This window comes from Stylophora pistillata, chromosome 5 (assembly GCF_964205215.1).
Source record: "Stylophora pistillata chromosome 5, jaStyPist1.2, whole genome shotgun sequence".
Classification (NCBI taxonomy): Eukaryota; Metazoa; Cnidaria; class Anthozoa; order Scleractinia; family Pocilloporidae; genus Stylophora; species Stylophora pistillata.
Window position 1 is genome coordinate 30,040,791 of NC_142523.1, and position 69,177 is coordinate 30,109,967.

The 69,177-nt window shown below is 39.3% G+C and overlaps 2 protein-coding genes, 2 long non-coding RNA genes and 1 pseudogene across 8 annotated transcripts; 3 read left to right on the top strand and 2 right to left on the bottom strand.

The window, feature by feature from the left end:
* LOC148731373 (uncharacterized) overlaps positions 1–7,621 on the top strand; it is a 7,882-nt pseudogene extending 261 nt beyond the window's left edge.
* Positions 7,622–10,548: 2,927 nt separating this feature from the next.
* Positions 10,549–22,936, top strand: LOC148731374 (sorting nexin-5-like). 5 transcript variants are annotated; one of them, XM_088760771.1, is made up of 9 exons: positions 10,832–11,475; positions 13,010–13,094; positions 13,878–13,952; positions 15,014–15,080; positions 16,102–16,141; positions 16,259–16,349; positions 16,863–16,952; positions 17,408–17,473; positions 22,040–22,936. In XM_088760771.1, exons 5-9 carry the CDS (start codon positions 16,131–16,133, stop codon positions 22,175–22,177), a joined length of 396 nt encoding a protein of 131 aa, XP_088616897.1. In that variant the 5' UTR covers positions 10,832–11,475; positions 13,010–13,094; positions 13,878–13,952; positions 15,014–15,080; positions 16,102–16,130; the 3' UTR covers positions 22,178–22,936. The 5 variants fall into 5 exon arrangements, with proteins under 5 accessions (XP_088616900.1, XP_088616897.1, XP_088616898.1 ...); XM_088760772.1 differs by having other exon boundaries at positions 16,105–16,141; XM_088760775.1 differs by having other exon boundaries at positions 10,833–11,475; positions 16,306–16,349.
* LOC148731375 (uncharacterized) lies at positions 10,859–13,080 on the bottom strand. The gene is made up of 2 exons (XR_016001504.1): positions 12,986–13,080; positions 10,859–12,656 (listed from the first exon to the last, which is right to left on the bottom strand). It is a non-coding gene; the product is annotated as an uncharacterized LOC148731375 (long non-coding RNA).
* Positions 22,937–30,079: 7,143 nt separating the features above from the next.
* LOC148731376 (uncharacterized) lies at positions 30,080–40,086 on the top strand. The gene is given in 3 exon segments (XM_088761209.1): positions 30,080–36,278; positions 36,780–37,248; positions 37,735–40,086. Coding segments are annotated over 3 exon segments (7,944 nt in total). The 5' UTR covers positions 30,080–30,321; the 3' UTR covers positions 39,253–40,086.
* A 10,398-nt stretch (positions 40,087–50,484) lies between these two features.
* Positions 50,485–52,768, bottom strand: LOC148731377 (uncharacterized). The gene is made up of 3 exons (XR_016002099.1): positions 52,191–52,768; positions 51,287–51,327; positions 50,485–50,583 (listed from the first exon to the last, which is right to left on the bottom strand). It is a non-coding gene; the product is annotated as an uncharacterized LOC148731377 (long non-coding RNA).
* Positions 52,769–69,177: the final 16,409 nt, after the last annotated feature.

Sequence of the window (69,177 nt, forward strand, 5' to 3'; positions counted from 1 at the left end):
TATGAAGATAACGGGTCTAAGAGAACCTTAGAAGTGAACAAGATAGATGGACTTAGCAAGCTACACAACATCCAGTTTGGGGATGTTGTACGTGCGTGGAGGTTGTACGAAATAGGGCGTGGCAAGGAGATTTCTTACGACCAACTAGTTTTAAATGACCAAGGGGACACCGCTCTCGTTGTAAGTAAGGAGTTCTTCCCTTTTCACAATGCACGTGTGTATGAATACACAGTTCCTGGAACAGAGGTTTCAAATGAAGGCGATGATTTGGACGATTCAAAGATGGACATGTTTGAATGTTTGGAGCCTGGATGCGTGACGAGTTTCCAAACGTTTTCAGAACTCGAGTTACATTTGAACGTAGGGGACCATTGTGTGAAGGATGAAAGGCTGTCAGAAACAGTATATGATAAATTCCGTAGAGATTGGGAAGAGAGGCTTACTACATCAGTCAGCATCATTGACGAACCCCAGTGCGAAACTAGTACCCACCAGGTTGTACGTGACTCAATGCCTCCAGTAAACACTGTCAGTATGGGCTGGGCCCTACCCGAGCCACGAGCAGGATGCACTAGATTCAGCTGCAAAGTTAAGAGCAGTATTTAACGGCAAAGTTTGATCAAGGCGAACAATCAGTGCTAAAAGCTGACCCTCAGCAAGTTTCAAATGATATGCGAAAGGCAAGAGACGAGCAGAGCAATAGGTTGTTTGACCGAGACGAGTGGCTTACCAGGAGCCAAGTGCAGGGGTTTTTCTCTCGCCTTACAGCAAACAGAAAAAGGCAACGAACACCCTCGGAAATCGAGCGAAATCCGAAGGAACTGTCCCTAGAGGAAGAGGAAGCTGAACGAAAACGGCTGATGGAACACATCCTTAATGAACTAAAGCCGCAGCACCCTCTGTCCTACAATGCCTTTAATCTGTGCGAGTGCGCAAAGGAGAATAAGCTTAGTCTTTTTAGTGTAGCAATCAGTCAAAGAAATCTTGTCGTTTTTTGAAGTACCATTTAAATCAAGAGACAGGAAAATGACCTTATTGAACAACTGATGTCATTTATACGGGAATGCCGATGCTTTAATTAAACTATATCAGAAGCTGCATAGCCCAGGAAAATAAATGATGGTGCCTGTGGAGTGAGTTTGTTTTAGAACAGTAGGCGCAGCCTCAAAGTAACCTGATAAACAGTTGCACTCAGCGAATTAACGTACTCACTTCTGAGAAAACTCGCGAAAATCTCTCAAAATTTTCGTTATTAAGTTTGTGGCGATGTTCTTAACTCGCAAAAATTAAAAGAGAAAAGAGAAAGGAAAAAATACTACCCTGACCGTGAGAGATGTTAGTAGTATTTACTCGTAAATATAGGTTTGTGATTTTCTTAATTTCGAGAAATTAATGATATGTGAATTTTGCAGGAGTTTATTAAAATGCCAGTTTGAATCATTTGTATTATTTTTCAATTTGTCCCGGCAGGATTCTCCAACTGTCGATGGCTCAATCATATTGCATATCTTCGGGATTGGCGTTTGGTTCGACAAACCTCTGAAACTAGATGTTGCGTGACCAGGCGTAACTGACTCAGTCACGTTAAAAAAGTAATCATGTAAAATTCATCTCTTTAACAAATACCGTTTTGAAATGATGAATATATGAATACAGTCTATAGGAACTGTGGAACGAGAAGAAGTTCATCGCAATTATAGACGAAACTTTTAATTTGCAAAAATAAACCTGAAAAATTCATGCTTGAACGTGTTTCGAACCCTTGACTTTTGCAACACCTCCGGTTCAGCGCTCTAACCATTAGGCTAACAAACCAACTGTGATGCCATTCTACAAATGATGATGAAAAACTTGCTAACCACGTAAAAGGAAAACTTTAGCAAATAGCTGGAAGAAATGGTCAAATCTGGCAAATTGGCCACAATAATAAACACGAGTGAAATGAACAACTTCTTCAACAACAAATTCACTTTGGCACGTCGTTGATAACTGAAAACAAAGGCTAGCGCTCTTGAACATTAAGTAAGTTCCTCAAGTCCAAAAAGGATACAACAGTAACGTTTCCAATTTTATAGAAACTATTGTTTGCATGGTCAAATATTGCTACGGAAACTATTTTGGACGCGTGTGTCGAAAAAAGAAGGAACGCATGCAGCTAATTTGCATATGACTACAAAGAAAGATTTTTCTCAAACATTTCCTCCATGCCATGTAAAACGGACAAAACAATTTTTTTATCGATTTTGATACTTCATTAAGAGTTGGTACTTTATTTTCAAGCAATTTTTAGGCCGTTAGGGCTTACAAATCGGATTCATGTGCGGATCGTGTTACTTTGGTTTCGATCAACATGGCGAATATTTGTTAAATTCGCAAATCTCTCTGCGGCGCGCCATGAAAGTGCCCAAAAGTTCTATTCCATAATTTACTTATTAGGTGTAAGTGCTTATAGGCTGTAATAAATTTGACTCTAGATTAGGTCCCACACAAGAGAAAATAGCTTTCAACCACACGTACCTCACGCATCACAAATTTCTATGCTCGAGGTAAGTATTTTGAAAAATTTGTAACTCAGTGAAAAATATATACTGTGTGATTATTTTACCGTTAACGTAATGGCAAAAGGTTGATCTTAGACATTTAAGATAGAAAGCTCGTTAGAGTTGAAAATACGGCTTCAGCAGCATTCGAATTTTGTAGCTAAATTATGGAGGTCCTGGGGGGAAACTGGGTGCCTTTGAGGTCACCTTGAAAAATATCTCGTAAAAAGTGAAAAAACCAGACTGGTTAAAAATAAACGCAATATTTGTTCATGGGATAGAAGTCTCGACTTTTACAGTAAAATTCAGGGAAATCGGTGAAGGTCCGAAATTTGCTTTATGCGTTCTTAGGCGGACAGCCTCTTAAAAAGGTAAATAATATCATTTTTAGCTCCGCAGGGTTTGCTGGCTGGTTTGTAGAATTTAAAACATGCGCAATATTCACGCCAAAGCCGGTCCAAAGATATTCTGCTTAAACAGTCACACTGTTGTAATAACAGAAATGGAAGACGAATCAGGCCCATAGCCACAACCTGAGTTTGCTCGGTTTTCGTTTTTGGAGTCCTCTCTGAACCAGTGAGAAACCAGTGAGAAAACTTATAAATAACACTTTTTTCAGACATTGTTCTGTTCTTAGCTAAACCTGGTGTAAAGGATAGTGGAGAGCTATTTTTTTTTCTTTTATTTCAAGGCTATTGCCCTGCTTGTCCTGTGTCTGTGTCTATTATTACAATCTACAAGATTTATCCATAATTGACCCGCGCATATTTTAGTAGCAGTCTCCTGGGAATGGGATGAGCCCGGCTGTACTTTCGCATACGGGGCCTCTCCTGCTCCCAGGACCATTTATATGTGCCAAGTTTTATGTCTGTTAACCTTGAATTGTAAATAGTTATAAATATCAAAGAAACTCTAAAGAACAATCATTCACACACACTAAATGATACCTACGTTACTTCGTCTATAAATTGCATATATATGAGTGATCAATAAGCAATTTGCAGAAAAATTTGCAGTTCAGTTCTAAAAAACCAGCCGCGATTATGTGCGTTGTAAAGTATCTTAGGTTTTTTTTATTCACTTATCATTCTGCGTAAAATGAAAACTTGAAACAAATGAGGACAATTATTCTAGATTCCTTTGTATGGCACCTATTAGGCAAATATAACTGAGTACGACGAATTTTTTCAGTTCGTATCAGAGTTAGTTCAAGGTTAACCCCCTGTTTAAAGTAACTGAGCCGTCGGAAGTGTCTTTTAAAAACAACCTGTGTGTGAAGCAATAAGTTTTGAACTACGAGTGGTCCCCATCTTTCCTCGGAAATATTAGAGTTCACAGGCTCTCGCGTCTCGCTACCTCTGCTATATCCCTGAGGAAAAATGGGAACAACTCGTAGATAAAGATTGGGCCTAATTTTATCTATTTGATTAAGGGGAATGTTCCTATGATGATGTTTTGCCAAGTTTGCCTAGTATATCAGTTTACCATACCACAAAATTTTGTAAATAATTGGCAGTTCTAGCGTTAATGGCTTGATAAGAATTCAACGATTTGGTTTTGTTTTAAGCTACTGTTTTCTTCCTCTAACGAAAAAAACAAACAAACAAACAAACAAACAAATATTTTTTAGTCGAAAAAAAGTCACATCTAGATCTTGTTGCAAATACAAATCAACTGTTCGTTTTAATTAAGTGTCAAGTGGTAAGTAGGGAGGGGTGATCTTTTAAGTTACATATCTTATAGTATGCATATTTAGTTAAGGTCTCAGTCTGTGAAGTTTAAAAGTATAATAATCGATTGCGAGACCTCTGGTGATTTTTTCCCTTAGATTTTGAAATTCGATGAAATAGAAACTAACACTAACAAGTAGATGCTTGTGCAGTTATTATCTTTCGATTTTGCTTTTGGAGCGTGCAGTGGCCCCTTTCCTTCCTGCCCCTCCCCTTGCCAAGTATTTAAGCGTGGTATTTGTTGTCGTCTCTTTGGGAAGCTCCTTATCTTCTTTGTCATTATTTTGGCGGAATCCCGAAAAGAGTACCAAACTTCCCTGGCACTTGCTTCATTTTCTCTCCCCCCCCCCACAAGTCGAAAATGTCTGTGTACGCCTTTGCTTTCGATCCGTTGCGGTGACTTTGGCGTGTACGTCGTTCTGGTTTGATGGCTCTGTTCATGTCGCAGAAAAGTCACACTTAGGTTTTTCATCTTATGATAAAACAGTACCATTATGTGTTTTCTTAAGACTGAAATTAAATTTTTTCTTTTAACTCTGAATAATTGGAAAAAAAAAGGAAACACCCACAGCATTGGAAATGGTTTCTCGACACGGAATTTAAATGAGCATTTCATCTTGATATGATACTCGTATAAAATCAGAAAAAGAAAAGATGCAAAACGCATATAGAAGACTTTATTCTGAATTCGTAATTCGTACGCCGTCCAAGAGATGGATTGGAAATGTTTAAAAAGGCAGTTTTATTGTTGAATCGCAGCTATTTCTGTGCTATAACGTTACTGTTGATATGTGGAATATGTAACAGCCTGTTTCGGTTTTCTCTCATAGTTCTGCCGTATTAGAAACCATCCGATTGAATAAATGCTGTAAAAATAAGATGAGAGTGACTCTATAGTGAAGTCGGGGATATAATGTACAGAAAACTAACTTCTTACTAACCGAGTACAAGGGCAATACTGAGGAATATTGGTCCGAGGTAGTGGCAGTCCGGTGCGCTCAGTCCTTCCAAACTCAGCAAGGGCCAGTATACCCCACTATAGCTCGAGCATGTCCAGTTGTTACTTTGCTGGTATGGGGACTAGCTCTTGCAATAGGCTCTGAAGACTTTGGCTTAAAGGATCCACTTAGGCTGCCCAACCAGTGCGCTTGTAGTTGCCTTGCTAAGGCCAGCGTAGTGTGTAATTTTAGGCCTCACGGAGAGGTACCCCACCCATGGAAACCGTAACCCCATGAAAATCTCAGACTTGCGCAGATTATATTACTTTGTAGCACTGCGTGAGAAAAGGAACGCAGGGTCGTGCCGTGAGTTGTTGACATCAAAGTTACAGATTTTTGTTAATTAATCGCCGGCCGACTCACCGACGATGAGACCTGATGGCACGTAAAAGAGCTCACGGCAGCCAGTTTTCTTGCAAAAATCAGCCACCAGTCAAAAAGAAGCCGACAAAATATGTGAATTATTCCGAAGACATAGAAAAAAGCAGCATTGCAGTGCAAGTGTGCAGCTTTTTAAGTGAAGAAAAACTCGATCGACTTGAGAGAGAGTGTAAGGGTTTGAAATCCGAAAACGCCAATCTAAAAGGAACAGTCAAAACCCTAAGACGCAGTCTAGGCAAGTGTTTTTCAGGAGGGAATGGAAATGCAAACACTTGCAAATGTCTACGAATAGTACGGCAGATTGTCTGAGCCACCAATTACGGTGACTGATTTTCATTCCCATTCTGAATTTTCGCCGGTTGCAACTTGCGCGATCGTAGTAGACACCACTTTTAAATGGTTTTAATCATAAACAGATAACACTCCCACCAAACAGAAGCCGAAAAAAAAACCTCTCGAATGTTAAGATAGAGTAGTCGATATTGCCGCATGGTCAGTAACAAAATGTACAGGCAAGTTAATTTTTCGATCAGCAAATCATAACGACGCGTATCTTTAAGTGTCATACACTATCAAGAGTTTCTAAACATACCTCATTGATAGGATTTCTAGTCGGATATTTTTACTTTGTATTCTTTGTTACCATACTCTATCGTGAAATCCGTGAGTTACTAATTTCAATTGTCACCTTTTCACAATTTCAGTATTTGTAAAAGGGAGGAATATCCAATTGAAAAAGGACGTGTTGAGGCTCCAAATTCAACTCAAAAAGTGTCAAAACAAACTTACGTCTACCGAAGAAAAATAAAAACAAGTCAGCAACTAGTTAAGAGGCACAAGATCTGCTTCCTCAAAACTGAAAAAGAAATTGCAGGGGAAATATGAGTTTGCCAAAAAGGGATATTCTCTTGTGGAGACATTTGCACGTGGTAACTATGGATACAACCAAAGAACTTTGATGTTTATGGCTTGTGTCAGATACATGCAACATGCATCTTTGTTATCTTATCAAAAGACACCTGTAGCATTACATCTGATTTTCAATATTTTGTTTGATTGGAGCCCTCCCACAAACTTTGTTGTCTCCCCAAGTACACTTACTGACTGGAATGTTCTCTTAGGTGAAGCAGACAAACTAATTTTACGCAAGTGCTTCTGAAACTCCAAGTATGATTTTCATCTCTGGAGCGATGACTCCCACAAAGGAGGAGAAGAGAGGCACATAGTGGGTGTTCACACCAGGTGCCCTAGAGAGAGCAAGCCCCAAGCCTATGTCCTAGCAAACAGCCTTACAGCAAGCGGGTCTGGAAAACACCAGTCTGATATGGATTATCATGTTGTGAAAAATGAATATGACATCACCAATGTTTCGGGGTTGGTTGGGGACAATGCCTCTACCCAAAAGGGAAAAGTAAATGGTCTCTTAGCAAACAACACCAAATTTTTTGGAAAAGAAATGTTCTTTGTAGGATGCTACTCACATGTACTAAACATCATGCTGAGACGAATGTGCCAGGCTGGGTTTGGAGCAAAGGGTGACATGAGTAACCCCCATGTTTTACAATTGCTACATAAAATATCTTGGCTCCATCATGAGCGTACAAGCCTATACAAAGTTATGTATGTTTCTCTAGGTATTCTTAGTAAAGAGCCACCCCTTCCTCAGACATTCATTGACACAAGGTGGACATATTATCACGAGACTCTCCAGTGGTATCTTAAGTATGGAAAAGCTTGTCTACAACTTGCTGAGCGTCTCCTTCAAAGATTGCCAAAATCAGATAGCCACCCCACTATTTGGCAAGATGTCATTAAGATGAACTCAAGTACTATGATTCAAGTTGAAATCAAGTTTTTGTTTGAATTCCTTGACAAGTTCATCATTCCATCTCTGAACACATCCCAAGCTAGTGATGCAGAACTTGGTTTTTCCAATGGTTACCTTGCATGGTTATGGCAGCAACTGTTTTGAAGCACCACGAAACTTTAAGTGAAATGTTGAAGTCTCCATCAGAACATTTTTCTTGTAACATCACAATAGGTAAAGATGTCATTGAAAGACCCAGCAGCTATTGACCATTTTCAAAAACAAGTGCAGAGGCCAATGTTACAAGAAGCAATTAAAGAAATCAAAGATCATGGAGCAGAGTGGTTAACTTTTCCTAAGTTTTTTCGGCATGGGAGCTGATCAGAGATACCAAAGTCATTTCTGGCATTTGGTTTTAAAGCTTCTTGGAATTCCAGTCAGATCTGAAAATCAAAAAGAGAAGTCAGTGAACAATCCCTTTCATGTTCATGGACATTGCATTCTCACATTGGTCTCTTAAAGGACAGAGTTGGATTAATTAAATGGGCCACTCTTTGGAAACTAAAGGAACCCCAATTGCTATCTGAGATCAAAGAAATGGCTTTATCACAACAGAGCTCACTCATAAGTAAAGAAGCCACTCCAAAGCTGTTCGAGTTCTACGCCAAGCACATTTTCAGCCTTCCTGTAAACAATGTTCTTGCAGAAAGACAGATCAACCTTTCACAACTGTATCTTAATGATAACATGTCAGAGTTATCAGAATAGGCCTCAATCACATTTGTTGAGAACATTCTACACAGTGGAAAACCAACACCAAGACCACAGAAGCTGCACGTGAGGTTCATGAAGAAAGAATGAAAGAATATGCCCAAATACTCACCACAGACCTTTTGCAAGAGGCAAGAAAGAACTTAAAAAAGATTAGAGAAAACAGCACACATGGGCCACTGACAGCAAAGGATGTTTACCCTAAAGCTTGGATAGAAAAGAAAGTAAACAATGACTTACCGGATATGATTCAGTCACTAAAGGCTGATGGTTGCAAACTTAAACTTCACTGGAAAGCTTCTGCCAAGGGAACATCTGCACCGGAGGGACAAAGGTCATTCAGCCCAACAGTAATTGAGGGAGTTACCAGTACACCTGATGGACAAGTTCCAAGACTCATGCAGCTAGCAGCACTAATGGTGTGGAACTATGGGGAGGAGCTACCAATTTATGATCTACCAAGAGAATGCCAGTTGTGTTTACAAAACCTTCCAAATGTCTTCCAACCTCCAACTACTTGTCTTTCCAGGTCCCACATGACTATACATATTACGCCATTGCCTACACATGAAGAATAAAGTAGTCATGGGGGTGGCTCAGTAATTTTTAAACATTTTAGATTTGTACATAAGATCTGATTTCACTGACCCACACTGCATGAAGTAAATGTATCTCAACATGAATGCATTTTTACACACAGAGACACATCTAAAAATTAATAAATGTTTCAATGCAACATGTTAGAACTAACCTGATAAAAGCATGTTGTATATGCCACTTTAGTTAAGTGAACAGAGCTCAATATCAGTTTTAGTGTATGTAGCATGTTAGCTTTGCAATATTGTAACTGGTTTTGCAGGGTATAAGTAAAGTGCATGGAGCCAAAGCTGAGACATGCATGTATTTAATCATGTTGTATTGGATCTTGAAGTAAATGAATTGAACATTACATTCAAAATGAACAGTAGGTAAATGAAGCTGTAATGCATCTGATTTTAAATTGTTCTGCATAACTGTAGCCTAGTAGAATATTAAACAAACATTGAAATGCTGTCACTTCACTACAGCAATTTAAGACCATACTAAATGTAATATTTAACTACATGTAGATTATATCATTATAATGTTGCACATGACTTGCATAATTAAACATATCATTGGCAGTAGGTAACTATTAATGTGATAAGTACATGACTTGTTTATACTTGTTTATAGGTGTTCTTGTACATTAAGTGAATCATTTTGAACAGGAAGGGCAAAGCTAAGTGATGCAGCCAATGTTGTGTTACATACAGTTAGCGTACAATGTAAAACAGTAATAGATTAGATTTAAACACTGGAACTGTTAAAAATGTGCAAAGTTCATTATCCTGTCTTAATTTCCTTATTCCGTGTAAAAGATAAGTAGTACAAATCTGACCCGTAATGAATCCTCTCTCCCCTTTAAACGTTTTATTAAATATCTACAACGATGGAATTTTTTTTCACATACAGACAACTTGTCATAGCCTCTAAATCTGGACCAACACAAATATGAATATGCAGTGTCGTCGAAAAAGAATCAGTGAAATGGTCGATCCTCCACATTCAAAGCGCCCAAAAGAAATAAGCATTGATTTAACAATCGATATCAGTCAATTAACATCATCAATACCACCAACGAGTACCCGAGAAGTGATTGATAATTAACTGCTCTTGGTTCCTGTTGACGAATAAACTGGAGTTCACTCTCGATCTCGGGTGGGCGATATTGAATGTAAGCTAATCGACCTATTACCACCAACACCCCCAAGATAGGGTCAAGATAACCTAGTTTATAATCTTACCTCGAGCATCGTGCGCTTGCTTTACTCAGTCGATATAATTTATTTCATTCCTCCATTACATCTCGAACGCGCGTTAAAAAGATGAAAATAACTTTAATACGAAAAACAGTGGGCTCCAAACCTCAATTTCCCTTGAAACTACGATGCCAATTCTTCAACTTGTCCGTTTCGAAATTCCAAATAATAAACACCACGCGCAATGAATGACAAAACAGTACGAAAAAATAGCATTTCTACCACTAAGTCGATGAAAAGAAAAAAAATAAAACGGTAGAATCCTTAACTCCGTTGCAGTCTTCGCGGTTTAAGTATTAAACTACCAGAGACTTTGTGTTTTGATAAGATATTCAACGGTTAAGTTTTAAAACGTAGATGGGAAAAGTAAACACAACACGGGACGTCATCTGCGTATGTCTGAAATTTTACTGACGTGCGTACGCTGTTCCGTGAGGATTTACCATGCTGCTTTGGAGTCAAAGTGGACGGTGGGGGTAGGTTTGGGGAAGGGGAGAAGACTCACCCTCCCACCCAGGCTCTTATCCTTATTTTTAACTGTCACAGGCCCCCTTGGTACTCTTTGCTCTTTGGTAAAAATTTCTTTCTTTCCCCAGCTTTCCGCTTCCATTAGAATCAATGATGGCGGACATTTTTTCTCTAAGAAAACTCAGAGTATTTGCTTTTCCTAATTACGCCTGCTGTGTAGGCTAAGGCCAACACACGTGCCCTATCCATATTTTCCCCTTCATTCTCGATTGCCATTCACTCTATTCAGGTGAGATCGCAAAATTCACCATTTAAACCAGCATTGTAAATTCACAACGTTTAATTATCTTTGATTTAATAGAAATTTACCCCAGGTTATCCTTAAGGAAATGGTATCCTGACCTCAATTTAACTGCTTTACTTTCTATAAGAGTGTCTCTCTACTTTGTCTTTGCTGAATCGCACTAAAAGGTTATGAGAATGAGGTAAATGATCATAAATTGAGAAAGCTCCTGATCGTGAAACAAATTCTCTTTACCAGAACCACAGGAAACATAACGAAATGAGTATGGAGAATAAACATAATGACTTTAGGATGTAAAGAGTTAACAGTGCCCAGAATCAAGCAACGTTGATCTATCTTTGCTATTTTTGCCTTAACAGGTCAATGAAAGTGAAGAAGACAAAGGAGTCATTATTAATAATAGTTTTTTCTCTGAATTAACATGGAATTTACTTTCTAACAAATAATGTTGATTCACATGCATACATAGTATATGGCTAGCCACATCTCAAAATGTTATAATATGCAAAATTTTATATTTTTGAAAAATATGTAACTATATTTTTTTGGTTTTCTTCAGATTTCTTCAACTTGTTGTGGTCCACCCGGCATTTTCAAGAGATGAAGTTTTGCAAAAGTTTCTGAAAGAGGAAAACGTGAGTCTCTCAAATAATAACCAATGATACTCTTACAGGTGTTTGGCAGAGATATCTGTGAACATGGGGTATGTAGTCATGTTAATCAACAGTCATACCATGGCAAAATGAAGCTTATAGTATTTTAAACTCCACGATTTGCGTGTTTATCCTATAATTGATAAGTGTCATGAAGTTCAATCTGCAAATGGTTAGACTTTCTAGTCTTCTCAGATAGGGACGATAAAAAGAGTCGGACACATAGTGCCCGGTGTTGTGGTCTATCTTTGTGTAGTGTCCAATCAAGGGTGAATTGGTGAGGGAAGGTGAGGTCACTTAATACATGGACTGAAGTGGCTGCATATTGCGCCTGATGAATTCTGACGTCCGATCTCACCTTAACTCATTGTAAAGCGCAACTGATTATCTCTATAGTAGTTTGCGCTGTATAAATGTTAAATTGTCGTTGTTGTTGTTTATACTGGAAAAAGACATGCTAGTTTGGGCTCCCTTCTAATCTTTGAACTCTAAGAAGTGATTAACATGTAACCTCTCCCTATAACCTCCAAACATTTCCCAGTAAACAGGTAATGAGAATACTAAAAGTTATCTGGTAGAGGTTGTCATCTTGATCTTTAAACAACAAATTGTTGAAACTAATTTACAAGGGAATGAGTATAGCAACTAAAGGGGAGAATTTACAATCAGATCTTGGAAGTTAAAAGATAATGAGGGGCCTACAAGATATAAAAATTAATTAACATACAAAATTCATGGAGCCACTGTCAAGGAAGCATTTAGGAGAACTTCAGTTTCTTGCAACACTCACCTTCCACCAGTCACCAATGTTGTAAAAAAAAACAAAAACAAATAATATATAAAACAAAGTGCAACATTGAAGAGGAAAAGAGGAGGTGAAAGTGGGGGTACAAGGGATATATTTGGTATGCCAAATATTCCAGAATAATTATCTCCATTTCAGTGGTAATGTGCAAACAATTTTCTTGCTGATTGTGTGCCTATACCTGGGTGATTTTTTTGTAACCACACAAGTGTCTGCTGCAACTTGGCAAAATGAAGTTTGATAACGATCATGATCAAACTCCTCTCTCTGAGTAATAAACCCTCTGGCTTTTCTATTTAGACCAGTAGGTTAACCAGTTGTCTATGGCATCTCTTATGCTCACTAAAAGTATAAACACCTTTTTTTTATTGCAGTAAATGGTTTGAACCCGGGGGTAACATGTGAAGGTCTAGTCTGATCGTCCGGGTGAGTGTAGTCCTGAGAAGGACTGTTGTCGGTGGCAGTGACTGACGTTTTGACAACCTGTGCGGAAGTCATCATCAGAGTCAAGTGAGTGATTGTTGTCAGTAGAATGTTCTTACGAACTGGAATAAGAACATTCTACTGACAACAATCACTCACTTGACTCTGATGATGACTTCCGTTGTCGAAACGTCAGTCACTGCCACCGACAACAGTCCTTCTCAGGACTACACTCACCCGGACGATCAGACTACACCTTCACACCTTTTTTTATTCTAACTTACATAGCCACCAGTTACAAGCAAAGTGAAAAAACATCTTAAATGACAAGTTTATCGCAAGCAGTGGATGAGTTTTGACATCATAGTCACAGGTAAAAAGTGTTTAAAGTGGTTTTCTACTAATGTTTTTTGTCTCAATTGCTTTGATTTTTTTATTTTAAGTTTTTAGAATTATCATAATATTACTGGAATATCTTAAAGTTTATGATTACATACCGTGTACATCCCATTCAGGGTTGTAAAATATGAATTGTAGTTTGTGCTGGGGTACAGAGAGATGGTTCTTTGATGCACATTTCTCTGCCTGCAAGAAAATTTAAGACAAGTTTAGGAATGATTTGTTGGGGGTCTGTACCTAAATTATGATGAGAGATCTTCATGAGTTTCATTAAACTTTTCCATAAGCCAGTAACCAGCTTTTGTTGAAATCCTTGAGTCTTCCTTATCAGTGTTAAACCTCCTGCCATTGCAGATCAACCTCTCACCAGCTCATGTTGCTGTAGGCCTCATTCTTTCCTGTGGGCATTAACCCTTTACACCCTAAAATCAGTATGTATATTGTCCATACTGTTCTCTATACATTTCTTAAGGTGCTAACAAGGAGAATTTGTTCAACAATCAAGAGCTTCTCCAGTTGGTGGTCATTTCCTTTATTCTCCTGGCCTTAATGTGTGATTCAGGGGTGACATTGTAAGGAGAAATTATATTCCAATCACTATTAGGGATTAAAGGGTTTAGAAAACACTCCAGCCAAAGTGCATATAATGAGGACCGGCCCACGTATGACTTAACTTTCTTTTGAATTTAACCATTACCAGAATGACTTGGCCTATTTTTAGAAATAAAAATAATTAGAAGTTATTCCTCCTGGTTAGGATCTTGATGAAGAATTTCAGAAAAGAAGAGATAGTGTGGAAGAGTAGACACCACTTCCCAAAGAGACATATGGGGTCAGTGTTAGTAAGGAATAAATTTTAATGACTGGTACCAACTGAAAATTTACCCTAGGGAGGCATTATGATTCACTAAAATGAATATTATTTGGAAGGCTCAGCTGGCTAACCCTTCCCCTTTCAGATCTCTTTAGGAATTCTCTTGACTTTTTCTATACAATTCTTTTGATATTAGTTAAGAGAATTTGGTATTGGATCAGCTGATATTTCCTTAATTGATAGTATTCTCTATTCTCATCACTCAATGTCTGCCTGATATTATTATTTTAACTAGTAATGACATTGTAAGGAGTAATTATGTTGTGATCACTCATGCATCAGAGTTGGCATAAATGCTTGCCTTCCAACAAGTTAGTCTGGGCTTGAATGCTCTGCATCCTCTGCAGCTTGTGGGTAAAGGATAGAGTTCATCCCCATCGTTGGTTTGCTCTGGGGTCTTTGAGGGGAAAATTTAGGGTATTCTAAAATGTCAACTCTGCAGGAAATTGTGATTGGAAAGCCATTAATGTGTAAATTTGTAAATTTATATTATCGGTCATAAATAAACAATAAATTTGTGATTTTGTCGATTGGTTTAATTTACACTAAACAGCACAGGTCTGTGATAAGAGTGTGCTTCAAGAGGAAAGTGAAATTTTAGTTTTTGGCTCTAAGTGTTGCCAATTTTGAGATTCTTCCAGTGAATTTTTTTTTTTTTTTTCATTATTATAGAACTTTACCAAAATGCTACACAGTCAGCAACGACATAGCAATCTTTCTTTACTACAATGTATCATCTGCACTATGGTTTTCAGCTAGGCTGACCGTGGTAAATTTCACCCTGAAATCTCACTTTAGTCTATGGTCCAGTCTCGTATAATTTTAGAAAGAAAGTATGGCCAAAATGTTGATATCAGAAGAACATCTAAGTCAAAATATACTTGAAGTGTTATTATTAATGATGAAGATCTTGTTGTATAACAATGTATAATGATGTATGATGACAGTTTTACCCTGGCAGAATTATACTTATGTTAAAGTATCATAATGGTGATTTTGAATTTCTTTGTCAACTTCAGATACTGGTGTTACTTCTTAGAGCAGTGAATGATTTTAGCTCTGGCATCATGATGGCATCTGCTCATGGTAATGATAACAGCACCAAGGAACTAAAAGGGTTTTTGTTCTTTTTCTGAAATTGCCTATACATCATCCAAATCATGTCTGGTCCACTATTGCTTACATTGGAAGTAATGGCCCAAAGTGTTAAATATTAGAAAAATATGGAACAAACAGATGTATTGAGTAAATATGAAAATACATAAATTATTAGTAATAATTTATAGCAATATTGGACCAGACATGATTTGGATGATGTTTTTTTTTTCCAATATACAAATAAACACTGATTTACCACAACTCCAATGCTACATTGTAGTTCTGGTCACTCCAACCATCTTGTAATAACTGACAATGAGAGGGAAAATGTTTCTATGAATGGTGAAATCAGCTCACAAGGCTCATCCTGCCAGAGCTTATATCCCATTTGCAGTACTAGCTTGAAAATTATGTGTAGCTCTGTTTTGGAAGTGTTAAGCCTGATCTACTATGGAAGTTCTCCCTACATTATCACAGCTGAATAGTGTATGAAGGTTAGGAGAATAAAGGAATTGAACATATAAATCTAAATGTCTGATATGCAAAGGGCAATACAGCCCATCTTCAGCAGATATCCCACCCATCCCACCCCAGGGGAGGACAATCATCACACAGTAATATCATGTGTGGGAAATTGACATCTCCTACCCCAACCCTGCAGGAGACGGGGCCTACAGTTTTAATATATATTCATCCTTATCCGAGAAGACTAGCATATCTATCCATTTCTTGATTTTATAGAAAGGTAGCAAATTTTCCTCACCTATTTTAAGACCATGATTACTGGTCCAGCCAGGGCTCGAACCCTCGACCTCCCGCACAACACAATCCGGTGCTCTAACCGATTGAGCTAAAAAAGAAGCTCTTGATTGTTGAAGACATTCTCTTTGTTAGTACTAGAAAAAATTTACAGTGAACAGTATTTAGAACATACAACTTACATTGGGTGGATGTTACCTTGGTTAGATGAAGTGCCAGTTTTTAATGTTTACTCTGATTACTTTTCCAGAAGCTTTGTGACTTTTTCAAGTCCACTAAATGGTGTCAAGGTATGGAAGCTTTTTTCTGGGGGATCTTGTACCCTTGATGGCAGTGTTCCACAATTCCAATAGTTTAATCAGTTTTGTTTTGTTTTTGTCTTTGTGTCTCGGTGATCATTTCTCCAGGAATCACTGGATGTTATGCCCACTAATGATGACAATTAACACTCTAGGTTTTACTCTAGAACTTTATTCTGGATACATGGATGCTGCCAAGGTTTGTGAAATGTTTTTAGAAAACTTGGGTATAATTTTTCAGGGGGGAGGGGGTGGGATTTGGTGGTGATGGGCAAGGGTGGAGAAGGTGATAAACATTTTTTCTTTGGGGACTGGGCTGGGATAAGAGCATGGTCATGTTGTGAACAAGTGGACTGGGCTCTACCTCTCTGTCTGAAGCACCTTCAGAAAACAGAACTCTTGTATTGTATTAGCTCTGGAGTTAGAGTATTTTTATTTTTGTACTGCTCTGCTGTCTAGTTACAACGGGGAAAATTTGTAAACCAAGGCTGAAATGGTGGAACAGAGAGGTGAACTCACTTGAATAGTTTTTAATCACGAAGCTTTGTGGAAGAATTTAATATGGAACCATCAATAGGCTGAAATTTGGGACTTCGGGATGGCAAATGTAACACCCTAACTTTTGTAACTTGGTTATTCTATTTTTTTACAGTCCCAAGATGAACATTTTAACTTTCTAACGCATTTATTTCGTCCACTTCCTATTCTGTAGGAGATGCTTTTCTGTCGTACTTGTAAACTGGTGGAGTTTGAGAATGAAACAAAAGCACTGGAAAAAGCCAAACCTAAGAACCAAGAAGCGGTAAGATTCAGACAAACTTGCGTTTTGCACGTGATATACATTCCTTTGGTAGTTTTCCCCTCATTCTGTTGCTCGTGATTTTTATTATCCAAATATGCTTCGTCGAGTACAAATAACGCGCGAGACGAGTACAAATATCACACGATATCACACGATATTTGCACTCCAGAAATATCCGCGAAATTCGCCCGCAATGAAATAACAATGTGGCGTGTTGGATAATAAATCTATTATTTAACGTTTTGTAGTGTGTTATTGCTGATTATTTTTACTCGTTGTTTGTATTTTGACTCGCCCTACGGGCTCGTCAAAACACGGTACAACTCGTAAAAATACTCAGCGATACTATGCAATAGACATTTATCACTTGAAGGTCATGTTGAGGTTTTGAAGAATCAAGTCGAATGCTAGAATGGAAGACTACCAAATTGTTTTTGTGCATTTTCCATTATCAGCTTCAAAAAGCCAAAGAAGAAGCAGAGGAAGCATACAATTCAATCTCAGAAGCTGCAAAAAAAGAGGTAAATAATGTTACAAGGATCGGAATTGTCTAGAGAGTTCGCGAAGGTCAATGTCACGAAAAGTGTTTTTTTTAATAATTTTCTAGAACTGTGACTCATCAGTTTAAAAATAGACCGGTTCACGCTCTTGAGTGCATGCTGGGTAATTAGGGCAAGCAAATCCAAAATGGCGGACACGCTCGGCTACACTCTTTTGCTTGATCTGAATACTTAATGAATATCGGCTTTGTTTCAGAACTGGTCGCAATTTTTAGTATTGACAGTTCAAGATAAAAGTCACAGCTACATTTTGAGCTCTGTATTTTCGATTTTAATGCGTCAAAAAATAAGATATATAATGGTTAACTACCGATGTTGTGTTGGAGGTTGTAACAACGACTCAAGATATCCAAAAAAGATAGTGAAACGGTCACATGTCGAAAATCTTCGCTGGCATTTTATTCCGAAGGATCCAAAGAAAAGAGCCCAATGGATTGCCAGCATATCCAAAGGACTTGTTGGATTCGAACCCGGCAACTACAAGACTGTTTGTTCGAATCACTTTCAATATGGAAAGCCAACGTACTCCTCACCAACTCCAACTTTGTATATGGTGCCAAGTGACTCTAACAAACCTTCACCCAAGAAAAGAAAGCTTGTGGCAAGACACGAAGTTGTCTCTACTGCTGAGGCATCCAATAACTCAAGCTTCAAAGAAGAAGGAACTCAATGCTTGATAATAAATCCGCTAACATACGGAAGTATGAAGTTTGCTGATTTAACAACAGAGCAAGATGTCCAGCGTTTCACTGGATTCCCTAACGTAGAAACATTTCAATTGATGTTTAATACACTCTTTGAAAAAGCCATGTGTATGCACTACTGGAAAGGAGACAAAGAAAGTGCTTTGAAGGACACCACCAAGCCCAGGTCAAATAATGTACAGAGAGCTCTAACCTTGGAGCAAGAGTTTTTGCTAACCATGATGCGAATCAAGCTAGGACTCTTTGTATTTGATCTGGCTTTAAGGTTCAAAGTTTCCGAGGCGACTGTCAGCTCTGTCTTTACCACTTGGGTTAAGCTGATGTCTAAAGAATTAAAGTGGATGATTTCCTGGCCAGATAGGTATTTAATTCAAAGAAATATGCCTGATATGTTTCGACGATATTACAGAAAGTGTAGAGTCATCATTGACTGCACAGAACTATTCTCTGAAACCCCATCAAGCTTAGAGAATGCGGCAATGTGTTGGTCAAATTACAAACAACACTACACGTTAAAGTTTTTGATAGGGATAACACCAAATGGCCACATATCATTTGTCTCTGAGACCTTCAGTGGGAGGTCATCTGATGTTTTTATTGTAGAAAACAGTGGTTTCTTAAACTATCTTCAGCCACATGACCAAGTTATGGCAGACAGGGGATTCAAGATTCATGACCTGTTAGCATACTACCAATGTTCTCTAACAATTCCACCCTCCAAGCATTCCAATCTCCAGATGTCAGGTGCTGATGTTAGGAACACATCACTTATTGCTAATGTACGGATTTATGTCGAGCAGGCTATCAAGCGAATTAAAGACTTTGCTATGTTAAAGCAAGAAATTCCCATTAGCATTCTTTCCCATTTGGATGACATAATCATCATTTGTGCAGCAATATGTAATATGAAAAAGCCTTTGAGTACATAGATTTCATTTCATCAATTATGTTTGCATTTTGTACCAGTCCAAAATGTTCCCATTCAATTTTCTCACAGGTTATAAGCTATGGTAGTCAAGTTTATTTACACATCTTCTAGAATACAATTCCTTTATGGAATTACACAAACATGTTTGTATATAGCTACAACAATGTTCAAACAATAACTTTGAAACTTTAGTAATACTAAATACTATAATGTTTTGGTTTCATCCGCACTATTTTGTACTATTTAGTAGTTTGTTGAGGTCATATTGCTTCCACTCTATAATTTTAATCATTATCTATTGCTTGTTCATTGCAAAATCTGCAAATGAATGTTGATTCTTGTTCAAAATTTGAGCAGGCCCAGTGAAACCATAGCATACAACATTCACACTGAACACTGTTTTCATCATCACATTCAATTTCATCTGGCTCAAGACAGGGTTTTTCACAGACAGCACAATAATAAATAGGCCTAGTACCTAGCAACACCCTAGCAACATAAGTCTTGAAAAAAATTGTTAGATTTGGTATGATATCTTGCCACAGTTTTAAATCAAACTCAATAATTTCAATATGAGCACCACTAAGTGGAGTCCAAACAACAAAAAAGGTTTTAGGACATCCTGTTAGGGCCATTTGTCCTTGTATCTGGTAATAATAACTGTGGGTTCTCTTGAGCATGATATTCCCATTCACTAATTCTAGATAAGTTGTATTGTTCCAATGCTCATCAAATTTCATGTCTGCAAGTGAGTATGGACATTTATACTCAATACAAGAATGACCACAGCAATCGCAGTGAAAAATACCATCTGGGGTAGCTCCCACAAAAGGGTAAGTTTTAGATATAAACAAGCCACAAGTCTGAAGCTTTGCATTTTTGTGTTTTTTGGATTCTTGTGCAAAGAATGATGCAGCAGCATCTCTCTCATGTTCTCTTCCCCATTTAATGGCAGGTATCATTGACAGATCGGTACAATCTAAAATTCGCTCAAGAAGAGGTGTTACTTTGCAATTTGGCTTTCTTTTTCTAAGAATTGTTTTTGTCTTTGTGTATACTTCATGAAAATGAGATGCAGTTATTCTACCTTTTCTTTGCTCTTTCCATATACTGGAGTTAGCCTGATCCCTTGTGGCCTTTTCTAATTCTTTAATGCTACTGTCATTGAAAGATAATTGTTCCAGAAATTGTCTCACTAATTCATCAGCATCTACACCATTGTTTTTAGAGGATATATCATCAGCTATAATTTGTAGTGATGGGGGAACATCATCAGAAGTTGGTGGTGCATATGAAATATGGATGACAGCATCAGGATTTATGTTTCGAAGAGAAGCTAGAAACTTTTGCTTGCTTTCTTCGGTAACAACCCTCAAGGATTCTGGCCGAGGATCAAAGTTCTGTTTTTCCTTGCTATTAATAGCATAACTTGGGTTTTCTTTGACTACCTTGTGGCTTTGGAACACCATGTCCTTTAATTTCATGGGTTGGATGTCTTTCTTGCTAGTATTATTCCACACACATGCCTTATCTGTGCAGGAAGGATCTGTGAAACCTTTCTGGTTGGCAAACTCAACTTTATATAAAAGGGCTATGACATGATTACAGCACTGACTGTATCCAGCTGTACAGCTACAATATGCCCCAAGAATTTCACCGGGAGATTTACAAATTATCCACACTTTATGAGGTTCTTCGCGAATTCTTTGAGATGGAGTGACAGATGCAAACAACAGAACTTTGTCTTGTCCATGAATTGTTTTTGAGTATACAGTGTGCACAAAACCACTTTTAAAGTATGAATACGCTTTTCTGATTTTATATTGACCAATATAGTCAGTGTCGAAAGCTTTTTTTCCAAGTATAAACGAGAATATTTGACCAATGTTTGTATGCGGCCACTTTGTTACACAGTCCTCCCAATCGACCATGGATAACGGATCCTTTATACCGCATGTGCGTAGTAGTTCTACATGTTCATTTTGTAGTGACTTGGCTTGGCTTTCGGCCGAATCTCGAATAGGCGTTTTATGTTCAAAAGCTACCAAAGCACGAGCAGCAAGATCCGAGTGTGTCCCTCCAGAGGGCAAACCTCGCTGTTTAAGATAAAACTGCAATTCCCCACATGAAAGTTCCAAAAAATCTTCGAGGTGCGTGGCCATGATCGTGTTGTTGGGATATTGAACTGTCAACGACTTTTGAGCGAGATGGCAATAACATAAAGAGCTCAAAATGTAGCTGTGACTTCTATATTGAACTATAAGTATTCAGATCGAGCAAAAGAGTGTTGTTCGTATCCGCCATTTTGGATTTGCTTGCCCTAATTACCCAGCATGCACTCAAGAGCGTGAACCGGTCTATAGAGTTTACTGTAATAGTTATAAATAGTTACTATTGTAATGGTTATAAATAGTTACTTTTGGAAATTTCTAGACTCTCTTCGGATGCTTATATATGTTGTGATTTGGGACTTCGTTCCCTGTTTGTGATCTACAAGCGATATTGTGTGACAAGTGACAAGTGAGGGGATTTTTCCTTTCTGATGTGAAACTGACATTCTGCTGTCAAGCCCAGAGCTGTTTACCGTGGAGTGCGATACGTCGAAGGAAGTCTTCAGGAGATCTCGCCAAAGAGAAGGACAGTACTTTGCTTGTGGTCAGATAAGCGTAGATAAGTACATAGTTAATTTTAGTTGGATTGTTCCAAGAGTAGTCGCTAGCTCGTGTTAGGTTATCCTCCGTTGTTTACAGTTGAATAAATTGTGTTTCGTGGAAATAGCGAGGTTATTATCTTTCTGCCGGGAATCAGTTACCGTTACAATAACAATACCAGTAATAATGAGCAGTGTTTTTTATTTAACTGATCTTAATTTTTTTTTTTTTTTTTTTAATGCAGATGATCCGTTACAACAGGCAAAGGGTGTTGAGCCTGCAAGCAAGTCTTATCCAGTACGCTCAATCGCGGTTAAAGAATGGAAGAGATACGTACGCCATATTAGCCAAACTACTGAATGACATGAAAAAATCTGCGTAATTAAGAAGCATGAAGAAAATAGACGGCCCCATGAACTTAGGTGGCCAAAATTTATGGCTCACTTTCTGTATGACATTAGATTATTTCAATTTAATACTGATAAGACAAAAATAATTCTTTAGAACGACACCAGGGTGTTACAGGCATTGGCCTGTTCCAGGCATTCAGTTGGTAAAATGGAGCGAAGATTGGAACTGAAAAGTGAAAAAGAGAGGGAGGCCTGGGTCGGATTCATTAAGCGACTCGACCCAAACCTCCCTCGCTTTTTCACTCCTCTGCTTTAAGAGCGCTGTTTACTATTATGCTTCCTTTTACAAACTGATTGTCCGGAACAGGTTATTCAGGCAGAAATTGGCCAGAAATGGTGACAAGAATATGGCAATGACAAGGAAATTAATCAGCAAATATTTCATAGCGGGAATGAATTTCTCAACTTTGTCAAGGATACCAGCCTTGAATCAAGGCTCCAGAAGATTTATTAAATACTTTTCACGGTGAATTTTTCACCTTTACGTTCTTTCGTGCAGATCAGATTAAAACTGAAAAGTAAACTTATTTCTCTACCTCCTCTTGTAAAAGGATGTTTTAATTGATTCTAAATGAATGATTTTCAGATGTGCAATGTTTTCTATGTACTCTCGGACTAACTGACCCCATTAAAAAAAGAAAAAAATAGTTCTATTTCCAATCTTTTAAAAAGTGCCAACCAAAAATTGACTTCTCTTGTATTAGAAAGCCTAATAAAAGTTATTGGTTATAGCGGTGGAAAGTTTCTGTTTAAATAACCTTTTAATTACCTGTAAGGAGTAGAATAAAAGGTCTTTTGTTGACTTCCTCTGCGAAGATACCGGTTAACGTGACCTTTTATTCCGGTGAAAAACTGCGTTTTCCGTTTATAAATATTTGTTTTAACGTATAATGGGCCACTTACAATAATACTTGTCTTGTAGCTCTATCACGGGTACAGTGTTTCTTCCCCTCCGACTCAACGCAAGTCACCACCCCTGAATATAGCGATGACTTTAAGGCAGTGTGAAGTCGATGGACCTTTTAACTTTCGCCAACGAGCAAAGCGCTCCTTCGAAAAAAAAAAAGAACTTGTCAAACAAGTCAAACAGTGCTGTAATAGGTTGGCTTGTCTTTGAAGCCCAAAACAATGAAACTTCCTAAATGACCCTCCCACTCCTAACCCTATAACCTTACCCAACAAGTCAATCTTCTGCTGTTTTATTTCTGATGAGATCACGCGCAGATCAGGTGTAAAAATAGACTCTGTGTCATCAGGTATGTTTCGCAATAATCTTTTAGTGGCTTTCGGTTTGGTGCCCTGTTCACCTTTGAGAGGAGTCTTGCCTTTTTTCTGGAGAAATACATTGATGCAAAGCTTCAATAGCACCTGAAATCCTCAAAGAAGCAAGACTAGATCATTTGTAATCTAGATTGAGAAGCAACTAAGTGTCTGTACGTATACAACAAGACTATAGCTCAGTGTACGAACCATTAAGAGTTTTGTCACAAATCCATGCTCGTGTGCGCGAAGTGTTATACTTAACGGCTCTATGAACGAATTTAGGCCTGCTCCATTTTAAACATTTACCAACAGCTAAGTCGATTTCATTTTGTAGAAAACAATTTGGGAATTTGTCCTTCATTCATTTTGCGAGGTATATATGTCTTATTAGACGTTTTGTTGTGTAGTATCGCTGAGTATTTTTACTCGTTATTTGTATTTTGACTCGCCCTACGGGCTCGTCAAAATACGGCACAACTCGTAAAAATACTCAGCGATACTACACAACCAAATGTCTAATAAGTTATTTATTATCCAACACGCCAAACTGTTATTTCAGTGCGGGCGAATTTCGCGGATTTTATTTGCGGGGAGTGCGTGACAGAAGTATGCGAAGCGGAACTGTTGTTGTGTCGCTGTTTCTATTTTCTTCATTAATGAAGAAATCTTCTGGTTGTCAAGCTGTTTTTCTTCGTTCGATTCATCTAATGAACTTGCTAGCCATTTTGACTCTTCGTCGTCGGAAATATGATTCAAATTGTTCGCCCCTTGCTTATTTTTTCTTTTCGTAACCACAATTCAATTCTTCGCTCGCGCGATGCGAGAAAACCTGTTTAACCGGTACTACAATAGACGAGTACAAATACCGCGTGATATTTGTACTCGTCTATGGCGTTACTTGTACTCGTCTTGGTGTAGTTGGATTATAAAGTCTCTTAACCGGACGGATGTACAGCGATTCTTTATTTGGTGAATGAAAAACCTCATCGCTTATTTCGCTTTGTTTCTTCCTCCAATGTAAATTGGAACGTTTCGATAGCAAGGAAACGGTCTGGCGCCTTTATTCTTCGTGCCAGCCCATCACGAGCCGTAAAACGGCAGTGAAAAGATGATCAGATCAACAATAGTATTTAACAGCCTTACTGTGTTCCGCAAGGCACTGAGATAAGTCTCACTGGTAAGTACATTATGTCAGAGTGTAATTTAGTTGTTTCCGTAAAGGGCCAGGACTTGCCAATTATGAAATTTAAACTAAACATCTACCTGTCTTCGGACAACAACAAGAGCTACATGTCTTTGCTCTCGAGATTGATCACGAACGAAGATCGTCAAGTTTCTTGCCAATAAGCACGTTAGGTATGTTTTGAAGATGGGAAGATTTTCGAATGTATGTTGTCTAGGGTAAAACCGTAGAAAGAAACTGACACAGACAACTCCGCAGTCGGTTAAGATCTTCTCTGCTTCATCGTTTCCAGACACGTTTCCCCCTAATTTTGTAACCCTATATACTTTCAGCTGGCTCTACATTTTACTATAAGTAAAATGCTGAATGTTGTCGCTGAAGATAACCAGTGAACTGAATACTAAACTGTTCGTTCAAAAATTTTCCTTTCGGTGAAAGGCTCAGTTTAGTGCTTTTTCATTTTTTACTTCATAAATTGTTACAATGCCGTTCTGTAAAGGGACTTTAATCAGAACCTTCTAGAAAACGACATTCGAATATGGTTGACCTCTGTTCAAGAACTTACTGACTCCTATTACTTGAAATATCACACCAAACACGAGAGCAGGCGGTAAATCATTCAACGTTTAGTATTCCCCTAGTGTTGCCCTTTATCTGCTTTGTATTAATAGAACCGCTTCGAGAATTGCTTGAAATATTGCCTAAGGGACCGGGGAAGAACTGATGTGCTTTGCTCTACCACTTTTTCATTTTTTGACTTACCTCCTCCAACTTCCCCCATTCCGATGAAATAGTTCTATTTACACGTAACGGATCAGCGCATTTGCTGTTTAAAGACGCGTGTCATGGGATTATTATTTCAAGGCTAAGGTCACAATAGGTAACACACTCGTTTCACTTTCGTGTTCCTGTTTACAAGTTGAAGGCTGGTTGCGGATGAGCAATTTTAAATTTCTTCTCTTGTCTGGTTGGATTTGTGGCGCCTAAACGAAATTCAGAACCGATTTTAGTAGTTGTTTCAGACAAGAGATATTTACATTCTCTAAAGAGGCTTAAATGTGGAGTCTTATCCTTGTTGCTGCTCTGAAAAGGACTTTGATCAACACATTCTCGAACAGAATTTAGATTTGCTCTATATTTTGACTCAACCCCCATGAAGTAGCTCTGCTCATAAACTCAACGGATCAGCGCAGAAATCGCAAGTCTGACGTTTGTGGCTTTAAAGGTGCCACAAAAAATGATGCAATGTTTAGAGATTATTTCTGAAGGTCACAGTATGTAACTAATCAGTTTCACTTTCATGTTCTTGTTTATTAGCTTCTAAACAGCTCATATTGTCCTCGCGTCGGTTTTCTTTCTTACTTATTCTCTTTCCGATTGCGTAGTCTTACGCACGCATTTTTTGTTTCAGTGTTTCTATTTGTGTATGTTGGACAAATCACTGACATCGATTTCATGTGAATCACATTTGGAGGTAACTATCACTTAATGATAATGATTATAACCACTTTATTATTTTACTTATATAGCGCATTGCGGTGCGGTGTACAATATTCTTTCGGAATGGTATAGAAGCAAATAATACATATGGAATTGTAATTTAATGTGAACAGGGAGGGAGTGGGGGTGGGGTAAGCTCAATCTAACCCCCCCGTCTCACTTCTTCCACGCTGAGTCAGGTTATCGTACCCAACTTAATGACGAATTTTCCAGACTTTTGTAGAGCGAAAGAACTTCGAAAAATAATGAAGGTTAACGTGTCGAGGCACATCATAGTGTTGTTTGCTGCGGAGAGATGATGGACAAAGAATCAAACCAAAGCAAATTCAATAGTTGTCAGTAAAACAATTGATATTAAACTTGCAGAGTGCAGCTATTTAGGGAGGTAGATAAGGTGTTCTGCCTGAAGGCCAAAGAAGTTTTCGCTTTCGCGTTCGTCGAGTGTTTTGTTGACTACAGAAAGCAGCCTATATTCTTCATCGAAGATGATCAATCACCACCAAAAAGTTTCCAAAACTTGGCAGGAGCAAGTACCATAGTTTCATTGGCATGAAATTTATGAGTAGCAGATACAAGTCTTTTCAAACGAAAACTACTTCCCAGAATTGGTATATTGGAAGAGAAGGAACTTCATGAGACCGTAACAAGATGAAATTTAACCGTGATTTCTCCCATCTTCCTTAACGCAAACTCCCCTACATCAATGAAGATGTTGTTGATGTTATTTTGTTATGCTTTGTAATTTCTTTAATCTAATATTCTGAGTTTATCAACTCAACAAAAGAACTTCTATGTTTGGTCGGGCACCGAATGATCTTCAATACTTCAAAGCAGGTTGCTTCTTATTTCAAATGGATTTCATAGGTCAAGCTGAAGAAGGTCTTTACCAGCTCTATTTTCAGTTTAAGTCATCCTTTCATTCAAGTTGACTATTTTTCAACGATCAAAGTTTGTTTGAGTGAGTGCGAAGAAAAGTAACCAGGAAAATACAAACTATTTTCTCTTAACTGACGTAATCCAAAAACCTGTCTTTCTTACTTCAGCAAAACAAAAGCAGTTCAAATGGCCCATTGATATGGCGTCAAAATTATTCAATCATCGCTTTATAAGTATTGTGCGGCCTTCCTATTAAATCTCTCGAAGTCTCTTGTCTTGTCTTGCTTAGAGACGTGATTGATGTGCATTGCGACGAAGCCAGATTAGCTTTTGCATGCGAGTTCCTCAAGTGGTTTGTTGACTACAGAAAGCAGCATATATTCTTTATTGCTTACAAAGTATTATTACCTCACGAAAAGTTTCTAGAACTTTGACAACGTGAAGCAAACTTTAATTCACTTACCTAAAAGTTATGCGTAGCAGATACAACTCGTTTCAAACGAAAAAGAAACAAGCGAACATTGTAGAATACTTATCTTGATACGAAACACGCTGCAGGAGAAGGAGCGTAATACAGTAAACTATTTTAGCAAAAAGATGAAATTGCACTGCGACTTCTGCTATCGTCGCTTTAAGTTAGAAAAGAGATGTTTGTGACCTTACGTTCTTTTGATACTCTAACTGATATGATCCATTGTCTAATATGCTGACCGTATCAAATGAACAAAAGACGGAACTGTTTAGTTAAGTTGACAGTAATTATGAAAAACGCAAGGGGCAAAAAGCAGCGGAATACGGCTGCCACAAGTTCATTAAAACTCGAGAAATTTTGTTGGGAGAATCATCTATTGTTTTAGCAATAGAGCTAACAAGCCAACTGGGAGCAGGCCGTTAAGTTGATTCGTTATAAACCCGTGAAAGTGATAAATTGGCTTGTTACCTCAATTGGTAGAGCGCTGCACTAGTATCGCAGAGGTCAGTGGTTCGAAACCTGTACAGGCCTGATTTTTTTCAGGTCTGATTTTCGCTATTGCTTAAAAAGCGCTATTTACTGCGAGGATCGTGCATCATACGTATCTAATACCGCAGTTCAAAATATATGAACTTCATATATTTCATTGTATCTGATTTATCACGTTCACGGGTTTATTACGAATCAACTTAACGGCCTGCTCCCAGTTGGCTTGTTAGCTCAATTGGTAGAGCGCTGCACTAGTATCGCAGAGGTCAGTGGTTCGAATCCCGTACAGGCCTGACTTTTTTCAGGTCTGATTTTCGCTATTGCTTAAGTAGCGCTATCTACTGCAAGGATCGTGCATCATACGTATCCAATTGATTATTACTTATATAGCGTAAAATACATGTGGATATGATCTAATGCGCTAGAATTCTGATTGTTTTATATGATAAATGCGTCTGTCCGCCAATAGATCATTGGTAAGAACCAATCACAATGCCAGCGTTATTTAGCTTATGATACATAAAACACCGGATATGCTGCTGTGTGCAGCTTTAAGTGCATGTGATTCTTAACTATTCAACCTTTGATTGCAGACAGTTAAAGTATTCCAAAGGTTTCTCAAACTTCCAGACCGGTATGTATTATCTAAGTTACTGATTCAAGTGAGTTCCAGGTAACTTTTCTCTCAATTTGCTTTTGTTATCGATCCATAGCTTCAGAGTGATAATTTCCATTCGTGGAGAAACCTCCGTTCACGCGTTGACGTAAATTAAAGCTAACCGTCACGTGTGGTGTGTATTATTTTATACAGTACGCTGGGAATTTATTTCGGCTCAGGTTGGCAAAGTTCTCTAGTATTTATCTAAGAGTGATGGCTGGTTTTCACTTTACGCTATCATACTTGAATGAAGTGAGAAGCGATTCTTTATTGATCACTAGAAAGTAAGCTGAGAGAATGGAATTCAATGTTAAGAGACCTTATTAAACAACAGCAAACATATGAAACATATGTGTGAAATGCGGTTATGAGACGTATATGAGCGCGATCCTTCGCAGTAAAGCACTATTTGAGCAATAATGAAAATCAGACCTGAAAAAAATTTCAGGCCTGTACGGGATTCGAACCACTGACCTCTGCGATACTAGTGCAGCGCTCTACCAATTGAGCTAACAAGCACTAGTAACAACACTAGTATCGCAGAGGTCAGTGGTTCGAATCCCGTACAGGCCTGAAGTTTTTTTCAGGTCTGATTTTCACTATTGCTCAAATAGTGCTTTACTGCGAAGGATCGCGCTCATATACGTCTCATAACCGCAGTTCACACATATGTTTCATATGTTTGCTGTTGTTTGATTTATCATCTACGGGTTTATGTCGAATTAATTTGATGGCCTGCTCCCAGTTGGCTTGTTAGCTCAATTGGTAGAGCGCTGCACTAGTATCGCAGAGGTCAGTGGTTCGAATCCCGAACAGGCCTGAAATTTTTTTCAGGTCTGATTTTCACTATTGCTCAAATAGTGCTTTACTGCGAAGGATCGCGCTCATATAAGACCTTATTAAGTAAGATTATCATAACTAATTACCTCAGACGCAAAAAAGATAAACTGAAAAGAGGGGAAAAAATTCGTATAGCTTAAAAATTATTGACTTTGACCATCAGTTCTCAGACTTAGACAGTATTCCAGATGCTTTAAACTTTTTCTTTATTATAGGAGAATTAATTACCTGACGAGGGATTCGTGCGATATCAGTTTTTGCAGGAAAGTTAACGCGGAATTGACGAGTTAGGTGATCTATTTTCCTTAAGTCGCATATTTGAACAAAAATTAGTAAAATCAGAGTTAACTTCGTTTGCTTCTTCGGATGAGAAAAAAAAGTAAAGGCTGATAGTTTCTAAAGAATCTGTTTGGGGCTGCGTCGGTGGGGGTAACGAAATAATTTGAATATATCAACAAAGTTGAAATGGTAAATTGGCCACCGTTACGATTATAAAATCTGACGTTTCGAGCGTTAGCCCTTCGCTCCAACGAAGAGCTAACGCTCGAAACGTCAGCTTTTATAATCGTAACGGTGGCCAATTTACTATTTCAACTTTGTTGATATATTCAAATTATATTGAGAAAAAAAAATGATGTGAAGTTGTTAAAAAGTAGCCTTGATTCTTTGCTGCTCAATTTTCCTTCATATCCTTAGTCCTAGCGTTAATTTAGGCCCACCCTGTGAATAAAGGAAATAAACTTCCTTGTCTCTGACCCACCCCTTTCCTAAAAAAACATGTCTAAGCCCGTATCGCTAGATCTTGACACATATACCATTTGCAAAGACAACCCCGATGCCTATTAACAAAACTTTGGTTTTGCGCAGGTTCAAACAAGAGATGGCCGCTGCATTTGAATACAAGGAAGAGCAGCTAAATTACTTCAGGATTTGTTACGTTGTCACTGATATTATAACAGAGGGTCTGCGAACAATCTTTAAACAAGAATGGGACAGTCGCCACAAGACAAGACTAGGAGAATGGAAAGATCAACCTAAAAATGGAATGGACTTTTGGAATGGGGAGTCCCCTAAGAAGAGAAGCAAAAACGTTCTGCTGTTATCAACCATGAAGAATGGCGATAGAGCTGAATGGGATTGTACCATGCTGTTTTACGCTATTCTTTTTTCAGATTGTATCCACGGTCTCAACTCAGTGGTTCGATCAAACATACATGATCTAAGAAATATCCGGAATGAAATCGCACACGACGAAGCAGGCCAACTCTCTGACCGAGATTTCAATATTGTTATATCCCGGGTGAAAACTGCATTCGTCGCCCTCGGTCTTCCCACATTAAAAATCAATGAGGTCCAAAATCAAACAACCTTCCCCACAGAGGAGTTAAGTGAAGTTTTAAAGGAGGTTAACGACCTGAGACAAAAACTTAAAGAGAAGCAAAAGGAACTTCAAGTAAAAGAAGAACAGATGCTTGCCTTGCAAGAACAGTTACACGAAGATGTCTCTCCATTTTGCATTCTCCCTCCTAAACCAACACACGACATCGCTGCTCGAGAATTTGAAGTTGATGAAATTATGCGAAACCTGCAAACATTAAAACGCACCGATGATGGGATGAGCATACTGTATTTGTCAGGAAATCCAGGAAGTGGCAAATCTCAGCTGGCCCGTTTAGCAGCCAAGCGATTCTACGACGAAGTCAAAGAAACACCTTCCGCAGCTTCATTTGTCATGACACTGAATGCTGAAAGCCCAGAAACAATTTTGAATTCGTATGTCCTTTTTGCTCAACATTGCAAATGTCCCGGATATGAAATAACAAACACTTACGGCTCGAATGATTTGAACACAGACGAGAAGATTTCATATCTCAAGTCCCTAATAAGTGCAAAAATTAAGCATTACACTTCATGGCTGGTGGTAGTTGATAATGGGAACTCTATTTCAAGCGGTCTTTTGCCTGATGCAGGAAACGAGGTGTGGGCAAGGGGCCAGATGCTAATAACAACGCAGGGCACTGCGTCTATGCCGTTAACAAGCTCTTCCATACAAAACCTTTCCGTCAGCGCAGGAATGCAACCTAACGACGCATGCTCTTTGCTGGGCATTCTTTCTGATATCCCAATTAATGACATAGAGAAAGAAGTTGCTAAGGTATTAGATTACCAGCCACTTGCCCTAGCGGCTGCAGCCACGTATGTGCGACAAGTTCGTCAGTGTAAGGTATCCTCGAAGTTTGGCTGGAGCGACTACCTGAAGAAATTGGAAGAGGGGAAACGAAGTGCTACTGAAATCAGACTTGCTGAGAGCAATCCAAGCTATCCAAACTCCATGACCAAAGTAATAACACTCGCTGTCGAAAAGGCGATGGCGGACGATATAATTTTCCATCACATCTTCAATTTTCTCTCTGTGTGTGCATTACAGCCGATCCTTCAAGAAGCTGTTATCGAGTACATCAGAGCAGTAGATGAAGATTTTGAAGATGAAGATATGATGAGAATGAGAATGAATCAATGTTCATTATTGCTGATTGAAGAAAAAGAAGAACAGGTAGAAGAAGAGAAAGAAGAAGAGGAAGCAGAAGAAAAAGTGAGTGGTGTCTATATTCGAGCTCATGGTATTGTTCACGATGTTATTAAATCTGCGACGAAAGATTGGACAAAGGATGAAGTTTACGAAGTGGTATATGGGGCTGTAATGTCATTCTCAAAATTCTCAAAATTAGCTTCTATTGATGTGGGAACAAAATTAGCTCCCCATTTAAAGATGTTAAGCTTGAAACTTGAACATGTGGTAATTAGAAGAGAAAAGCCAGAATTCTCCGAAAGAGCACTTAAGTCTTTGAGCTCTTACCTTGGTGGTCTTTGCACCCTCGGTGACATGTGCAATAAACACAGTGAGTTTGGAGCAGCGATAGTCTTTTATAAATTGCAGTTAAAAATGATTGAATCAAGTCACGAAGGAGAGGACCTGAAAAAAGCAGCATGTTACAGCAACTTGGGTATTGTACATAAGGAGCTGGGCAAAACAGACCAAGCAAAAGACTACCATAATCATGCACTGGAGATTGAGCTGAAGAAGCTGGGACCTGATCATGTTGATGTTGCAGCCTCTTACAACAATCTGGGTATTTTACACAGTGACCTCGGCGAAACAGATCAAGCAAAAGACTGCTATAAGCGTGCACTGGAGATTCGTCTGAAGAAGCTAGGACCTGATCATGTTAAAGTTGCAGCCTCTTACAACAATCTGGGTAGTTTACACAACACGCTGGGCGAAACAGATCAAGCAAAAGACTACTATAAGCGTGCACTGGAGATTCTTTTGAAGAAGCTAGGACCTGATCATGTTGATGTTGCAACGTCTTACAACAATCTGGGTAATTTACACCGTAACCTGGGCGAAACAGATCAAGCAAAAGACTGCTATAATCAATCACTGGAGATTCGTCTGAAGAGGCTTGGACCTGATCATGTTCAAGTTGCAACCTCTTACAACAATGTTGGTAGTTTACACAGTGACCTGGGCGAAACAGATCAAGCAAAAGACTACTATAAGCGTGCACTGGAGATTCGTCTGAAGAAGCTTGGACCTGATCATGTTAAAGTTGCAACCTCTTACAACAATCTGGGTAGTTTACACAGTGACCTGGGCGAAACAGGTCAAGCAAAAGACTACTGTAAGCGTGCACTGGAGATTCAACTGAAGAAGCTAGGACATAATCATGTTGATGTTGCAACCTCTTACAGCAATCTGGGTAATTTACACCGTAACCTGGGCGAAACAGATCAAGCAAAAGACTGCTATAATCAATCACTGGAGATTCGTCTGAAGAGGCTTGGACCTGATCATGTTCAAGTTGCAACCTCTTACAACAATGTTGGTAGTTTACACAGTGACCTGGGCGAAACAGATCAAGCAAAAGACTACTATAAGCGTGCACTGGAGATTCGTCTGAAGAAGCTTGGACCTGATCATGTTAAAGTTGCAACCTCTTACAACAATCTGGGTAGTTTACACAGTGACCTGGGCGAAACAGATCAAGCAAAAGACTACTATAAGCGTGCACTGGAGATTCGTCTGAAGAAGCTTGGACCTGATCATGTGGATGTTGCAACCTCTTACAACAATCTGGGTAGTTTACACAGTGACTTGGGCGAAACAGATCAAGCAAAAGACTACTATAAGCGTGCACTGGAGATTCGTCTGAAGAAGCTTGGACCTGATCATGTTAAAGTTGCAACCTCTTACAACAATCTGGGTAGTTTACACAGTGACCTGGGCGAAACAGATCAAGCAAAGGACTACTATAAGCGTGCACTGGAGATTCGTCTGAAGAAGCTTGGACCTGATCATGTGGAGGTTGCAACCTCTTACAACAATCTGGGTAGTTTACACAGTGACTTGGGCGAAACAGATCAAGCAAAAGACTACTATAAGCGTGCACTGGAGATTCGTCTGAAGAAGCTTGGACCTGATCATGTTAAAGTTGCAACCTCTTACAACAGTCTGGGTAGTTTACACAGTGACTTGGGCGAAACAGATCAAGCAAAAGACTACTGTAAGCGTGCACTGGAGATTCGTCTGAAGAAGCTAGGACCTAATCATGTTGATGTTGCAGCCTCTTACAACAATCTGGGTATTTTACACAACACGCTGGGCGAAACAGATCAAGCAAAAGACTACTATAAGCGTGCACTGGAGATTCGTCTGAAGAAGCTAGGACCTGATCATGTTGATGTTGCAACCTCTTACAACAATCTGGGTAATTTACACAGTAACCTGGGCGAAACAGATCAAGCAAAAGACTACTATAATCAATCACTGGAGATTCGTCTGAAGAAGCTTGGACCTGATCATGTTAAAGTTGCAGCCTCTTACAACAATGTTGGTAGTTTACACAGTAACCTGGGCGAAACAGATCAAGCAAAAGACTACTATAAGCGTGCACTGGAGATTCTTTTGAAGAAGCTAGGACCTGATCATGTTGATGTTGCAACCTCTTACAACAATCTGGGTACTTTATACAGTGACCTGGGCGAAACAGATCCAGCAAAAGACTACTATAATCAATCACTGGAGATTCGTCTGAAGAAGCTTGGACTTGATCATGTTGATGTTGCAGCCTCTTACACTAATCTGGGTAATTTACACAGTAACCTGGGCGAAACAGATCAAGCAAAAGACTACTATAAGCGTGCACTGGAGATTCGTCTGAAGAAGCTTGGACCTGATCATGTTAAAGTTGCATCCTCTTACAACAATCTGGGTACTTTACACAGTGACCTGGGCGAAACAGATCAAGCAAAGGACTACTATAAGCTAGCACTGGAGATTCGTCTGAAGAAGCTAGGACCTGATCATGTTGATGTTGCAGCCTCTTACAAGAATCTGGGTAATTTGCACAGTGACCTGAGCGAAACAGATCAAGCAAAAGACTACTATAAGCGTGCACTGGAGATTCGTCTGAAGAAGCTTGGACCTGATCATGTTAAAGTTGCAACCTCTTACAACAATCTGGGTAGTTTACACAGTGACCTGGGCGAAACAGATCAAGCAAAAGACTACTGTAAGCGTGCACTGGAGATTCGTCTGAAGAAGCTAGGACCTAATCATGTTGATGTTGCAACCTCTTACAACAATCTGGGTATTTTACACAAAGCGCTGGGCGAAACAGATCAAGCAAAAGACTACTGTAAGCGTGCACTGGAGATTCGTCTGAAGAAGCTTGGACCTGATCATGTGGATGTTGCAACCTCTTACAACAGTCTGGGTAGTTTACACAGTGACTTGGGCGAAACAGATCAAGCAAAAGACTACTATAATCAATCACTGGAGATTCGTCTGAAGAAGCTTGGACATGATCATGTTGATGTTGCAGCCTCTTACAACAATCTGGGTAATTTACACAGTAACCTGGGCGAAACAGATCAAGCAAAAGACTACCATAAGCGTGCACTGGAGATTCATCTGAAGAAGCTTGGACCTGATGATGTTAAAGTTGCAGCCTCTTACAACAATCTGGGTAGTTTACACAGTGACCTGGGCGAAACAGATCAAGCAAAGGACTACTATAAGCTTGCACTGGAGATTCGTCTGAAGAAGCTAGGACCTGATCATGTTGATGTTGCAGCCTCTTACAAGAATCTGGGTAATTTGCACCGTGACTTGAGCGAAACAGATCAAGCAAAAGACTACTATAAGCGTGCACTGGAGATTCGTCTGAAGAAGCTTGGACCTGATCATGTTAAAGTTGCAACCTCTTACAACAATCTGGGTAGTTTACACAGTGACCTGGGCGAAACAGATCAAGCAAAAGACTACTATAAGCGTGCACTGGAGATTCGTCTGAAGAAGCTAGGACCTAATCATGTTGATGTTGCAACCTCTTACAACAATCTGGGTATTTTACACAAAGCGCTGGGCGAAACAGATCAAGCAAAAGACTACTATAAGCGTGCACTGGAGATTCGTCTGAAGAAGCTAGGAGCTAATCATGTTGATGTTGCAGACTCTTACAACAATCTGGGTATTTTACACAAAGCGGTGGGCGAAACAGATGAAGCAAAAGACTACTATAAGCGTGCACTGGAGATTCGTCTGAAGAAGCTTGGACCTGATCATGTTAAAGTTGCAGCCTCTTACAACAATCTGGGTAGTTTAAACAGCGACCTGGGCGAAACAGATCAAGCAAAGGACTACTATAAGCTTGCACTGGAGATTCGTCTGAAGAGGCTAGGACCTGATCATGTTGATGTTGCAGCCTCTTACAAGAATCTGGGTAATTTGCACAGTGACCTGAGCGAAACAGATCAAGCAAAAGACTACTATAAGCGTGCACTGGAGATTCGTCTGAAGAAGCTAGGACTTGATCATGTTGATGTTGCAACCTCTTACAACAATCTGGGTAATTTACACAGTAACCCGGGCGAAACAGATTAAGCAAAAGACTACTATAATCAATCACTGGAGATTCGTCTGAAGAAGCTTGGACCTGATCATGTTAAAGTTGCAACCTCTTACAACAATGTTGGTAGTTTACACAGTGACCTGGGCGAAACAGATCAAGCAAAAGACTACTATAAGCGTGCACTGGAGATTCGTCTGAAGAAGCTAGGACCTGATGATGTTGATGTTGCAACCTCTTACAACAATCTGGGTAATTTACTCAGTAACCCGGGCGAAACAGATTAAGGAAAAGACTACTATAATCAATCACTGGAGATTCGTCTGAAGAAGCTTGGACCTGATCATGTTAAAGTTGCAGCCTCTTACAACAATGTTGGTAGTTTACACAGTGACCTGGGCGAAACAGATCAAGCAAAAGACTACTATAACCGTGCACTGGAGATTCGTCTGAAGAAGGTAGGACCTAATCATGTTGATGTTGCAACCTCTTACAACAATCTGGGTATTTTACACAAAGCGCTGGGCGAAACAGATCAAGCAAAAGACTACTATAAACGTGCACTGGAGATTCGTCTGAAGAAGCTAGGAGCTAATCATGTTGATGTTGCAGCCTCTTACAACAATCTGGGTATTTTACACAAAGCGGTGGGCGAAACAGATCAAGCAAAAGACTACTATAAGCGTGCACTGGAGATTCGTCTGAAGAAGCTTGGACCTGATCATGTTAAAGTTGCAGCCTCTTACAACAATCTGGGTAGTTTACACAGCGACCTGGGCGAAACAGATCAAGCAAAGGACTACTATAAGCTTGCACTGGAGATTCGTCTGAAGAGGCTAGGACCTGATCATGTTGATGTTGCAGCCTCTTACAAGAATCTGGGTAATTTGCACAGTGACCTGAGCCAAACAGATCAAGCAAAAGACTACTATAAGCGTGCACTGGAGATTCGTCTGAAGAAGCTAGGACCTGATCATGTTGATGTTGCAACCTCTTACAACAATCTGGGTAATTTACTCAGTAACCCGGGCGAAACAGATTAAGCAAAAGACTAGTATAATCAATCACTGGAGATTCGTCTGAAGAAGCTTGGACCTGATCATGTTAAAGTTGCAACCTCTTACAACAATGTTGGTAGTTTACACAGTGACCTGGGCGAAACAGATCAAGCAAAAGACTACTATAAGCTTGCACTGGAGATTCTTTTGAAGAAGCTAGGACCTGATGATGTTGATGTTGCAACCTCTTACAACAATCTGGGTACTTTACACAGTGACCTGGGCGAAACAGATTAAGCAAAAGACTACTATAATCAATCACTGGAGATTCGTCTGAAGAAGCTTGGACCTGATCATGTTGATGTTGCAGCCTCTTACAACAATCTGGGTAATTTACACAGTAACCTGGGCGAAACAGACCAAGCAAAAGACTACTATAAGCGTGCACTGGAGATTCGTCTGAAGAAGCTTGGACCTGATCATGTTAAAGTTGCAGCCTCTTACAACAATCTGGGTAGTTTACACAGTGACCTGGGCGAAACAGATCAAGCAAAAGACTACTGTAAGCGTGCACTGGAGATTCGTCTGAAGAAGCTAGGACCTAATCATGTTGATGTTGCAACCTCTTACAACAATCTGGGTATTTTACACAAAGCGCTGGGCGAAACAGATCAAGCAAAAGACTACTATAAGCGTGCACTGGAGATTCGTCTGAAGAAGCTTGGACCTGATCATGTGGATGTTGCAACCTCTTACAACAGTCTGGGTAGTTTACACAGTGACGTGGGCGAAACAGATCAAGCAAAAGACTACTATAAGCGTACACTGGAGATTCGTCTTAAGAAGCTAGGACCTAATCATGTTGATGTTGCAGCCTCATACAACAATCTGGGTATGTTACACAGTGACCTGGGCAAAACAGATCAAGCAAAAGACTACTATAAGCGTGCACTGGAGATTCGTCTGAAGAAGCTAGGACCTGATCATGTTGATGTTGCAACCTCTTACAACAATCTGGGTAATTTACACAGTAACCCGGGCGAAACAGATTAAGCAAAAGACTACTATAATCAATCACTGGAGATTCGTTTGAAGAAGCTTGGACCTGATCATGTTAAAGTTGCAACCTCTTACAACAATGTTGGTAGTTTACACAGTGACCTGGGCGAAACAGATCAAGCAAAAGACTACTATAAGCGTGCACTGGAGATTCTTTTGAAGAAGCTAGGACCTGATCATGTTGATGTTGCAACCTCTTACAGCAATCTGGGTACTTTACACAGTGACCTGGGCGAAACAGATCAAGCAAAAGACTAGTATAATCAATCACTGGAGATTCGTCTGAAGAAGCTTGGACCTGATCATGTTGATGTTGCAGCCTCTTACAACAATCTGGGTAATTTACACAGTAACCTGGGCGAAACAGATCAAGCAAAAGACTACTATAAGCGTGCACTGGAGATTCTTTTGAAGAAGCTTGGACCTGATCATGTTAAAGTTGCAGCCTCTTACAACAATCTGGGTAGTTTACACAGTGACCTGGGCGAAACAGATCAAGCAAAGGACTACTATATGCTTGCACTGGAGATTCGTCTGAAGAAGCTAGGACCTGATCATGTTGATGTTGCAGCCTCTTACAAGAATCTGGGTAATTTGCACAGTGACCTGAGCGAACTCCAAGAGGCCAAGCATTGTCTTGATCGTGCTTTGGTAATTTTTATTTCGAGATACGGTCAAGATCATGTTAGGGTACGAGAGGTCAGGAGGAACCTCTCTCGGCTACAACAGAAAAGGAGGTGCGTCGTGAATGAAGGTTTAAGCTGCTTTGAAAAGAAGAAAAGATGGACTTGTAGATAGTGTTGAAACTGGGCTAATTTATAAACGGCGAAGGCCTTTAATTCTTTTTAGACGTTGCCGTCCCTTTGCTGGAGAAGTTTCGCCAGAATCTAGACCGTTTTGATATTTTCGTTATATTTGATATCATTTCAGCTTCTTGTATCCTGATCTGCAAACTCTGTGATCGGAGACAGGTTAAAGACGTTTCCTTGCTTGAAGTCCCCCTTTCCAGGACAAAATCGTTTATGAGTCGCCATATAGTGCTGCTTCTTCTGAATTATGACTTTTGATTGATTGGCTTGTGTACATATCACTCTCTTCTTATCAGCAACGTAAATTTATAAAGTAAAAGATAGCCTGGTGGTTCCGTTATGTTTTATATTCGATGGAGCTTAAACTAAAAACAGGCTCCTCCTGTAAGAAGGAGTATAATTGACAAGGTTTCCAAATGAATAGCTCAGGACTTAATAGCACTGTAGATCTCAGTCTGACAAGTTTCAAAGTATTGTAATAGATTAAGAGACTCCTTGTGATATTACCTTAGAATTTGAAATTTCGTTGAAAAGGAGACATAAACGCTTTATCTTTTATTTTCTCATACATTCTTAGATGAATGTCGCGCGTTAACTACAGAGTGTACGAGGAGCTTCGTTTAATCGGGATGATTAGGTCTAGTTATGGTTGATTTCGACTAGGTGCATCTCAGTTCACCGATCTTTAGAATAATGACGGACTATATATACATTAGCCTTTTGTGAGAGCTTACATAAGTTTATATATTTGTTTGCGGTCAAATGTGAGATCGTAAGAGATGATGTTTTTTTCAAATACACGGACATGTTTTTGCATCAAATAGATACTTGTGTGGTTATTATCTTTCGATTTTACTTTTGGAGCATGCAGTGGCCCCTCCCCACCCAGATTATTCAAGCATGATTTGTTTTAGCGTCACTCCTTTGGCAAGCTCGTTATCTTGTTTTTTATTATACTGGGTAAAACTCGAAGAGAGTGCCAAACTTTAGCAGCGGCTTCAGTTGTGTATCCCAGGCGCTTGTTTCATTTTTCTTCCCCCTCCCCCGGGCCAAAAACCTTTATGTACATCTTTGGTTTAGATCCGTTGGTGAGGTTGCCGTGTACGTCGTTCCCTCCGGTTTGATGACTCTGTTTAAGACGTGGTCAAGTCACATGGACTTTTGTTCGATCATAAAACAGTCAACTTATGTGTTTTCTAAAGCTATCGATTACAATGTTCTTCTTGACCTTTTTCATTTTCAATTGTGAACATTTGTGAAAAGAGGAAAACCTCACAGCTTTGAAAATGGCTTTTCGTCGTGCAAATTAAAATGGATAGAGCAAAGAAGCACAACACCCACAAAGAATAAAGCATGTTTTATCATGAATTTGCAACTCTACATCACACTTATAGGTCGTGGCAGTACAGACCCTGCAGCGTTCGGTCCATCCAAACCCAATGAGGGCCAATATGCCCTAGGACACTTTGAGCAAGTGAGGTTAATAATAAATGATTTATTAGAGGCCAGTCTGACCAAAATTTGCCGATTTTCGAGAACAAAAATACAGGGTGTTCAGGCGCATTGCAATTTGAAAAAAAATTGATCCTTTATTTAAGGAAAACCGAAGGTAAAAGTTTAAAACAAACATGGAGGAAAAGCCAGCAGAAAAAAACTCGTGGTGACTTACTGAACGGCGTATGCGTGCACGCGATTGCATAACAATACGTCGGAACACACGGCCTACGACCGTTTCCGCGAAAACGGTCCGTATGGCAAAATCCCAACCGAGTAAAAACTAATCACAGCGCTCGGATTTACCTCAAGACTACTTGGCCGTATGAAACTATCAAAGTGACCCTATGGGGGACCCATAGATATATTATGCAGAATACAATCGCTTATTCCATGCGGTCAAGTCTAAGGTTAAAAAGTAAACGTGATATTTAATTCTTATACCCCCTTAACAATGAGTAAGTTCTTAAGAGGGAATAGTCGGTAGTTCAGATTTTGGTAAATGTTTATCCCACCTACTTGTAGGGCACAAAATTAGCCGTCATCCCTACAACAATAGCTTCACCAATCATTGATAAGGTACATGCCATCGTGCCATGTGGCAATTTTCATGAAGCAGAATAAAAATTAACATTTGAATCAGTGTCTGAATGATTAATATATCGTGTTTCGATGAATTGTTGTGGAAACTTTGGTAAAAAGTAGAAAACATTTTTCAAAGCACTTTGAATGGATAATTAATGGCTAGTGTTTCGAGACAAGGGCTACCTGAATTTAAACTGATAAGAACGTCTTGGGCTGAGACTCGATGGCCCGAAAATCTAGGCAGGGTAAATCATAGATCACGAATTATGGATGAACCCAAGAGGAACATAAATTGTTTAAATGGAGGCTTGTTTTAAACAATAACAAGGCGACACCACAACATCGGGAGCTATATTCCCTACACTTTGCGAAAAGTCATGAGCTACTTAAACGTGCACCTGCTCTTTTATGCAGAGAAGGTGCAGCAGACGGGGCCTTCTGTGTTAATTGACCTTCTCTAAGAAGACTAGAATGTCTAACCCTTTGCAGATGTCATAGCAAAAGTAGCGCATGCTCCTGAGTTATATCAAGACCCTGAGTGTTAGTCTGCCCTGGGGCTTGAACCAGACCTCTAACCTTAGACCTCGGAGCTAAAGTCGCCCAGGAGCCATCAAACTCGCCAAATTGAGAAGCACTCTATTTTTTTCTTATTAGGTATGAACAGACTATCCTGCAATTGTCCTGCTCGTGATGTTGATAATTTACAGAGTCGCATACTAAGAAATGTTATGTTTACAACAATGAGTAGTGGAAATATGATAGTTTTGTTGTCTTTATTTGAAAATGATGTGGTGTTCCAAAGATTTTTGGACGATTGTAGTTTGCTGATGCATGAGGCTAAAAATCAAGGAGGTAACAATGTACTAGAAGGAACGAGAATGGCGATCATGAGGAATGATTTAAATTAACATATCTTCCAAGGCAAGTAATGTAGCGGCCGAGTTCTGATTTTGGACGCTTGCGGCCAATTTTTTTATTTTGGAAACTGGTGTATGACTTTTTTTTTTTTTTAATTTTGACGGTAGTGTCTGATTTTTGACAAAGAGGCCGATTTTTCGATTTTGGACAGCAAATGATCAGTTATCCAAACAAGTAAATTATCCTAGACTCCAGGCGCGCCTCCAGCTAGACCAGTGGTGGCCAAGAAGAAATGAGAAGAAAACTCACTTGTGATTTCAATAGTGAAGTTACAAGTGACATTGTTTCCTGATTGGTCCATTGCATGATACAGAATAACACGATTCCTTTATTGAACGATTGAGGAGGTTGGTGGATTTGCTGATCATGAGTTTTCCGTAGCAACCGGTTTCGTGCAGGTAACCGACGATAAAAATTTTTCTCGTTCAGCATAAGATGACATGGGGTTTTTTGGACATGTGACACCAAACGTTAGAGGAACAGGATCTGGAATGGAAAAGAGTTCGTTAGTTTCAAGTTAAAGAACAGACATAAATCAAGCTGACATATCACCTGATGTCAACTCTAACCTGACCTTCGTACAGAGTTTTACTATTTTTCACAATAGAAATGACGCATGGAACACTCATCGATTTCCCAATCTTTAAGCTCGCAAATAATTTATTTTTATCAGCACTTGCACAAAATATCTCCTTGGCTCGGTATCAAAATGTCAGAACCTATTATCAGTCGGGTCGAATACTGGCTTGGTTAACGGGAACATACAAAAGGCTTTCAAATCTTTCCCGAAAGAATTTTCAACTGGGAAATAACAGTTTCCCATAAAATAATGAACAATTAAAACTTATGATCACACAAACACAATAACATACGCGAAAACGTTTATCGGAGGCAAAAAGCTCAATATAGTATAAAGGTGGGAGGTTATGGGTAAACAAGTTGTGTACACAAAACTTATTGAAAAGGACTGCTGGACGCAAAAATAAAAACTGCGGACGTAACACAAAGTTCGTACTGATATGGAAACCAGATGAGAACTTAAGTTCCAAAAAACATGGTTAGGTAGTTATTTAAAGCCCTCTCTATTCAATTATCTCTTAGAGGGAATTTTCTCTGTAATAATAATGGTATATGGTAAAATATGGACTGGACTGGACTGTTTTTTAAACGGTTTTTTGGACAATTTTTTTTACCGATTTTTTGGACCATTTTATAAGGGGGCGCCACACCTTTAGTACTCAGGGAGGAGTGGGTGCAGTCGAAAAGTACTGAGGGAGGGGTTAGGAAGAGTTTTGTAACTCAGGGAGAGGTGGTAGGTGGTTGTAATTGTAAACACTACTGGTTAATGGAGTTTTTACTCGATCGTACAGGTTATTTTAATGGGTTTTTCGACTGCCTTAAATCAAAATGTTTGCGCTGGGCCGCGGTGTTTCTTTAATTTTTAGTAATGCGAAAATGGCACGTATACACTGGACGTAAATTTTTATTGAAAATATCGCGTTTACGATCTTCCACTGTAGAGTTACTAGTCAGGCGTAGGTTATGCGTGTGCCTTTCGAGTCGACTTGTGCACCATCAGTTTTCCTTTGGGTATACAGTGTGTAATTACCAGACTTATCTATCTTCTTTTTGTCATTGAAGTTATCAGACGAGATCACGAAATTCCCGGTCCTTGGCCCTTGACTAGAATTCACAAGCACTATCGTAATTTTTACATTTGTACGTTTACTATATGAAACCATTTTTGGTACAATCGAGTGTCTCGAGTGCATTTAGCGGGTTTTGATTGTTTTTAAACAGGCGCGCGGAAGAAAATTTAGTGGTGAACAATAAAGACAATTAGATTGTTTTTGTCTCGGAACTGGCATAGGGTAAAATATGGACTGGACTGGACTATTTTTTGGACGACTTTTTGGACGATTTTTTGGACTATTTTGGACGAGTTTTTGGACGTTTTTTTGGACTATTTTTTGGACTATTTTTTGGACAATTTTATAAGGGAGGAGGCACACCTTTAATACTTAGGAAGGGGTGGGTGCAGTCGACAAGTACTGAGGGAGGGGTGGGGGAGGAGTGTTATTACTTAGGGAGGAGGGGTAAGTGGTTGTAATTATAAACACTACTGGTTAATGGAGCTTTAACTCGATCGTAATAATTATTGATTGTTTTTAAACTGGCGCGCGGAAGAGAATTTAGTGGTGAACAATAAAGAAAATAGTGTTTATGTCTCGGAACTATCGGTCTGATAGTTGCACCTTGGAAATCTGATGTTCCTAAAACTAGCATATTTGCCCGAGAAGCTTCCCTTCTCGGGCAAATATTTCTTTTAAGAACATCAAATTTCCGCGGGGCATCTGACAGCTGATAGTTCCTCGACAGAAAAACTATTGTTTAACTAGGTATTTCGGTGTTGTGCGAAATTCTGTGATCTCGTCTGATAAGATCACTGACAAAAGAAAGATAGATAAATTCACTAATAACATTCTGTATACACAAAGGAAAACGTGAAGCAACTCATAGTGCACACACAAGTCGACTCAAAAGGCACACGGATAACTCAACAGTGAAGGATCGTAAACGGAGTATTTTAAATATAAATTAAAGTCCAGTGTTTACGTGGCAGTTTCGCTTTCGCATGACGGAAATTCCGATATCTCGTCTGATAAAATCAATGACAGAAGGAAGAGAGATAAATCTGGTAATTACACACTGTATACAAGCTTTTCGAGGTGTGCGTTTTCGAGGTGTGCGGTCTGCGGTCTGCGGTCTGCGGTTTCGAGGTCTGAGAGAAGATTGCTTTGTACGATTGTACCAAAAATGACTTCATATAGTAAACGCACAAACATTAAAATTGCGATAGCGCTTGTGAATTCTATATTTATGGCTAAAGTCAAGGGCCAAGGAACGGAAATTCTGTGATTTCGTCCGATAAAATTGATGACAAAAGATAGTGGATAAATCTGGTAATTACACAAAGGAAAACTGACGGTGCGCAAGTTGGCAAAAGGCACACGCATAACCTATGCCAGATAACTCAACAGTGGAGGATCGATAGTAAAAGCGATATTTTCAATAAGAATTGAAGTCCAGTGTTTACGTGGGATTTTCGCTTTCGCATGGCTAAAAATTTAAAGAAACGCCGCGACAAAGCGCAAAATGTTGATGTAGGAGAAGTCAGTCGAAAAACCGATTAAAATAATTATTACGATCGAGTTAAAGCTCCATTAACCAGTAGTGTTTACAATTACAAGAACCTACCACCCCTCCTTGAGTAATGACAGTCCTCCCCCACCCCTCCCTCAGTACTTGTCGACTGCACCCATCCCTTCCCGAGTACTAAAGGTGTGCCCCTTCCCTTATAAAATGGTCCAAAAAATGGTCCAAGAAATGGTCCAAAAAATAGTCCAAAAAATCGTCCAAAAAATAGTCCAGTCCAGTCGATATTTTACCCTATGGCGGTCACTATTGTGTCGCCGTACCCGCGACCACAATGTCACAAAAATAATAAAGATTTTGTCACTCTTATTTAGCAAACGACGAAGGGAGACGTGATTATTTAGATAACGCTGAACATGCTGCAGTAACGACACCTTTTTTCGTTTCTTGTTCGTGCCCGAAAAGCAAAGGTGTACAATATTGTAAGTGCATAAATTGAAAGAAGATCAAAGCGGTCTACAAAAAACACTATAACAACTAAGACAGTTTTATCGCCGGAAACGAGGAACTGGACGAGAAGTCGCTTGATGTTAGAAGAGTTTAAAAAAACAGTAATTATTAAAAATAATAAGAGATATTTTGGAAAAAATCACTTAATAAGGTTTTTGCGACATCATGTCGCTGTTATCACATGATTACTGCAATGGGCAGTTTGCAGTCAGCTGTCGCTGCCATGGAGGTTAAATGAGTGAGTTATATACAGACCTATGGCTGATGCAAGGAGAAATTTCTGATACGGATGCAGACTGCTTGAGTGTTAAGTGAAGACTACGGGCGCTGGGGTTTCAACTGGAAACGTTCAGTTCATTTGATTCTTTCGTTTTCTAAGAGGATAAAGTTTGTGAAAGATTTGATGCCAGTGCATCTTAGATATTACATAATGAGCCTCTTGCCATGTTGATGAAAGTGAATGGATAGAAAAGTAGCGACGGATTACTTGCTTCTAACTTAATGTTTGATGTTCTGCACCTGACCTTTCACAAATGTTGGATGCATTCCAGTAATTTTGAATCGGAGCACTTTCAGATCGAGTGTTGAGAAACCAAATCAAGGAATTTAAAACAGCAAATCAGAAGAAAGGAAAGTTCCCAAGAGCCAATGAGAACTAAAAGTGAAATTACTTTCGAGATTCGATTGAAATTGCTCTAAAGGAGAAATACAATGATCTTATCCTTGATTTTTTCACCGTTACTGAGCTCCTGGACAAAACTACCTCTGTCTCAGTTGAAACTTCCATCACCTCGATAGCGCGAAACTTAAAGGTATCCAATGTATCTTTCAGGTTAGTTCACCTCCTGAAAAGCAGCCCCCGCTTCTTTACATGGGACATTTCAGACAACGGAATTCTCCATGAAACACAGTAAAACGGTTACATGCCCCATTTGTAAGGTTAACCCTTGAAGTATGTGATCATTTCCATGTTAAACATCTTAACACTAAGAAGGATCTAAACAGTCACTGAATCTTTTTAATTTTTTTTGTTTTGTTTTAACTTCAAGGCATTTACAAGCGATTTGAAAGAAATTCTATATTCTAATCATTATTTCAATATGTACCTTAGAGAAAGCCCGATTTTGATCCACTTTTTCCGTCACACAACGGTGCAAAAGCAGTGTTGCGTGACAGAGAAAAAGCGTGACAAGAGGAATACGATTGCGCTCCCTGCTGGCAAAAAAGCTGCTCAATACCGTTTTAAATATTTTATATACAATAAAGGATTAATAAAGTATAACAAATACGTTGATATCATGTTTCGAAATAAAGAATCAACATAACTGGAAATAAATTGAGCCCGTTAATAAACCCTTCAACCTCAGTCACTAACATCTAATTTCCCCTTACAATATCACTTCTAAATCAAACGCTTCAGTTATGAGTAAAAAGACAATGATCTCAACTGAATGAAGCTCTGGATTGTAAAAAAAAAATTCTTCGCGTCAGTACCATGACTAATGTAAAGCACACAGTATGGGGAACATGCCTACCGATGTTCAGGGAGCGTAGAGGGCTAAAGGAAGTCTTCCTTGGGTCTCTCAAGATTTTCTACAATCTAAACTTGTGAATAAGTGGGATGTTTAATAGTGTTTTCCACTGTTGATATAAAACCTTGTTGACGCAGTTCTCAAAATTTGGCTGAATCGAAGATAGCTAAAACTAAGTTTAGCTAAAGAAGGGCAAACTGTTGGTTTCACAACCGGCCGACTGTTATTCAGGTACAAGCTACAAAAAAAATGAGTTTGGTTACGATATCTTTCTACTAGCAAACATGGCGATCAAACATGGCGGTAAACACACGATCAAACATGGCGGTACACACACACACAGACACACACACAGACGCACACGCACACACACACGCACACACACACACACACACACACACACACACACACACAAAAACCACAATTGCATCGATCTTTCTAACACTAAATACCTCATTTTCGTTCACCCCAAAAAAATTAAACTTCAAAAGATCGTTTTTGATAAATCAATGATAAATCAATGACAGTTTGTTTCACAATTTGTGGCAGGTGTAACCTGGGGGAGGAGAGGGGGGGGGAGAAAATGCCTTGAAGGGAGGTAGTCTGGTACTCTCTCCCTTTTTTTCCCCTTCCTTTCCCATCCCGTATCATATCTACCTCACGGAGTAATCTGTAATCTTCGTGACTTTCGATGGTCTAGCATTTAAATACTCAGGCATTAAAGGGATACTCTCCACCAAATTTTAACATTTAATTAAAATGTAGATCTTTTGCCAAAACAACTACTGGAAGAGGAAAAAGTTCCCTAAAACCTTTCATTCGATTGAAATCCTGGTGCAAAAGCGCGAGATTCACTCAATTCAAAGACCGGAAGTTGAAATGGCTCCTAGTTAAACATAGCCTGCGAACAGGCTCCCCGTTTAATCAGACGTGGGGACACAGAAACCTTCCCCTTCCTTCCCCTGCTTCGCGACCTCCAAGCCGGGAGCCTGTTCGCAGGCTCAGTTAAACACGTAATCAATGACGTAATAGGAGAACTGAAAAACATACGAGCGATCGTAATGGAGTCCAACTCTAGAGATTCGAGTTTTCCTTTTCGGATTCATCGTCGGTGATCGAGAGTGCAGACGCTCAAGGAACTGAACCATATATGTGTTTGAGCCTTAAGACAGTGAGGCTAGTTCTGACTCCTCGAATGAACCAGATTAAGCCGATCCATTCGAGCGATTACGAAACAGACTGGTAAGCGATTTGTCGGAGTAACAATTTTCGCCTTTTGGCGAAATCTCTTCGTTTGTCACTTCACAAAGTGAAGTGATCGTTAGATTTGAGAAATGCAGCAGTGTTTGGCCTTAAAAATGTAGGACCTCAACTTGATTAGACCGGCATTTGTTTTTAACACAATAAAGCTATTCTTTCACATTCGCTGCACGTGTTATGTAAATCTTAAACTTGCGTAATTCCTCATTCTTTTACTTCTTCTTCAACTTCACCTTCTTTCTCTTGATCCGAGTGTTCCTCCTCACTCTGAACGGGCGTCTGACAACCTGCAAGTTATTTTAGCGTGCGCTTTGGTTACTTTCATCGGGACGGCCAAACTACTGTCACAACAGATTTGTATTTTTATGTATTTTCAAGAGACTAAGTTTGCCTCTAGCGGCACGACTGCTCCGAAATTGCACAGAGACATCTTTCCCTATTTTGGGAGTTTGGGTGCTGACATCTTGAGCTTGGGGTGAGAATTCTACCGATGCAAAACCTATATGTTCGGTAACTCTCTTTGGAAAGGGAGAGCTGTTCATTTTCCATGTGTGCATCGAGGATCTGGAACACGCACCGGGTAAATGAGTTGGGTTATAAGTTTGAAAGAGCTTTTTGCTGCATTTTTCATTCAATGAATACAGGTTCATATTTGATATTATATATGCAAGGCTAAAAAGATTAAGAAAAGTTATTAAAATGCTAAAAACCAAACGTTTTCGGCTGTTTGTCATCATCAGGGTTGAAAGTGCTGACCGTCTATACATACATATATATCTTTTTATTGGCTTAACCATTATGGTATATCAGCCAATATACCATAATCTACAAATATGGCAAGCGTACCTGTCAGATTAAAATTAAAAGGGAGCTAAAAATTGAATAAAATTTAATTTAATTTAACGTTTTTTATAGAACAATTATTCCACTCGCGCTTGTTGGATATCTATCATCTTATATCCAACGCGCGCTCGTGGAATAATTGTTAAATATCCTATAAATATAATGAAAGCTTGAACTGTTAAAATATATACGTCATCGATCTCATTTACAAAACTCACCAAGCACTAAAATTCGTTGTTAATACACGATCTTACTAAAAAACTATTTTTGAAACGCTCGGTCTTACATTTGGAAATCGCAAAACGCCTTTTGCGCCTGAGACTATAACACGACGGCCCTGATGATTGAAGCATTATATGTAAGCGATGGGCCGGGTCATTAGCAATCGAGAGGAAGATCTATGGTTTTTCTTTCTCTTTTTACAAATAAACTATCTGTCTATCTATCTATCTCAACCTTATTCGAATGTCCTCCTCTAGAATGTTCTGATTAAAGGCCTTTTTGCAGAACGGCATGGTAACAATCATGAAGTAAAAAAACCAAAAAAGTACTAACTGAGCCTTTCACCGGAAGGAAAATTTTTCACCGAACAATTTAGTATTCAGTTTACCTAGAGTTTACATGTACTAGTTGATATTTTACTTTCTTCAGTTTTCTTTCTTTCTACAGTTTACATGTACTAGTTGATATTTTACTCTCTTCAGTTTTCTTTCTTTCTACAGTTTACATGTACCAGTTGACGTTTTACTTTTTCTTTTACATGTAATTTATTGCTTGCTCATGAACTGATCAATTAGATTAAACAGAAACTAACTACGTTTTCTAATACAACTACATGACTTGTATATTCTGTATAAAAAATGGAAATGAAATGCATAAAGAGGACCTATTGAATCATGTTCATTACTGTTTCAAACCTTTCTCTTTGACCTTCTTTCTCTTTTCAGCAATGAAGATGATTAACAAAAGAACAAGGGCTTCAACAACGATACCAATAAAAGGCCACAAAGGGCCCAATGGATCTGTTAAAACAAAACAAAAAAGCAAACAATAAAACAACATGATAACATTGACGGGTCAAACCATTTGTTGAACAAAACCTACATGAGGCTGAGTGACTCTTTAGGATTGTGATACCTCTAGTATAACTTGCAATCACATATTATGTTGTTGTAAGAAATGCCATCATTCAATTATATTTTGAATCAAATGAAAGCAACTGGGATTTCAAGAATCGTAATGCTCATGTTAAAATAACCAAAAAAGTATTAAATAAATATAGATACTGATAATTATAGTGATATTGATAATGCTCAAGATGATGACAATGATAATAATGGTAAATAATAAATAATGGTAACATGACCAAGTAGATTCCAATTGGGTCTGTAATCGTACCAGTGATTAACAAAATCAGACAAACATGCAGAGCAGGAGTCTGATTTGTCAATCACAGCTGAAAAGTAAAGCTGTAAGTACAAACGTGGTTGTTGCTATGGTTACTGCAATTAATTTTGTCATTGGTGGATATCTAAGCTGAGTGGACCTAGTATGATTAGCTGCTTTAGCTGTCTGATTACAGCCAACTGTCTGATTACACTGTCGGATTACAAACCCTGTAAAGGAATAATAAGTGAAAAATAAAGCAACAAAAAGCACTGATCCCATTTGAGGGAATTGCAATGGCTATGATCACACTAATAATAATGATAAAAACAACATTACCTGTTTGCTACTACATGTAAATGCAGCTGACAGTGATAATTCTGAAGAAAAAAAAATTGTACATGTAAACCAGGACATAATCCTCTGATCCCTAACAGTGACTTAAAGTGCACCTGACCCCTAAATTTTTTTTTCACTTAAAAAAAATGTTCCTGCTTTGGTGAGTTTTTCGTCGAAAAAATTGTTGGATTTGGTTAAATCCTAACTTTTTTATGCCCTGTTGAAGTCAAGATATGAATGGACCACGACCGCGTAAATGGGCATCTGGGCAGAGTAGACTTGTGACGTCACTTCGAGAAGACGCTCAAGGAATTCTCAGCCAGTGGTTGACCTGCGAAAGCCTTTCTAGCACTAGATTCATTCTGCGGCATATTTGCGACCAATATCGATCTAACCTTCCAAACATAACCTGTGAACTGTGAAAAATGGCGCGAAATACAGATTGTTGGGTTCTCAAAGTGACGTCACATTAGTCGCCAGACTCTTGATCCTTGAAATGCTGTCGTGAGTCAAAATGGCGGTGATTTTAATGCGATTTTTCATACTTCACCGGGGCACAAAAATTTAAGGATTTGACCAAATCCAAAAATGTTTTTGGAAGGGATACTCACCAAAGCATAAAGATTTTTTTAACACGAAAAAGAAATTTAGGAGTTAGGTGCACTTTAAGCATCTACATATAGAATGTAATTTTCCCCTTACAAGACCACCCTGAATCAAACATCAAGGTAATGAGAATTAAGGAAATGATCACCAACTAAAGATTTTCTTGATTTTTCGACAAATTCTCTTCGTCAGTAGAAAACGAAATATCTACAGAAGAGAATGAAGAATCTAGATGTTGTCAGTCAGTTGCTTAAAGTGTTAAGCAAATAAAATGATCAAAACACACGTAGAGCCTCACCTCCGACGCCCAGAATGAATCGCTGGCATTTGTCTTCTACATTTTGGGAGCAGTTCGAAGGAAGACAACAATAATAATATCCATGATCAGTATAATCCACTCCAGACACGATCAGAATCGATGGGCCAAATGTGTCTTGATGAATCTTGTAGTGTCCACCTGATCCATCTGACAGGAAACACAGCCAAGGTAAAGTGAGACAAATTCATTTCCTCTAGAACAGATAATTTCTTAGTCTCCCTCGCAGCCGTTTTTTTCGGATGTCACGCAACGCTCTCCCAAAAGAACGGCTGCTGACAACCGAACTACATTCCTTTCTCCGAATTGGCCAATCACAGCTCGGGTTCCATTTTCAGGAACCTTTTCGCATCAGACTCACCTTTTGAGACTCGTCCAATCAGATATCGTTTTCTATCGCGATCCTCGTGTGGAAAACACAAGACAAATGGCGGTGCTTGAAGCAGCTTTTCGCAAAGCGTCGTCAAAGTTCCAAATTCTCGAGCTTAAAGCTCACCAGAAGCTTGCAATTAAAAGAGTTTTAGTCGAGAAAGAGGATGTTTTTGCTAAGTTGCCCACAGGATCCGGGAAATCGTTAATAATTATATCAAGGACTCCCGCTCGTGTTTGAACATGTTACCGATGAAAGTGGTCATATTATTGTTATTGTCGTTGCGTTGTACCAATGTGCGGAAACACTCGATAATTCGGGCCGATTCCTGTACCGGTGATAAGAAGCCAGGAACATAACTAATCGGGTTCGCTCCAGCTAGCAGCGGACTGGCAAATGAAGAAGTACAAGTAGTGTAGGAGACGTTGGCCGACCAAAAATATATACTCTATCTTTACCAGGGCACAACGATGAACATGTGAAACATTTCGAGCTCTCATCGACAAATTTCGCCAGTGTTTCTCCCAACATCCACATTTTCGCGTGAAACCTTACGTCATACAGATTTTCTGGTATGTGATTGGTCAGTTCAATAGACCGCGACCAAACCGCAAGGACAATGAGAAAGGAATGTAGTTCGGTTGTTAGCAGCCGTACTTTTGGGGGAGCGTTGCGTGACATCCAAAAAAAACGGCTGCGAGGGAGACTAATAATTTTTCTGACTGTTTCTGTTTTATCACAAAAAATAAATAAAGATAATAAATAACTTATACTGGCAGATGATGACGAACCCACAAAGATTGCGTTGAATTGTTTTAATAGGAGCCCTTGATGAAATGAGCATCTTTAAACCTTACTTATGTAAACCTGAACACTGTCTTCATTCTGCTTTTTCACCTTCCATTCTACCTCCAAAGGAAATCCTTTTGGAGCGCACTGAAACGACACAGTGCTTCCTTTAGAAGCCTTCTCAGTCCGCAATGTCTTCCTTTGGCTTGGAAACCAAGGTGCAACTAGAATAAATCAATGACCAGGTAACACTTGAATTGTCCAAGTAAGGGGTGCAATCTTGGATTAACAACAGGACATACACGCACATTTACCCTGGTTTACAAAGAAAAAATGGTAGATAGAGATCGAAATACCGTCTATGTACAGTACATGTAATGTAAAAACTGGGCCATTGAAAGTTCACCTGGAAACTGCTAAGTAGCCTTAAAATTATCGATCTCTAAGGCTGCATGAACCTTCCCAGGTATGCTGTACCAAGGAAAATGTCTCAGCTTACCAAATGCTTTCCCTTCTACTCCCGGAAGTGACTGCAATGTAACCTCTCCATAGAAATTTAAAACTCAGTCCATTCAGCAAACAACTGAAACAAGATGTTTTTTCTCTTCTTGTGACAAGCGTTAACGAAAAAAATATCCTGGGATTACTAGGTTCATACAAAGCAGTTTATCAGTTTAAAGGTGGCAGCTATGATGTAATTACAACAAATTCTCTAAAATAGCTATCGCCTCCCGGTTAGCTCAATTGGTTAGAGCGGCGGATTGCGTTGTGTGGGAGGTCGAGGGTTCGAGCCCCGGCCGGACCAATACTTATGGTCTTAAAATAAGTAAGGAGAGTTTGCAACCTTTCTATAATCAAAAAAAAGAAAGATATTCTACTCTTCTTGGATAAGGACGAATAAACCGTAGGCCCCGTCTTCTGCAGGGTTAGGGGTAGGAGACGTTAATTTCCCACGCACGAGATCTCTGTGTGGTGGATGTCCTCTCCTGGGTGGGATGGGTGGGTGTTGGCCCTGAAAAACCCCTATGGGGAGTGGTCAATTAACCATGTATGTATGTATGTATGTATGTATGTATGTAGGTATGTATGATGAGAGACTTAGTCATTTCTAATCAGATAATCAGATCCGGGTGCAGGTATTTCTGGAAATATAAAACGGTGTCTTCATCTTGGGTACTTTACTTTCTGTTTAATAATGGTATGGCTTTTAAAAGTCAGGGTATTACAGAATTGATTGAATGCTTATCAGCCCATGCAGATTCATAGTGCCCATACAGAATGTACAATGCAGCTCTTTTACCCCTTTAACCAAGACAGAATTTTGTTTTTATAATATCAATACAATATCACACAGACAAGTCATGAGAAGAAAGAAAAATATCAATTAGGGGATTGTTAGTTGATCCAATAGTAAATTGACCGAAGTAACAACAGAAAAATTGAATGGCAGACAGTAACAAGAATTACAAATGAGATCTTGCAAGTGAAAGGGTTCAATTATGCAGACTTTTAAAAATGTGGCCCAGGTTTCTTCAGTTTTTTTGATTTCTTGTACCACACATAATGTACAATTAATGTACCACCACAGTTAAACCTTTAATATACTGCTACGAGTGACCAAGACAGAATTTCTCCTTACAATATCAATACAAAATCAAGCAGACAAGTGATGAGAATAAACAAAAATGTCAATTAGGGGATCATTGGTCAATCCAATACCAATTCAATCGCCCGAATTTAACTCGTACGCATGATATGGCAGACAGTACTTATGAGATATTTCGAAGGAAAGGGTTAAACTCTTCTTAAAGAGCTTCTTAAAAAAAAAATTACTGTCAACACACATGTAATAGTGCATTTTACTTACTCTTAATAAATATGCCATCTGTAACTTTGTACTCCTTAATATGCCTCAGCTTTACTTCCAAAAGGCATGTGTAATTTCCTCCTTGTTGGACACCAACCTTTGTAACTTTCAGTGGGGCTATAAAGTCCTGTTGCACATCTGGATCTGGATACCGCACACTCTCCAACAACTTCCCATCTTTATACCAGGAAATCCTCCTCAGTGAGGTGCTGTTCTCGTTTCCTCTTTTAGTTAGGTTGCAGAAGATTATGATGTCGTAACCTGGATTAAGAACACTGGAATCTGTGACTTTCACTGTTGGAATTTCATTTCCTGAAATACAAGAATGTGTAAACAATTACATGTAGGTGAAGATTATTGGCCAAGTGCTCAAGCATCAGGTGGATTGATTTTTCTGTTAACTAATATACACATTTTGTTTCCTTGTTCGAATGAAGATGGTTCATATAGAAATATTTTGCTGAATACGGAACTTTGTGAAAAGGTACTTTTCAATCCAAGATGAGGGCATAACTTTTTGATAATCATTCAGCACCCACACTACATGTAAACTGCACATTCGAAGTGAAAAATAACAGGAACTTTGACTTCATTTGAACAATGGCAAGTAACCACACTACAACAGCTCATCCTATTCTCAGTGGTTTAAAGGAGATAGCAGTAGTGTTTTTCCCCACAATAAGATGCCAGTCGTCAGAAAAGTTACCCCCATCCCTTGCATTTCCTCCTGTTTTCTGACAGTTTATTTTTACTCAATTCTATACTCAATGGATAGACACGACATACATAATAGACCTATTTATGCTGTGAGAGTACAAAGTAATGAAATTTCATCTGCAATGCATAGACTTACTTGTAATAACACTAACACTAAAGCCATGCCTCTTTGGTAACCTTACATTTTTTGCAAAAGCATGGCACTCATAGCTTCCAAGATCACCATACTGACTGTCATCCTGAATTGTTACATTCTTCAAAGTCATGGTAGTGTACAATTTAATGTTTCCTCCTACAACGAAAGCAATTAACTTGTTTGCAGGAGGAGAAGAATATGGCTTTGTACTGTACAGATTATAGAGGGAGAGGGGAGAGGGAGGGGAGAGATCCCATTCCAGGCACAAATTGATAAAAAATTATCATGGCATCAAGTATCCAAAAAAGGAAAAGTTCAAATCTCTCTTGTTATATGTGCAAGGTTTCAGGGAAATCTTGATGTTCTGACAAACTTTAAAGGAAATAAAATTCATGGGTCACATATAATTCAGGAGGGAAATCATGACTCAGCCTCGTTCACACTATTTATGACGATTTTAAGAATCCTGCTTTGGGAGTAAAGTTTGAGGTCCAGCAGTCGTTTTGTTTTTATTTTTTTCTGGAGCCAGATAGTTTTTTTTTTTACATTATCTGTAATACAAAGATATACTTACTTATATTCTCTGTTCTTTGATTAAACACAAATCTATCCCCCTCTAACTTTCTGTATCGGTTAAGGTCATCTCTCCTATAAAACTCTATTCTATCTGGTTGAAGTTTACCAGATGCTTCAAATGTAATGCAAGTAACGTTTGCTGAGGTGTACTCTAGACGGTAAATGTTCTCTGGGAAAGGTTGTATGACTCCAAATGATGGTTCCCCTGAACAAAAAAAAAAAAGAAAAGAAAAAAAAACTTGTACACGTCCATTTATTAAACTGCAGGAACTGCACATACATGTACAGTATACTTGTTTCTAATATCCTAAGCACCTCCTCCAGAAAATGCCATACACTGCAGGAAAATTAGGGAGATTCAAACTGGGACTACTCAAAAGGCTGCAAGGCTGGGGAAAAAAGGCTAGAAATGAGAAACCGGTGTGCTTTTCTGCATGGGGGGGGGGGGGGGACAGATTAATTTAAAGCTGTAATGGATTTTTTCCCATACTGTACCTTACCGCTATGAGGCTGTTATGTACATTGTAACTATACCTAAAATTCGCAATCTCAGAATTGCAGCTCGATCAGCAAAAACATATGATTTTCAAATTAGTATATTTTAAAGCCTATGTAATGCGGTAAAAATATTTAGTGCATGAAAACACTGTCTAATTTCACAAATTCGACTTCAAATATCATTTCCAAATTCATGTATACAATTCTAAATGGCCAATGAGCTAAATTTTGTAGAACAAACCACACAATTTTCATAATTATTCAATAGAGTGTTTCTATTGAGGAACTATCGGCTGATAGTTGCCCTGCGGAAATTTGATGTTCTTAAAACAAATATTTTCCCGAGAAGTGATTAGCTTTCATAGCAAATAAGCTAGTTTTAAGAAAATAATATTTCCAAGGGGCTGCTATCAGACCAATAGTTCTGAGACATTAACACTCTATTGTCTTTGTGCACCACTAAATTTTCTTCTGCGTGCCAGTTGAAAAACAGTCAAAACCCTCTAAATGCAGGGCAATCAAATATCTATTTATGCATACAGCCCGTCACAAATGTCAATAATTCGCAACTGTACATTGGAATACGTTATACCTGTCAGAATTGAAACTTACTGTTTTTCCGATCTGCCTAACTTCGCGGCCGACAAACCGTTCAAAATTTTTCACGGATGAGTACTATCCATCCAGGTATTTTCCACGGATGGGCATTATCCATCCAGGTATTTTCTGCGGATGAGCACTATGGGCTAACAGTGTCTCTCCACAGATGAACACTATCGCATCAGGTGATCAATTTAAACCAATAAGAATTGGAGAAAATTTAGTGGTGAACTATAAGGGCTGATAGTGTCTCTCTACGGATGAACACTATCGCGTCACGTTATCAATTTAAACCAATAAGAATCGGAGAAAATTTAGTGGTGAATTATAAGTGATGTTAGCACTCAGTCACACTGAAAGATTTTTCGATCAGTTCATTATAAACTTGAGATGATTCCAGAATTATTGAAAAGTTCTGATTGCAAACTTCAAAGAAAACATCGAAGATTCAAGACAATACCTTTCATTTGTAACCACAAAAATAACCCCGTGAGTATGAGGTTTTCGTTAGAGAAAGCACAGGTAACCCGGGCTCACTGTTTGTATCACATACACATGGTTAACTAGAGAGAACATACGGGGAGAAGTTTAGGTCTAGAAAACAAATCGCCATATGGTAAGTTTCATTGATTTTAATTTCCAGTTTCAAGCCAATTTTCAGACCTAAACTTCGCCCCATAATTGTTCTCTCTATTTAACCATGTGTACGTGACACAAACAGTGAGCATGGGTTACCTGTGGAAAAAGCTCGTAATTTTCATCGGAAGATCGAAATGTATTCGTTCATTCCGACAGATAATTATACGCTCACAAAGCTTCAAAGAAAGTTAAAAGACAATGCTTAATATGAGATTGCAAATCATCTATTTGAAAGCTTCGGTTCCCTTCAAAGGTTTCAGCCGACGGTTTGGGGAATGCGGGTGATCCTCGGTGCAAAAACCTGACGAGGTTTTCTTTGTTTCATGAGGTATTGTTTTGCTGCACGCTATTATTTTATAATGTTTTGTTCTCTTTGTTTTTTACGCCACTCGTGAGCTTTACAGGTTTTTACATAGAGGATGAGCCCCGTATGCACTAATTTAACTTCACGAACACATTCTCAATAGACCAGCATGTTTACGTCGCTTTCCGTTCAAGTTTCATTAGCAGAATGAGATTTGTTTCGGAAGCCCTCGCATGGCAAGTAAAGTTCCTTCGGAGCTGCCACTATATCATCATTATAGGGTTCTTAATACAAATGTTCATGTTTGTGAGTAAAATGTTCATGTTTCGGAAGATTTAGTGTATTAAATGGACCATATTTTGTTCCCCATACTATTCCTTATGACGCATTTAAATTGTCAACGGTTACTTACATAACACCGCTTCACATAACGCGTGACGCTTCCATGAATAATCCATCGCTTTTCCTCGAGACGTGAGATTGGGACTCCTGAGCGGAATACGTGTTTTAAGGCACGATCGGCGTCACGATCGGCACGATACAGTAATTTACTGGTCAGCGGACAGCTTAACGTGATCTCAAAATGCTGATAACTTTTACAATTATAATGTTTACGCCGTGAGTCTGCTCGACAACGTAAAAAGGTAAAGCTTAGAGAGAAAACCGTAAACTTAGCTTTGAAATTCTGCAAATCTTTGGGAGGAGCAACTACAGAATACAGGGCCATTGATGTCCACCTTGTCGGTATTCTTTGAAGAACGAGGCAGAAAACAAAAGGATGCATTGTGATTCAATTGGATGTAAATACAGGGCTGTGGTCTAAGCAGCGTCCGCTGGCCCTTGGCGCCTTACTTTTGCTCTTGGGCGACTCGGGCATCTTAGTTTTTCACAACAAGTATATTCTGGCCGCCCTGGATTTCACAGTTTCAGAGCACTGGGCTCCCTTAAATTTTTCTTGGAGCACAGCCTTGAAATAAGTGGCTATGACTTTTGGGTAGTTCTTACGCTCAATTATATATTTTGCCAAAGCCGAACTGAAGTTGCACACGATATGAAATTTTTGGGTTCTGTCTTCGTGTACCGGTTCACAAGAGCCAATACAAAAGACCAAACAATACACAATAGCTAACCGATAATTCCTAAACAAAGAAAGAACAATGGTAATTCCCTTGTGAACCGGTACACCAGGACAGAACCAATTTTTGTTTTTCTCGGGTGGTGAGTCCGTGGCAAGTAAGTTTTGTTTTTAAAAGAGCTAAGGCTAAGAATGAGACGGTTTTGAAAAGCTGAAGCGGTGATCCGAGGACGATGTATTATCAGGGTTATAAATTAAAGTGGTGGCTTGAACCGTATAAATCGGCATGTCAACGGCATTTCGGTCAGACCGTCGAGAAGACAAATCATGGGCACTCGTGTAAGTGGCACAGCCATCCTTAATCCCCAATCGTTATTACCGAATTTGTATCAAGCTGGCCAAAACAGTTCTACGTATAAACCTGGGACACACTGCTCTAACGTGTAGGATTGAGGCCCCCCAAAGTACAAAAACTGGCCTCAACAAGAGTAAGAATAAACCGAGGTATGTTTTAGGTACAAAATGTCAATTTTAACTGCCAATAAATTAAGTTTTCACTTTCCACCTTTGTTATTGTTTTTCTAAGCAGCAATGATTTTACTTTCCCAACTAGCATTTGTTTCCCATCACAATTATGGATAATTTATAGCATGTCTTCTTTTTATGCTACTTTTCCCCCCTACTTATTTCATTTTATTTCTTTCTTTTTGCTTTTTCTTTTCTTTCTTTACTAACCTACTGCCACCTGCAACATAAAATGTACTGTGCTAACAGAATACCCCTAGTTTATTCTGTCCCCTGATTCACTAAGTAACATTGCCATTCTGGTACTAGTAGAAAACAAATTTTTACATGTAAATTAGTATGTGTAATCAAATGGCGACGAGTGAAATTAGGAGATAATTTCCCTTGCGTCTTGTCAGAATTCTGATAACTTCCCGAGCCTTTAGGCGAGGGAAATTATCAGAGTTTTGACAAAACGCAGGGAAAATTACTTCTTAGTTCATGAGAAAACCATTTGATTACCTTTTAATATCGTGGGTGACAAATTACGTTCACAACCGTAATTGTTTTCACTGGTTTATTCTATAGAAAACCGAGAGCATGAAGAAGAATATAGTTTTCGTTTAAAGCATACATTATTGTTAAATGAGATACAATGAAATATATGAAGTTCATATATTTCGTACTGCGGTATTAGATACATATGATGCACGATCTTCGCAGTAGATAGCGCTATTTAAGCAATAGCGAAAATCAGACCTAAAAAAAAAAAAAAAAAAAAAAATCACGATTGTACGGGATTCGAACCGCTGACCTGTGCGATTCTAGTGCAGCGCTCTACCAATTGAGCCAACAAGCCAACTGGGAGCAAGTTGTGAAGTTGATTCGTAATAAACCATATGTATCTAATACCGCACTGCAAAATATATGAACTTCATATATTTCATTGTATCTCATTTATCACTTTCACGGGTTTATTAAGAATCAACTTAACGGCCTGCTCCCAGTTGGCTTGTTAGCTCAATTGGTAGAGCGCTGCACTAGTATCGCAGAGGTCAGTGGTTCGAATCCCGTACAGGCCTGATTTTTTTTCAGGTCTGATTTTCGTTATTGCTTAAATAGCGATATCTACTGCGAGGATCGTGCATCATATGTATTATTGTTAAAGTTCGTAATTTTCTCAGTTTCTTCACAAAAAATACTTTCGAATTCTTCGTGCCTCTTAATAATTTTCGGCCGCTTCTTTTAATTTCGTAACTTCTTCAAGAGTCACCGTCTGATCGAGATACAAGAGATGTTACCATGGCAATTTTGTCATTTCAAATATGAAATTACAGATTAATACTGAAATCTCGCGCTAAAATGAAGGAGTAATTTGTCACCTATGATATTAATTGATTTAAATGAATGAAACATTGTACTGTCTTTTCTTGTATTGCAAAAGCCTTGAATGAATCAAATGTCTTCTAAACTTGATTTCTTACATCCAGAAACTGTCTGAGCTATGGAACAAACTGAACTCTTGCTGGGTGTCCGTGGAGGTGATAATATAGTGATAGCAAAGAACACAGTAACTATGATGATTAATCTCCCAATTCAGAAATGCCAGGGGAAAATTATCAGATGTATTTCAAGACAAACCCGTTTGTCAATTCCCAGTCAACACTAGGTCATGGAGAGTAACCAAACGCTTGTAATTAGCCTGTGTACAGGTAGCTGTGCCCATCCAGTCAAATAAAAATCAGGGAATGGATATTCCGTCCCAAACATGAACAAAAACAGCACCCCACAGATGTCCTTTTCTCAAGGTATTACAAGGGAGGGAGCAGTTGTATGCAGGCTAATCTCAGTCACTAAGCAATTCTCGGCTAGTTTCAGCAATATGCATACCGTAGTTACTCGAATAAGCGCCGCGGCGCTTATTTAATTTTTCGCGCCACAAGTGCGGCGCTTATTCGAGGGCGGCGCTTATTTAAAAAATTGTACCAGACAAATTTACTTTTTCTAGATTTTTATCAAACGGTACACTTTCCATCTGTCACTTTTCCTAAGGGCTGATGCTAAACTGATAGTAAATATAGAGTTACGAGAGAATTTCATGGGGTGAATAAACCCCGAGCGTTTCATGATAACGAGAGCGAAAATATCAGCGGTGAGAGCGAACTCCTGCATCGGGGGTGCGGCGCTTATTCGAGGGCGGCGCTTATTAACTTTTTTTGTCCCAGATGCGGCGCTTATTCGAGGGCGGCGCTTAATCGAGGGTTGCGCTTATTTGAGTAAATATGGTATATTAAAAACCCATTGAAAGAATCAAATCTAAGAAGAAAATGAGAAGTATCATGGATATTTTCCAACATAAAACCAAGCAAAAAACCGATAGTTTCAGCAAAATTACTTGACTAACACATCAAAGCACTTGGTAACCTAAAGTTGATGACCACTGACCACTGTGAAGCCACCAAAATGAAAGAATGCTCTGAACAAATTGCTCCAGTCTTTGCAGGCTTTTTAATTTCTCTTTGAGTCGGGGTAAGCTACCCTATGAGTGGAAAACTGCGGATATTACACCTCTTCACAAGAAAGACTCAAAAGAACCCGCCGAAAACTATCGGCCCATATCATTCCTTACTATTACCAGCAAAGTCTTGGAACGTTGTGTGGGCACCCGTTTTTATGATCATGTGAAACACTTAATCAACCATTTACAACACGGGTTTATGAAGAACCGCTCGTGTGTCACCCAGTTACTGTCGGTGTTCCGTGCCATTGGCGAAGCTCTGGACAAGAACATTCAGTCAGACTTAATCTATCTGGATTTCGCCAAAGCGTTCGACTCCGTAGATCACTTAATCCTCCTGGCCAAGTTGAAGGCGCACGGTGTTTCGGGACCACTTTTTGCATGGTTTACGGACTACTTAACTGGTCACGCCCAAAGGGTGCTTTTGGCAGGTGCAGCATCAAAGTGAGCGCCTTTTACTTCCGGCGTCCCACAAGGGAGTCTGTTAGGGCCGCTACTTTTCACAATCTTTATTAATGATCTACCGGATGAAGTTATAGGCAACCTAAACAACTGGTCAAAGCGTAATCGCATTAAATTTAACACCTCTAAATATAAATCACTTCCTGTGACCCGTAAAAAATCCCCCCCCCCCTCTTGGTTCACGAGTACACCCTGGACAGTGCTCAACTTGAGCGTGTCTCCACCGAAAAAGATGTGGGTGTTCACATCACAAGTTCGCTCTCTTGGAAACCCCACATCCACGCTAGTACTTCGAAAGCCAACAAGCTCCTTGGGCTTTTAAAGCGAACATACCCCCTAATAACCGACGTGACTGTTCGGCGCACGCTATACCTGTCGTTGGTCAAGTCTCAGCTGTGCTACGCCACGCAAGTCTGGTCGCCCGCTCAAGTCACCCTAAAGGCCCAAGTCGAGCGAGTACAACGCCACGCCACCCGCTAGATTTTACAAACTAGGGTGGGAGAGGTCTCTTACAAGGACAGATTAATCAAGCTTGACCTACTCCCTTTATCCTATAATAGAGAACTGAAAGACTTGTTTTTTTTTTTTTTTGCAAATGTCTACACAACTATATTGACGCCGGTTAACGTACACTGTTTTGTTGAATTTATCTCCCACGGCCGTACCAGACTTTGTAATTCTTTCAACCTAAAAACACCTATTTGTAGAACCAGTACTTTTCAGGCCTCATACTTTAATCGCATTGTTAAACTCTGGAACGTGACTTGCTCCGTCTTACCATCCACCAGCTTTGACAACACAGGTTCGTTCCAGAAATCTGTCCGCAATGTAATGCGAGACCGCCTAAGAGCTATTTATGACATTGATTGGCCCTGCACGTGGACACTAGCCAGTACGTGCTCGTGCCACTAAGTTAAAATTATTTATTTATTCTGTATTTTTGTAATTTTCTATTTTATAGTGCTTTTTAATTCATAATGGGCGGCGCCTCGCATGAGACTTTACGTCCCGTTCGCGCCTTCCCTTTTGGGTGCAGTTCTATCTCAGTTTCTCTTCTGTTTTCTATTTGTTATTGTATTATTGTACTTTTGCCTTGTTCAAATATTTCTCTGATATTCCCAATAAAGTCGTTTTAAAAAAATGTGTTTCCGTGGCATCATTCTTCACGTGCGTGATCGATTCCTTGTAAATCTGGTGGCTTAATTTTTGAAAAGATAAGTTTTCAATAAGCGTTTAAAGGAGTCAACAGATTCGGCGTTTTTTATGCAGTCAGGTAGTTGATTCCACAAATACGGTGCAGCGTAGGAGAATGCTCTTTGCCCATACGTTTTAGTTCGAATTGTTGGGACCTCAAGTGGATTCATGTTTGATGAACGGAGGTTTCGTGCTGGAATATATCGACTAAGAAGTTCAACAAGATAGGTTGGAGCCATGTCATTTAGTGCTTTGTATGTTTTCAACAGTATCTTGAATTGAATTCGTTTTGTGACCGGGAACCAATGAATTTTCATAAGTATAGGTGTTATACTGTCTCTTGATTTAGCACCGGCTAACAAGCGGGCAGCTGTGTTTTGGATCCGTTGGAATTTTTCGATGTCACAAATCGGTAAACCGTACAATAGGCCATTACACTAATCAAGTCTCGATGAGATGAAGGCGTGTATCAATCTTTCATTTTGCTGCGTCGAGAGGTATTTACGAACGCGACCAATATTTCTGATTGCTAGAGACGACGATTTACAGATGGAATTTATATGCGAGCGTAAGTTCATCGCAGAATCAAGCATGACGCCCAGGTCTCGGACAGTATTAGATAAATTAATGTCAGTTGTTAGTTAAAATTTCGACCATTTATCAGTTGTCCGTTAAATTTTCGGCCATTTGCAAGTTGTCAGTTAAGTGACTGTTAATGCTTAACTTGGCAAGTTAATTATTACTTTCCGACTCTATAATTTTGACTGCAAAGCACATATAGCGTAAACTCGAAAATTTAGTCGAAAACTGATACAATAAGAACTGCTTTTTCTTAGTTCTGGAATGAAACAAGATCTTTCAAATGACTTTCAGTCACTGTTTAAGTCCGATACGACTCTTCTGAACACAAACATAAACAGCGCATATTAACGTACATATAACCGAACCGCATAAACTTGAAAATTAAGTCGAAAACTGATACAATAAGAACTGCTTTTTCTCAGTTCTGGAATGAAATAAGATCTTTCAAATGACTTTAAGTCATTGTTTCATCAGTTACAACTCTTCTGAACACAAACTTCTGTTTTTCCGTGCGCAACATTTCTTTGCAACCACTTAACGGGTCAAAATGTTGGAAAGAAGATCATCAGAAAGAAAACAAACTTGTGAAAAGTCTTCTAGTCCAATATATTTGATTTATGTTTTGTTTTACAAAGCTTCGATTTCGGTTGGCTCCGATGAAATGATCAGAAGGAACGTTCTTTTGTCTACTTTTCAACTAGGTTATTAGAGAAAGCGTGCCTTAGAAATCCAAGCGAAAATAAGCGCGAACTGGCCGCCCAGATCTAGAAATCGTAATTGGGGTAATATCTTCATCCTCTTGGTGAGAAAAGTCATTTTCTGAGTCCGTGTCATATTTGTCTGCGTGTGTTTTCACCTCAGCAACTGCCACTTTAACGATACAGTCGTCAACAAATGTGATATCTGTCACTTTCCATCTTTTTGAAGTAGCATGAACAGTTCCTTTGTCGCTGCTGAACCTTACTGACTGATCTCCCGAATTAAAATCGTTACCTAGTCCCGCCAACAAGTCCACTTTGGTGGAATCTTGTTGCTTCGTGTAGACTGCCGGGGGTAAAGCCCCTGCCCTGTCCTTGGTAGTTTCCTCCCGAACTGTCCTTTGCCTCAAGGGACGATACTTCTCCACAAATTCTTTCATAGCATTTTCAATTTCGGGGTCGATCTCTACTGAAGGTAGAGGTCGCATAAAGTTAACATTTGCAAACTCCGTGCTGGTCTGAGGGACAGGATAGTAGGATTTTTCATGAGTACAATACTTTGCTGCCCATTTCATTACTCTCTTCAACGACTCCTTGGTAATTAGTCCAAAGTCTTGGGAACACTGTAGTGCGGTGAAGGTCTCTTGCTTCAAATGTGCAACTGCAAGTAGATTCTCCACAACTGTTGTGAGTAATGTGCTCAATTCCAATATCTTGGAGATAGTCGTTGTTAATTGAAGCTATGCTGTTGTGCAGGCGGCGCATTCCTTCTTCGAGAAGTTTAAGTGAGACTTGAGTTTTATGAGACACACGGTACCTTCGGGGCCGTTGGTTGCTGTGGTTTCCTTTATACTGTGCCCTTGTTTCACCTCAGAAACGGTTTTGTAATGTTGTCATTTACATGTGATACTTTGTCTACGGTATTTTGAAGAGACAATTGTGCTTTCTCTATGCTTTGGGCTCCGATACCAAAACTGTCATAGAGACTTCACAGTACCACTGAGACCCGACGCTAGTCTAATGCAACCTGTAGCCACATTCGATATGAATAGAGTCTTCTCCATAGAACACATGCCATGAACTTGCGTAAGAGAACACGTTTCATTCGTTCCTTCACTTGCTCCTTCCTGACCAGAGCCCATCAAGGTTTTAACGTTTTTTCTCAGAAGGACTGAAGAACTTTACCTTTCGATCCCCCGAGTCAGTGAACGCTAGTCCGTCTTCAAATTCACAAAGTCTTTTGATTGCTCTATAAGACTCAGAGTTGTTCTTTAGAAGTTGGTCAACTTCAAAGCTTGAAAGGTTGCAAACGTAAAGGCCACCGTCTAGACCGACTGCTGCAAAGTAAGCTCTTTGTTTGAGAACTTCCGTAGATATGATATTCAAAATGCCAGTCGGGTAGGTCACGAGTCTGACTCCGGTACGAGCAATGCCAACTCCATTGTAGTGTAATGTCACTTGTATAATTTCTCACTGGGCATCGTCTGCACACAACAGAATGTTTTCACTTGCAGCACAGGTTGAAGTTGGCTTTTCTAAAGAAGGGCGAACCTGGACAAGTTTCCGAATTCATCACTTAAGATATCAAGGAGGTGATAAGAACAAAATGGTATATCTCTGCGATTTTTACTCTAAAGCCACAAGGTGTGTAAGAAATGTTGCACAATGCAATTCGAGCCGGCTAAGAACCTCTCTAAAATCACACGAAACTAGAATATGCCCAGCAGACAAACATCATGAAACAAGACAATTCAGTCGCATCACTGCGACTCTATAAGATTTAACTTTTCACAGTCACTTTAGCTATGTCATTATAATCTACATAAAACATAATCTACATGAATGCAAGGAAGAGAAAATTCTGACGGCGCTTATAAGTCGGCATCTAATGGGCGTTTTACAATAAAGAGCAGGCTATGAACTGATATATTTATTCCACTGACACCAAATACCAAACCACTCCAATACATACTGTTGAATCCGCTTCCTTTTCCAGCCAGCATGGTCGGAAGCTCGAAATTGCATTGCTCGTCCGTAGTTAACGCAAAATTATCGCTCTTGCCGCCTGATTTCGAAGCCATGTGATAAATTTTCACATCAAAATCTCCGAGGCCATATTTACCAGACAACTCCTTTAGACCGAGGAACGAAGGAAGATGCTTTTTCAGCGCCAATACGGTTTTAACATCTTTGATAGGAATGTGAAGGTGTAGTCTGATCGTCCGGGTGAGTGTAGTCCTGAGAAGGACTGTTGTCGGTGGCAGTGACTGACGTTTCGACAACCTGTGCGGAAGTCATCATCAGAGTCAAGTGAATGATTGTTGTCAGTAGAATGTTCTTATTCCAGTTCGAGTGAAATGATCGGTTGGTTTTGCCGTGATGTTATTGGCTGTAAGACTCAAGTGACGTAAGTCGGTCGTGATTGATCTGTTTCGGTCTGTCGGTAAAGTTGGGTGGTTCTTTTTCGGTCGTTTGTGATGTTTATGTCGTGAATGAGTCGTTTGTATGGGGCGGGTAGTTGTTGACATCTGTTTAGGGGAGTCTGTTCTAAGTTAGTAAACCAGCTTTCCAGAGTCAGTCGTTGAAAATAGTCAGTGCTGTAGGTTAGGCATTGCGCAGAGTCCCAGTCAATGTTGTGGTTGGTAAGTCGATGGTGTTCAGCAATGTGATTGCTGACATCACCTTTCCTCGTCGCCTGTCTGTGTTCAGTCAGTCTTGTTGTGAGGTTTCTGCCAGTCTCACCGATGTAGGAGGCTTGGCAGTCAGAACAATTGATCTTATCGTTCCCTGTCTGTTCCTCGGCTCGTCTTTGTCTTTAACGTTGGTTAGTAACTGACGTAGTGTGGTGATGGGTTTGTGGGCGACGCGGATATTGAAGGGTAGTAAGATGCGCGAGATGTTTTCAGACATGCCTTTTATGTACGGTATGGTTGCTGTTGAGTCTTACAGTCAATAACATCACGGCAAAACCAACCGATTATTTCACACGAACTGGAATAAGAACATTCTACTGACAACAATCATTCACTTGACTCTGATGATGACTTCCGCACAGGTTGTCGAAACGTCAGTCACTGCCACCGACAACAGTCCTTCTCAGGACTACACTCACCCGGACGATCAGACTACACCTTCACATGTTACCCCCGGGTTCAAACCATTTACTGCATTTGATAAGAATGCGGCTTCTGTGACGCTCAAATGCCGTTTCCGACTCAATTCGTTAAAAGCTTACAACAGCTCTTAAACTAACAGTATTCACGGCCTTCGCGTAAGATGACGATCGAATTGGGTATCAAAGGTCATATAACTGATATGTGACACATGACCTTCATGTGGATGGCACATGCGGCAATTATTCACGAAATAGGACACTCTGGCGTACTCCTACTGATATGTAATGGAAAATGTACTTTCATTGAACAAAATGAATTAAATGT

Bases quoted from the DNA above. Each gene is read 5' to 3' on its own strand.
- LOC148731374 (XM_088760774.1), top strand. The intron at 16,350-16,862 runs GTTTGTGAAATG...CCTATTCTGTAG, and splicing joins GATACATGGATGCTGCCAAG to GAGATGCTTTTCTGTCGTAC. The intron at 17,474-22,039 runs GTAAATAATGTT...TTTTTAATGCAG, and splicing joins CAGAAGCTGCAAAAAAAGAG to ATGATCCGTTACAACAGGCA.